The 72,089-nt window shown below is 33.0% G+C and overlaps 1 protein-coding gene across 2 annotated transcripts; it reads right to left on the minus strand.

The window, feature by feature from the left end:
* Positions 1-10,715: 10,715 nt before the first annotated feature.
* Positions 10,716-55,220, minus strand: LOC114333990 (uncharacterized). Of its 2 annotated transcripts, none has more exons than XM_028283989.2 (5): positions 55,057-55,219; positions 48,251-48,327; positions 41,344-41,614; positions 11,597-11,723; positions 10,716-10,938 (listed from the first exon to the last, which is right to left on the minus strand). In XM_028283989.2, exons 1-5 carry the CDS (start codon positions 55,088-55,090, stop codon positions 10,803-10,805), a joined length of 645 nt encoding a protein of 214 aa, XP_028139790.2. In that variant the 5' UTR covers positions 55,091-55,219; the 3' UTR covers positions 10,716-10,802. The 2 variants fall into 2 exon arrangements, with proteins under 2 accessions (XP_028139790.2, XP_028139791.1); XM_028283990.2 differs by lacking the exon at positions 10,716-10,938 and adding an exon at positions 40,926-41,144 and having other exon boundaries at positions 55,057-55,220.
* Positions 55,221-72,089: the final 16,869 nt, after the last annotated feature.

Here is a 72,089-nt window from a genome sequence, read left to right on the forward strand (position 1 = left end):
TTCCAAATACCACCAAAGTGACTGCCATAAGTACATTCAATTTCCAAGAAATTTTGGTATTATTAAGTTCCTGTTGAAATGCATCTTTATAAGTTTTTGACGTAGTTAATTGATATTCATCGACGACTCTTTTGGCATCCACAAAATTCGTGCCATTATCTGAATATAAAACTTTACGATTTTCACGGCGAGATAAAAATCTTTTGAAAGCGGCTAAGAAACAATCTGTAGAGAGCGATGAGCCTAATTCAAGATGTATTAGACAAACAAACAAACATACGTAAGCCTTTTGAGATTTTACGCACGATATTTCCCTATAGTAATGGAAAACGCATCAGTATAATCTACAACACTGTGTAAAAAGGCTTTTGCCTGATTGACACTTACCGGCGGGTAAGTCAGCCATCATAGGATATATAGGTTTAGGATTAAGACGAAAACAAAGAAAACATCTCCAAATTCTATTTCTGATGGCCTGACGACTAGATAGTATCCAATAATTTGTTCTTAAAAGATTTTGCAACAAATATGCTCCAGCATGTAACTGCAATTTATGGAAATAATCTATTAACAAAATGGTTAAAAGATCGGCTTTGGGCAACAAAATCGAATGTTTTTATTCAAAACTACATTCGGAGTTGGACAAACGTCCACCCACTTTAATTATTCCATTTTCAATACATGGATTCAAACGACGTATGTGGAAGATTTTACGAGATTTTGAGAAAGGGCTCTATATTCTTCAGAAAAATGTTTCGGAATGGGACGTTTCATCGCCGCCGGTTCATCGCCGCTGGTTTATCGCCGTTGGTTCATCGCCGCCAGTTCATCGTCAGTCCATTTCTTCGCCGTCCGTTTCATATGCCAGTTAGTTAGTTGATTTTGTATTATGGGAGATAACACGACACGACGTTAAATTCAGTTCAAAACTTACGACGATAAAAAAGTAAAAAATATTATTATATTAATTTACTGTTCTATTTCTACTTCCCCTAAATTTGATACTAAATAATATTAAATTTGTAGTGTTAAATGGTTAGAAATATATATGTTCAAATTTATGTAGTCAGGTTAGGTTAGGTTAGGTCATTTCCTAGAATTCCTAATTAATATTAAAAATAAATAATAAATGTAACTGTAGAAAATTGGTCGGAAATTTGGAAATAAATCAGTTAGCGATTAATTAACTGGCGATGAATCGGCCGGAGATGAATTGGCGGCGATGAACTGGCGGCGATGAAACGTCCTAGACCAGCGGTTCTCAACCTTTTTGAGGCATGTATCACCTATATTTTTAGATTTTATTATCAAGACTTAGTAAGTACTACCATTTTAATTTTTTTTGTGTTTTCTGTACCACCGCAGATAATAATTTGTACCACCAGTGGTACATGTACCTCAGATTGAGAACCGCTGTCCTAGACCAAAATGTTTTTGCTGAACAGCTCTAATTAATTAAATTTTTGCAATTTTTAAATTAAGTATAGCTTCCGAAACATTTGAAAAACTACTAATAAAATCGTCTACATACATATATGTCTTAAAATTGGGATGACAGCATCAGGAAGATATTTAGATTCGACATTACATAATTGTTTTATTACCCTGAGACCTGAGATATGGTTAGGATCTTACTCCAAAAGTTAAAGTATTTAATTGGAAAATAGAAATAGGATCATTGGTATCAAATCTCCACAAAACTCTTTGAAAAGAACAATGAGATTCAACAACTTTAACCTGCCTATACGTTTGTTTCAAATCAGCGACAATTGCGATTGGAAAAAGACGAAAATTCAATAATATTGTGGTAGGATTATTTCGCAACTTTAAACCTTTATAAAGAATTTCATTTAAGGACGGTCCTTTACTAGTTTTCATAGAGACTATCATCAAAGACTATTCTACATGGAGTGGAAGGGCGGTCTGGTTTAAAAACACAATGATGGGGAATATAATACGACAACGAATTAATGGTTTGAATGGGAACTAAACTCATATGCTTTTGGTCTAAATAGTCTTGAAAGATATCATAGTAAAGCTTTCTAAATTCTGGGTTTGGTGCGAGGCGATTTTCTAAGGACAATAATATATTTTTAGCAAGAACAAAAGGATCACCCAGTACATTAGGATCATTTTGGAATGGCAACGAAACTGTGTATCTACCATCTGCATCTCTAGATACATTTTCTAAAAATAAATTCTCACAAATTTCATCTTCTGATGAACTACTAGTAACAGTGGCCATATTATCTAATTTATATATTCTTTCGACCAAGGAATCTCTAAATTTAACAAATGGTTACAGACGAAAGACAAAATTTGGTGCAGCTGAGCCCATGACTACATAACTCAAACTCGTTTCAATAGCTGATAGAGAACCCTCTCACGGAACTCTATTGAAAAGATAGATAAGCTTAAAATACATACCATCTATCGTTCCAGGAAAAAAGAAATTCGGGTCAGCTAAATTCAATTGTTCCATAGGTACTGTTAACCTTCCGATGACCAACCTTTTTTTGTTACACGGATGACCAAGGGAGGGGGGGGGAATGACCCCAGGTCACAAATGTCAAAAACGACAATTAACAAAAAAATTAAGTTTTTTTATGGCATGTACTTTATGTCATTCATCCAGTCACAACATGAGTATTAGTGTCATGTGTAGTGTGTATGTTGAGTAAGTGTCTTGTTACTTTGTAAAGTCGACGTCATTAGCGTAAAACTACTTGGAATTACACATAATAGACGATATTTTACTAAACATCAACTTCAGAATATATTTTTTATTCGTAAAATATAGGGAATTTTTTTTATTTCAAAATATGAGGATATCTAGAATGATATTAAAGTCAAATAAAAAAATAATGAGTTCAAAATTGAAAATACTTTTGAATCTATTAAAGAAAAACATAGCTGGGGTCCAAATTTCCCCCGCTTGGTCATCCGAAGGTTAATAGAATCTTTATCAACTGGTTGATCTGGCAAATTATTAGAAATTGTCTCTATAAGTAACATTTCTATAGATTATATTTTTTTACCAAAATGGGAACATATTATTACAATGTTCTGTTCATTTTACCTACTATCGGCGTTGTTGAGCCTCAGATACTAGAGACTGTAAAATTTAATTTCGAATAGCTTAGGCCTAATTTTCGGGAACAATGAAAAGTAAGAAAATTAGCAGAAGATCCACTATCTAACAAAAATCTAACCTTGTGAGCACTACGCCATTTATCAACAACTTTAACCATTATTGTCCCAAAGAGACCAACAGAACTCGATTCTGATTCCATTGGGACATTTTTAGAATGGCGGACATGTAAACTAGAAGGATCAGAAGAACCAGAGGCAACCTCAGTACTAGTGGAGGGAAATGGAACATTTTCATTAGGCCGAGTAGTAGTTGGCTTATGCAGAAACGAATGGTTTACACTTAACACAAGAAAATTTTGAAGGACAATTGGATACTTGATGCTTTGAAGAAAAACAATTTAAACATAAATTATTTTTATTCACTAATTTAAATCTTGATTCAAATGGTAGCCCTAAAAAGTGCTTACAGTCTTTAATTAAATGAGGGCCTTTTACAAACAACACAATCTATAGAGGAATACGTATTCGGTTCTTGCAAATGAAACAATTTGTTTGGTTTTTGAAATGAAAAATAACTTTTTGAATTGAATAAGAAATTTATTAAATAAAAATTTCAAAAACTCATCATAAGCGGGTAGATCATTATTATTTCTTATTAAATCAAACGACTCTATGGTCTCTTGTGGTAATTTTAACATAGCTAAATAAGTTAAAATATGATCATCTAAATTATCCAGATTTAATCGATTTAGTGAAGAAACATTAGTATCAAACTTTTCCAAAAATATTTCCAAATATGATGCATTATTAGATTGCAAACCGCGAAAATTAACAATTCGATCCTTAGAGACAATAGTATATTACTTTATGAGGCGGAGAAGCATGACTTTTCTTGACGCGCCCGATATTACGGGCCGAACGAAGTGAGGCGCGTAATAGAGGGCAAGTCAAGAAAAGTCGCTTCTTTGCCGAATAAAGTATACTATTTTTTCTTCAAACGTAGCAATTTTCAACCATAAATAGTACAATTCATACGCTATTTTTACTCGAAATTAACTGTGACAACTATCAAAGTCGTCTAGATGTGAGAAATTAAAATAATTAAGTCGTCGGTGGGAAAAACCCTCATGATTCGCCAACATCGGGAATGATTGCTGAAAGTTGTGCTCGACCATCAGTATCATCAACAATTACCAATGCGTGTCAAGAGTCGGGAACCTTTTTGCACGGTTTCAATTTTGAAAATGCCTCATTAACTAATTGTACTTTTAATATTACTATAAATAAAAATGATGTTTAATTGTTGTTAATGACATTTGTATTGTTGCTTTGTGACATGTTTCATATTGTTGCCATGACAACATTTTTCCCTCCGCCCTAAAGAAATGGGAAAAAAAACTGCTGCCGGCGGAGACATCAAACTTTGACAGGATCAAGTTAGATAAGTAATGTCATCATTATTTGACGTTTGAAGAAAAATATTTTTTTCTTCAAACGTCAAATAATGATGACATTACTTATCTAACTTGATCCTGTCAAAGTTTGATGTTTCCGCCGGCAGCAGTTTTTTTTTCCCATTTCTTTACGGCGGAGGGAAAAATGTTGTCATGGCAACAATATGAAACATGTCACAAAGCAACAATACAAATGTCATTAACAACAATTAAACATCATTTTTATTTATAGTAATATTAAAAGTACAATTAGTTAATGAGGCATTTTCAAAATTGAAACCGTGCAAAAATGTTCCCGACTCTTGATACGCATTGGTAATTTTTGATGATACTAATGGTCGAGCACAACTTTCAGCAATCATTCCCGATGTTGGCGAATCATGAGAGTTTAAAATTTTTTGCGCATTATCGTTCTTATTTTTTATTGAATCCTCTATATAGCCTCCGGCAAACGTGCTTGATTTCTAGCCCCCATGTCGTTTGAGGCATTCTAGATTTCCGCCTCCATCAATTAAAAGTGTTGCTGAAGTTCGTCGTAAAGAGTGACCCGTGTATGCGCTTGCATCGTTTAAATTTAAATAACTAGCTACTTTTTGGGCTACTGCGCTGATCGAATGTATTCCCATGACGCTTCGGTAACACTTTCCATTTTGGTACTTGATAAAAAATCGATTTTCTGTGAAATTTTCAGGCCACAGTGATGCATACTTTTTATACAGTTTAATGTAGTTTTGACCAATTATCGTAAAAGATCTAATTTGTCGTGTTTTACTGTCTGGGATTTTGATAATTATTACATTTTCTTTATCCTCAATGTCCACAGTCTTCATTTTTACCAATTCGTCGCATCGACAGGCGCCGGTAACCCCAATTAACAAAACAATCTGAAATATTTTTATAATTTAGTAGAGTATACTACATGCTTTGCAATATAATTTTTTTACCTTTAATCCTAAATACAACTTATCTGGCGCTTCAAACAAAAATTTATCACACTCGTCTTTAGTGAAAACTTTAGACTTCTTCGCTTGTCTTTTTCAGAAAGGCAAGTAACTTTAAAAATTTGCTTATATCCACATTTTTTCTAATAACTAACTCGGATTTTATCATAGAGTATCGTGACCACATTGTAGAAGATTTCCATTTATTTTCATTTTCCATTATATTAAAATATGCCAGTAAAACGTCTTCGGTAACTTGCCGTACTCCTCTTGTATCGCACCACTCTTGGAAGTGCTTGTACGCTAACCGATACTTTATTCCGGACTTGGAGGGCCCCAAACGTGCTACTGCATCATTAGCCGCGGACTCAATTTCGTTTAGGTTTTCCATTTTCGCACTAAATTTGCGCTTGCGGTTGCAACAACAATAAGCTGTCTTTAATAATTGCAAACAACTGTCAAACAACTGTAACCAGGGAGACGCCAATCCCACCGACGACTTAATTATTTTAATTTCTAACATCTAGACGACTTTGATAGTTGTCACAGTTAATTTCGAGAAAAAATAGCGTATGAATTTTACTATTTATGGTTGAAAATTGCTACGTTTGAAGAAAAAATAATATACTTTATTCGGCAAAGAAGCGACTTTTCTTGACTTGCCCTCTATTACGCGCCTCACTTCGTTCGGCGCGTAATATCGGGCGCGTCAAGAAAAGTCATGCTTCTCCGCCTCATAAAGTAATATACTATTATCGTTATATCTTTCAACGAGCATATTCCAAATAATATCATAACTATTAGGAATGGGTTCTATTAAGCTACAGCTTTTCAAGGCTTTCCCGGAAATAGAACTCAACAAATACTGCAGCTTATCTGAGTTGGGATATTCTATTTTGTTATGAACAAACTGTTTGAAATTTTCATAGAAAACAGGCCACATAGATATATCTTCACCATCAAACTATCCAACTTAACTAATTCAAATTTAGGCATTTTAATATTAACATTAGAACTATTAGTATTACTAACAGGTTTCTTTCTTAATAATGAAGCTAAATATTCAATATTGGAGTACAGATCATAAAATGCATCTAAATGCGTATGGTAAACAACGCCAGCATCTGGATCCATATCTTGTTTTAAGATAACAATATCTTGAACAACTTCTTCATATTTCGATAAAGTTTTTTCAAAAGTACTATAGCGGCAGAAGATTTTTCCAGCGGCAAAGTTACGGATTTTTGAGGCATTTTCTGGATCTTTTTCTAAGGCCGACACGGCATCGTAATATAATTGAGCCCTACAAAAGATATTTTCACGTTTAAAGCATTATCGCTCCCATTTTAGTTCGTTTTGGCTTTCAGGCATATTTGATGATAAATGTTGAAATTCTTTTAAAAAATGATGAATGATGAAGAAATAAAATGGAACAGCAACTAAAATATTTAAAGAATAGTAGCTATATATATTTTTTTCAACAATTACTAAAATTTTATTAAACTAAATCTAAAAAACTATTTTTAGGTTTGCAAAATACACAAGTCAAATATATAATTAAGAAAATCGATTTTACTAAGCGATGGGTTCACAAACAGAAGCAAAAACAAAAATTCAATGTTCTAGCTATAGTGGTCCGAAGAACAAGTTTTTTCTTTACACGACAAAAAAGGGTACACGACGATTTAATTAGATTTTACCACGACAAATATACTATACTGATTGCAATTATAACTAAATAAATTAATCCAACACGAAATACACGAAAGATCTTGAACTGGAAAACAACAACGAAATTTTATTCAAGACTATCGCGGCTAGAAGGCCAAACTTATGGAATGGCAAATCCTGGTTATGCAAAACAAATTCAAAGCGGGTTGTAGGGTTATTATATAAAAAAATCTTACCTTATGTAACTGGTAGGTCTTGATGCCTTCAGTTATTTCTAAGCCACAGTATAAAGAGGGACAGTAGAACCACTCTCCGAAAAATTGGAAGTAAAATCTGTAGTCGCGCATGGTGACCGCGCAATGTTCTTAGTCGCTTTTGCCCCACTTTCGCATTGCTAGTCGCATTGAAACGTACGGATTTTAACAGGGAAACCCGCATCCACCACTGGTGAACTACCAATTGCGTACTGCTGGTATTACTTCTTGAGATCAAAGCGCCGAGAGAGGAGTGGTTTTACTGTGGAACCTCTATATACTGTGACTAAGCTGAGAAAGGAGGGATAAATGGTTAATTTATTTTATAGTATAACTAAACCGGCGATTTTTTTGTGGCGACACTTGTTAATTGCCTACGACCGACTATATTAACCAACTGCTTAACAACGACTATGTTTTTATCTAATAATAAAACACTGAAAACGTTTGTTTTCTATACTTCCACAGAATTTATTATAATTAAGTGACTACAGCTGTTTCGGCAGAGTGCCTTTCTCAAGTGATATAGTTTACAATGTGTTTGCCTTTTTAAGTCTTCAACTGAAGAGGTTGAGGAGTGGGGAGCTGTTTGTCTCGAGTTGGTCATTCAGAATTATATCTGTATTTTTCAGTTTATTAATTTCCATAGATTCTAAAAAAGATAGCTTAAGGCCTTTATTTTGAATATGCAGAATTTGAAACTCTTCATTGAAAGAATGAATATGATCTAGAAGGTGAAGTGCGTATGTAGAAGTGTCTGTTTTTCTATTGTTGAATGCCCTTTTGTGTTCTGCTATCCGTTTGTCAAAAGTTCTGCCAGTTTGACCGATGTACGTTTTCGGACAGTCACCACACGTTAGTTTGTACACACCACTCTGTAGTTGCTTTCTCTTTCGGCTTTTATTGTTCTTAATATATTTGCTTAAGTTGTTGTTAGTTCTGAAAGCTGGTGTTATTCCTTTCTTTGTTATGTATCTGGCTATTTTTGTTGTTATCTTGCCAGTATATGTGAGAGAGCAGAAGGTACTGGGTTCTTTCTGTGGTGGTGGATACAGTAATTTCAGGGCTTTCTTATGGAGTTTTTGGTTTAAAATTTTGTTAACTGTTTGTTCGTTATAGCCGTTGTTTACTGCTATTTGTTTAATGATGTTTAGTTCTATCTCGAAGTTATTTTTTGTCATGGGAATTTCTGTCAGTCTATGTATCATGCTATGGTAGGCTGCTAATTTGTGTTGTGTAGGATGGGATGATGAATTGTGTATAGTTGTGTCAGTATGGGTAGGTTTATGATACACGGAGAACTCATGTTTTTTGTGTAGTCTGGAAATCGTTACATCTAGAAAGTTTATGGAGTTATTCTGTTCTGTTTCTATTGTAAACTCAACATTATTATGAAGTGAATTAATATATGATAGAAATTGGTCAAGTTGTCTGTTAGTTCCTGTAAAGCATACTAGTATATCATCCACGTATCTCCACCAATATAAGAACTGTTTAAATACGGGATGTTTAGAAATTGTTGTTTCAAGTTGGTTCATAAATATATCTGATAGCAATGGGCTTAGAGGATTACCCATAATAAGTCCTGCACTGTTGTTTGTGTATATTTGATTATTAAATTCAATTATTATGGGTAATCCTCTAAGCCCATTGCTATCAGATATATTTATGAACCAACTTGAAACAACAATTTCTAAACATCCCGTATTTAAACAGTTCTTATATTGTTGGAGATACGTGGATGATATACTAGTATGCTTTACAGGAACTAACAGACAACTTGACCAATTTCTATCATATATTAATTCACTTCATAATAATATTGAGTTTACAATAGAAACAGAACAGAATAACTCCATAAACTTTCTAGATATAACGATTTCCAGACTACACAACAAACATGAGTTCTCCGTGTATCATAAACCTACCCATACTGACACAACTATACACAATTCATCATCCCATCCTACACAACACAAATTAGCAGCCTACCATAGCATGATACATAGACTGACAGAAATTCCCATGACAAAAAATAACTTCGAGATAGAACTAAACATCATTAAACAAATAGCAGTAAACAACGGCTATAACGAACAAACAGTTAACAAAATTTTAAACCAAAAACTCCATAAGAAAGCCCTGAAATTAGTGTATCCACCACCACAGAAAGAACCCAGTACCTTCTGCTCTCTCACATATACTGGCAAGATAACAACAAAAATAGCCAGATACATAACAAAGAAAGGAATAACACCAGCTTTCATAACTAACAACAACTTAAGCAAATATATTAAGAACAATAAAAGCCGAAAGAGAAAGCAACTACAGAGTGGTGGGTACAAACTAACGTGTGGTGACTGTCCGAAAACGTACATCGGTAAAACTGGCAGAACTTTTGACAAAGGGATAGCAGAACACAAAGGGGCATTCAACAATAGAAAAACAGACACTTCTACATACGCACTTCACCTTCTAGATCATAATCATTCTTTCAATGAAGAGTTTCAAATTCTGCATATTCAAAATAAAGGCCTTAAGCTATCTTTTTTAGAATCTATGGAAATTAATAAACTGAAAAATACAGATATAATTCTGAATGACCAACTCGAGACAAACAGCTCCCCACTCCTCAACCTCTTCAGTTGAAGACTTAAAAAGGCAAACACATTGTAAACTATATCACTTGATTGAAAACTACTTCGTCTTTCAATTGCCAGATGACGCTAGTCACCTAATACCTTTACTTCGGTTGCAATGAGTGGGAAAAGCTCTCGGTGCTGGTCAATTAGGGTATGGAGAACAGTGCCTACGTTCTCTCCGATGAGGCTCCAATAAGAGCCGAAAATCGCGATTAAGAGGACTGGACTGCGCTCAGTATTATAATTGAAAAGTAAGATTGTTTTGCCTTCGCATTGCAACTGAATAAAAATTGTATACATTTTTATTTTATAGTCGTATTACTCCGTAGAGTAACCAGGTGCATTTTCCGTTGGAACTTTACCAAGCTGCAGACGGGGGATGTGAATTGCATAGTGCAGAATTCCTTCCCTTTGTCTTCACTGCAGCACACATGTGCTTGCATATTGTAGAAGCCTTGGAGGTGTCACCAGGAAAGTGTACCAATAAGTTTTCAATTTAAAAATCTTTTAGTAATGTTTTTAATATTTTCAATATTATTAATTTTGCTATTAGGATTGAAAACTACTTCATCTTTTAAAAATATTCTAAATATAAAATACCTCGACATTTATCTCGACACCGTAAGTTATAGGAGGACGGCTTAAGTAAAAAATATAAAATAAATATAAAACAATTTGTTGCAAAAATCTATAAACATATTTTAATTTAAAAATATAATAGTCCAAATAGGCCAATAAAAATTTCATTTAATTTAATTTTCCTTGGTTACTACAGAAGCCGTTCTTAATAAAACTTGTAATAGTTGTCCCAATAGCCACTACTTTATCTGAACAGTGTCTTTCCAGATGTGATTTAAAACATTTTATCATTTCGTCAGATTTGCTAAAAAAGATTATATAATTAGTATAGTAATTGAATAAAAACATATATTTTTATGAATATATTGTGAATGTACAACAAGACAACAATAGGGCTTATACTTTTAGATATACGCTAAAAGTAAGATAGTACGCAAGAAACGGATTATGACTTAAAAAGGTTTCAGAATGTTTTAAATTTAAGAACAGTAAGATTGATTAATATTGAACGATTCTAAAGATTTGAGTTTTTGTAATTTACCTAGGTGGCACATGGCACGGTAAAACAACGATAGGTGGAAGAGAAACATTGTACATTGGAGACCACGCGAACACAGTCGTAGTAGATGAAGATCACAAAAACGATGGCTAGACGACATTACAGCCAAAGTAGGGAGAAACTATCACCAAATTCCACAAAGCAGAAATAAGTGGAGAGCACATGGGGAGGCCTTAGTCCAGGAGTGGATGCAAACAGGCTGAAGTAGAAAAAGAAGAAGAAGAAGAATTTATCTAAGGAAATGAGACTACACTGTGGTTGGATACAAAAGAATATTTTGTCAAAATATTATTTCTTTAGCCCCAAAAGAATCTGTAAAATTTTTAGTTTCTGATCTTCTCTTTGGACTTAATCGAATAGATTAACAATAAGTTATCAAAGATATTTTAATAAAAATACAAACCTACAACTTCTACTTAGTCCCTGCGCATCGTATAAAGGAACACTTGCATCAAGAGATCGGGTACATTCCCGAATAGCCTGAGTTACCGTTGTAGCCCAACATTCACTACTTGTTTTGTTGAACAACTCTAAAACAATTTTATTACATTTTAATTATATAGGGAACAATTCAAGTGGATAAAAAGATAAAAACTATAAGTTCAGAAACCTTCAAGGAAATATATCCAAAAGAATTACAAAATTTCAAAAAATTTTGGTGTTGTCAGACAAACATTATTGATACTTGAACATTACTTTAAAACGGCGTAAAAACCTTTGGTTCCTACAAAATTTTATTTAAACTTAAAGTTCACACAACGCCAATGATTAGAAATTTTTACTAAAAGGTATATACTGAGCGCCCTTAGTAGAAAATGGCGGTCATGTCTATGTAAAACCAATGGTAGGGGAGCCCAAGCGAGGATTGTTGCAGTTACTCGAGCGCGTCGATTATCATATGGGGAGAAACCTGGTACCCTGCAGAGATGTACCTCTACCATATATTGGCTCTTAACACAGGAAAGTTCGTTAAGGGGGGCCCGAAAAAAAATTTTTTCCTTAAAAATACTCGAAATTGTCATATTAAGATAAGGTAAGGTAAGTACATCAAAAGAGTGTATATTTAAAAATCTGCAGATTTGAGCGGGACGTGCGGATATGGGTGAGTCACAGAGTTTCACAAGAAAAAAGCGAATATTTCGCGAAATGAACGTGAGATCGAAAAACTAAAAGATACGTGTTTAATATTTTTCAAAAACGAGGATGGGTAGGGGTTTAATTTAAAATTTTAAATACACACCCCGCGATATTTCGCAAAATGAACAATATATCGATAAACTGCAAAATACACTTTTAAAATGTTTTTGAAAAATCTTTTGAATGGTACCAAACACGACCCTCACGGAGGTGGGGTGGGAGGTTACTTTAAAATCTTAAATGGGACCCCCACATATTTATTACAGATTTGGATTTCTTACGTAAAAATAAGCAAATTTATTCGAGACATTTTTTCGAATTATGGATAGATGGCGATATAATCGGAAAAAACGATTGTTGGAAATGGAAAATTAAATTAAAAAATTGAAAGTTCCCACTAAAATGGTAAAGTTTAATTAACTTTTTTTGGTTTTAGGACCTAATAATCACAACCCAATAGGTTCCCATTCATAACGCTCGAGTGACTGCAAACTTAGCATGCTTTGCTCCCCTACCACCAAGTTACCAGTCAAACCAAAATTATCAGTTGGATTTTAAAAATTTTAATTATTAATTTATTTCAATAGGGCTTTTCATCGATTCTCGTTTGTTTCGAGTTTCTGTCATTATGTTGTATAGTCTATGTATAATATTCTCATATGCAGGGTGATTGATTAGTGGGGTAAGGCTCAATAGATCCGCTATGGTAATAGATAGCAATAAAAGTTAATAACATGTTACAAATCTAGTTAGAATGTTACAGGGTGTCCGATAACAGAGTGGCCGACCAAACTTATGTTTTTTTTTAATGGAACACCCTATATTTTATTTTACATTCAAAATCCTGTTAACTTCTTCATCACAAAAATATAAAGGTTTGTTATATTATACAGGGTATTTACAAAGTTACAACCAATTTTATATGGAAACCGTAACAAGTTAGACTACCTATATAAATAAGAATACGCATAACAGCAATGGTTTTGTGATGAAATATTTTTTAAGTATTGTCAAAATTGTCAAAAACAATTGATATTGCTCATTTTCTTTATATCAAATATAGGGTGAGTCAAAACGCAAGTACATTATTTCTCAGTAATTTTAAAGAATACCCTGTATTTTATATCACTATTGAAAATTACCATTACCGTACTTTAATTTTTAGATAGCATTCTCTATGTCTAAATTTATTAGTTTTCGAGATATTTCCATTTTTCAATGGACCAGTAGCGTGGCCACACAGATCACCAGAATTAATAAACTGTACTGACTTTTTTTGGGGTAACGTTAATAATGAAGCTTATAAAATACCTCCAACAACAAATGATGAGATGAAAAATAGAATACAAAATAATGTATTTCGATGTGTTAATTTACAATTGTTTCGTAGTGGAAGTAGCTCATTCAATGATCGTTTTTAGGCGTGCATAAATGTGTTAGATATAGAGGGTGCCAAAGTTGAGGCCTCAAAAAAAGTAGTTCCGATGGCGGACAGTTAATCTCAGGATTGGGATCTCTGAAACAAAAAAATCGTAAGGCATTTGAAAAAGCACGGTTTGTTCCGTAAAAATTTACCACCGTTAGTGAAAAATTCCGCAAAAAATAGATTTTACGGAAATTTGAAAAAAATTTGTGAAAAAATCGCTGGTTTTTCTTTAGTTTTTCATGTTTAAAAAATATTTATTTTTAATTTTTTGGTCAAATTGTGGTAAATTGTCACATCAGAAGCCTTCCTTTTTCAAACGCAGTACGATTTTTTTGTTTCAGATATCCCAATCCTAAGATTAACTGTCCGCCATCATTTTTCGAGGCCTCGACTTTTGCCCCTTCTACAATATTAGTGTACGAGTGTACGTGTACGTGCATAAATGAAAAAGGATATATTTTTTGTACTCTCTAAGAGTTAGATATTAATATGTAAAAAGTTTTAGGTTCATTTTTAATAAAGGTTCTGAGAAAAAAATTCTTGAAAAAATTATTATTTTTGTTCTTCTAAAGTGTACTAGTACCTTAAACAGATTGCTTTCAAATTAACCATCTTGGACAACTACAATGATGCAGATTTACTTGCTACATTAAAAATATGCCACCCAATTCTATGCATCATAAGAAGAGATATTTTATTACTTTTTACAATATTCTTCATGGTAGAGCTGCTTCTTCTTCTTTGCTCAATAAAATTAATATAGATGTTCCATCTAGACCAGCGTTTCCCAACAAGTGGGTCTCGACCCACTAGCGGGTCACGTGCGGATTTCAGGTGGGTCACGGCGTGGCTCTTACAGTAGCTGTGTAGCGTACAGTGACTGTTCCTTATTTTTTTCTATTATCGTGGGTGAGGGATGGGTCGCGAATATGAAAAACATCATAAGGTGGGTCGCCAGACATAAAAGGTTGGGAACCACTGTGTTAGGAGGTAATTTTGAACACCTTATGTAATTAAATATTAAAAATATTTTATAAAAATACCAAGTTTTTTGTAAAATGTATATATAAAAATACCCTAAATAAGAGTCACAATACAAAACGTTTTCGGATTAAGGAATCCATCATCAGTGTTTGAAAGCCCTAAAATTAAGTATAACCTAATTAATTTAGAGAAAAGTTAAAAATTGACAGAGGTTTTAAAAAACAATAGGCCATACTTACATAAATTGCATGCCTAAACCGCCAAAAATATTTTATTAAAAGTAGCTTTTCATTTTTTCAAACATGTTTTTTTGCAAAATGTATTACTGATAAATTATTATTCGTTCTTTGTTAGAGTGTTACATTTACATACAAGAGTAGTGTTTAATTGTCTTCACAAAATGTTGTATTTTGTGTTGGTGTGTTTTTTGTAAAATTTATTACTAATAAATTATTTCTCCTTCTTTATTTGTTACATTTACATACAAAAAAAGTTTATAATTGTTTAAAAAATATTGCACGTTGGGGTTTTGTTTTTTTTTGTAAAATGTATTACTAATACATTTTTTTTCTTTATTTGCTATATTGTTATATTTATTACCGGATTGATAATAATCAGTAATTGTCAATTTTCAATGTTCAAGGCTTAATAACTCGATTAAAAATTATTATTATAAAAGTCATAAAGTGACCAACTCAAAGTCTATATGTATTGGTTATAAAAGGTTATATGTATTGTACACTCGACCTACGGGTCTATAAAAAAATAGGTATGTGTTGTAGGAGCCTCATAAAATTTTTAAATTAATTGCAACTTAACTAAACAAAAAAAAAATAGAAAAATTGACGTTTTTGTGGGGACAGAGGAGGGGGTGGTGGGCTAAAAATGCGATTCGTCTTATTTTTTAATCACATATAACGTAAAAACATGAAAAAACAAAATATTCAAGCTGTATCGATCTCAAAAAATATCATTAAGCCCGCAAAAACCCTTACATAACTTAAAAAAGCATGGCTTTTGGGGAGTTTAAAGGTGTTTTGCCCAATTTTTGATAATCCTAAAATGCTCAGTTATTTCAAATTGTACATAATCTATTAAAAAAACCTTCGGTTGATTTATGCTGCACTCTATAAAATGGAGAAAATCCCTAAAAACCCCCTAAAAATACAGTTTTCCTGATTTTTCAAGATAGCGCACCTGACGGAAAAATCTGAAAAAAATCAGAGAGATAGCTTTTGATAAAATACACAAAATGCAAAAAAAACTGGACCTGCAGACCCCTCCAAAAAAAGTTTTTTAGCTTGGGTTTTAAAAAGTTAGAAAAAAATTTGTGGTTATATACACTCGACCTCCGGGTCCATAAAAGATAGACATGTTTTGTAAAAGCCTCAGCTACACGTGTGAATTTTTTGAAATTTTTAAATCAATTACAACCCAACTAAAAAAAATTAAATCTAAAAATCTACGTTTTTCGCTGTGGGGGGAGGGGTAAGGAGGGTGGCGAGCTAAAAATCCGCGTTATCTCAATTTTAGTTGCATAGAACGTAAAAAAATAATAAAATTGAATTCTGGGAGTGAGGGCATTTTGCCTATCTTAACGGGGGGTACCCTTTAATATAATATTTAATATAATAATTTAATATAATATGTTATTATATAGGGTGTCCCAAAAGTAGTGGAACGGTCGAATATTTCGCGAACTAAACATCGGATCGAAAAACTGAAAAATACGTGTTCAATCATTTTCAAAATCTATCCAATGACACCAAACACCAACCCCCACTACACCCCCTGGAGGTGGGGTGGGGGAAATTTTAAAATCTCAAATGGAAACCCCTAGTTTTTCTTGCAGATTTGGATTCGTTACGTAAAAGTAAGCAACTTTTATTCAAGACATTTTTTCGAACTGTGGATAGATGGCGCTATAATTGGGAAAAACAATTTATCCTGATACCATAGGTAAATTATAGAAACGGTCTAATATCTCGAGAAATACACTTCCAAATGAGAAACCAAAAAAAAAGTTTTTAATATTTTTCAAAAACCTATCCATAAACACCAAAAATGACCCTCCAACCCACCCCCTGGGACGGGGTGGGGGTAAATTTGAAATCTTAAATACCAACCCCCACTTTTTATTGCAGATTCGAATTCGTCATGAAAAATTAAGCAACATTTATTCGAAACATTTTTTAAAATTGCTGATAGATGGCGCTAATAAATCGTGTTTTTCCAATTAAAGCGCCATCTATCAACAATTCTAAAAAATGTTTCGAATAAATGTTGCTTAATTTTTCATGACGAATCTGAATCTGTAATAAAAAGTGGGGGTTGCTATTTAAGATTTTAAAGTTACCCTCCACCCCACCTCCAGGGGGTGGGTTGGAGGGTCATGTTTAGTGTTATTCGATAGGTTTTCAAAAAGTATTAAAAACCTTTTTTTTTGTTTTCTCATTGGGAAGTGTATTTCTCCAGATATTAGACCGTTTCTATAATTTACCTATGGTATCAGGATAAATCGTTTTTCTCAATTATAGCGCCATCTATCCACAGTTCGAAAAAATGTCTTGAATAAAAGTTGCTTACTTTTACGTAACGAATCCAAATCTGCAAGAAAACTAGGGGTTCCTATTTGAGATTTTAAAGTTACCCTCCACCCCACCTCCAGGGGGTGTAGTGGGGGTTGGTGTTGGTGTCATTTGTTAGATTTTGAAAATGATTGAGCACGTATTTTTCAGTTTTTCGATCCGATGTTTAGTTCGCGAAATATTCGACCGTTCCCCTACTTTTGGGGCAACCTGTATATTAAATTTAATAATATAATAATAATCTGATTGGACGAAATTAAACACGCGATGAAAAATTAACTACACGATTGAAAATAAAAAGTAGTCAACATTATTATTACAAGAGAGTGAAAATAAATTGGCAATAATGCGACAATTTTTCGAAAACTTGTTGCCTGTCAATAAACACAAGAGCCGAGACACAGGTCTCGAGTGATTGTATTTTGTAAATCCTTTAAACTGTATTTATATATTATTTAATCAATAAAATAAAACTGTATTTGTAAATCATTTCAACTAATATATTATTGACTTCTTCATTTGAATATTTACTAAACCTGCTCACAATGTTGCCTTCGGCAAGTTGTAAAGCATTAATTGAAGAGTGGAAGTTTTAAAGGTGCTAAATGCCAAAACTGTTGATTTTGAGTTATTGCCATAGAAGGGTTGTATGTGCCATCCTCAACGTCCTAACAAAGATGCTAGGTACCATTCCTAATACTAAACTTTGTATAGGGACTGTAAGATGGCGCCAGCTGTATGTGCCTTGAGTGTTTCTTTGCAAAGGGGTTATGTGACAACACACAAGTAAGTGGGCACTTAGCACCTTCCTATTAAAAAAAAAAGAATTTTCTTCGTTTCGTTTCTTTATAATATTACTATAATTTTAGATTAAGTTTTCCGTCTTGTTATAAACAAATTTTTTGTATAAATAAACAAACAAAATTATTAATCCGTGCGTTTTCTTAACGTTTTTACTAAATATCTCAAAATGTTGGTTTTGGCACTTAAGGTGATACAGTAGCGATCAACAGGTAGCCAAAACGCGTTCCAAGATTACGGCTGTAATTTTGAATATTTTTTCGAGATATTTGGCACAGGTATTCGTAATATAATAAAGAATGGCGGTACAGAGCCGAATTTGAAAAATTTATTAATATGTGGAAATTACTCTGCAATTAAATACAATATTAAAAAAACGAGTCTGTACCGCCATTAAGAAGAACAAAAAAATACACTTTCTTCAAATAAACTTTTTTATCCGATGCCTACCTTTTGTGTTATTTTAGAACTACTAAAATTTTTTATTTCATTAGTAGTTCCAAAATAACACAAAATCTAGGCATCGGATAAAAAAGTTTATTTGAAGAAAGTGTATTTTTTTGTTCTTCTGAATGGCGGTACAGGCTCGTTTTTTAATATTGTATTTAATTACAGAGTAATTTCCACATATTAATATATTTTTCAAATTGGGCTCTGTACCGCCATTCTTTATTATAATACGAATACGTGTGCCAAATATCTCGAAAAAATATTCAAAATTACAGCCGCAATCTTGGAACGCGTTTTCGCTACCTGTTGATCGCTACTGTTTCCTCTTAACTTCCCCTTTTCCATAATAAATTGTGGTCACTGAAAGTTTATTTAATTTTAAATTTGCTTAACAACGAAAGTTATCTGAAGTGCTACTTGACGACGAGAAATTATCAGTGGTAATTGCACAAGAGCTCTAAAATTTTTGAATTTTTCCCGAGTGTCACTTTGGCAGTTTTAATTTCACAAGCCGAAGGCGAGTGAAATTATTTCAAAGTGTCACGAGGGCAAAAATTCTATATTAATTTTAGAGTTCGAGTGCAATTTGTTGCGATTATTTCATGAATAAAACTGTTCAAAACCAAAATTTTATTGTAATTTATATATGTAACTACCAATTAGTGAAATTAAACACACAGTTGTTATAAATATGTATTTGACGGTTGAAAGTCATCACTTTTATAATTTTTAAAACATTTGTCATTAATGTCACTGAATGTATTTTTTCGTAGCAACGAAGGGCATCTGACGTAATATGCTTAACGACGGGAGATTATCAAAAATTATAACCTCAATTTGCATGTCTGTAGCTTTCTATTGGTCAGAATCTCCTATGAATGAAATAATCAGTAGTAATTGCACAAGAGCTCTGAAATTATTGAATTTTTCCCGAGTGACACTTTGACAGTTTTAATTTCACGAGCCGAAGGCGAGTGAAATTATGTCAAAGTGTCACGAGAGCAAAAATTCTATATTAATTTCAGAGGTCGAGTGCAATTTGTTGCGATTATTTCATGAATAAAACTGTTCAAAACCAAAATTTTATTGTAATTTATATATGTAACTACCAATTAGTGAAATTAAACACACAGTTGTTATAAATATGTATTTGACGGTTGAAAGTCATCACTTTTATAATTTTTAAAACATTTGTCATTAATGTCACTGAATGTATTTTTTCGTAGCAACGAAGGGCATCTGACGTAATATGCTTAACGACGGGAGATTATCAAAAATTATAACCTCAATTTGCATGTCTGTAGCTTTCTATTGGTCAGAATCTCCTATGAATGAAATAATCAGTAGTAATTGCACAAGAGCTCTGAAATTATTGAATTTTTCCCGAGTGACACTTTGACAGTTTTAATTTCACGAGCCGAAGGCGAGTGAAATTATGTCAAAGTGTCACGAGAGCAAAAATTCTATATTAATTTCAGAGGTCGAGTGCAATTTGTTGCGATTATTTCATGAATAAAACTGTTCAAAACCAAAATTTTATTGTAATTTATTTATGTAAGTACCATTAAACACACAGTTTTTATAAATATTTGACGATTGAAAGTCATCACTTTTATAATTTTTAAAACATTAATTGTCATTGATGTCACTGAATTTATTTTTTCGTAGCAACGAAGGGCATCTGACGTAATATACTTAACGACGGGAGATTATCAAAAATTATCGATTTAATTCAGATTTCTGTAGCTTTCTATTGGACAGAATCTCCTATGAATGAAATAATCAGTAGTAATTGCACAAGAGCTCTGAAATTATTGAATTTTTCCCGAGTGACACTTTGACAGTTTTAATTTATAATAATAATTATAATAAATTATGTCAAAGTGTCACGAGAGCAAAAAATATGTATTAATTCAGAGGTCGAGTGCAATTTGTTGCGATTATTTCATGAATAAAACTGTTCAAAACCAAAATTTTATTGTAAGTTATTTATGTAAGTACCATTAAACACACAGTTTTGATAAATATTTTTTATACACACTACTTTTATACTGATACAATTATCGATTTAATTTAGATTTCTGTAGCTTTCTATTGGTCAGAATCTCCTATGAATGAAATAATCGGGTATAATATCACAAGAGAGTGAGAATAAATTGACAATAATGCGACAGTTTGTCGAAAATTTTTTGTCTTACAATTGACACGAGAGCTCGCAGGAAGCCCGCAAAAGTGAAGCATTATTTTCTTATTTATTCTTACTGTCGTGTGATATTCGTAAGGTTATTTTTTATTACTTACATATAAAATTCAAGTCTTTATATATAAAAACAGTCAGTGACATTGATCCCAATTAATGTGACACACATTTTTCAACTTGTCAAAGTGAAAAGCACAGTTTAGCAAATATTTAGATGAAGATATTAATAAAATATTAGTTAATTTATTTACAAATACAGTTTTATTCATGAAATAATTTTACCGAAGTAAATTGAGCGCTTAAATTTGCCTATTTGTGTTTTCCTCGTAACAATTAGACATTAGACGCAGAACTAAAAGTATATTATGGATATTTTCTTAAATGTGAAAGTTGTCCAAAACTAGGAAACTGGTTGCAATTAAACAGAAACAATCTACTTAAAAAATTCTCTCTGTAATTTTCTACAGTAAAAAATTACCAAAGAAATAATAATCTGATTGGACAGAATTAATCACGTGATCAAAAATCTTACTATACGATTGGAAGTTAAATCATTAAAAAATTATCGTATGTATATCATATAACAGAAAATTTTGCCGGCAATATTTTTACTGGTATGAAAGTTTGTTGCCTGGCAATTTTCGCTAATTAAATTTTGACAGTTAAATCACGGGACGTCAGTCGAGTTATTTTGTTAAAATTTCATAAGCTAAAATTGCCAAAAGTCAACAAACTTGAATAAAACCATTAGAAAATTTTGCCGGTAAATAATTTTCTCTCGAATGATATTCGACAAGACTATTTCACGAGACAGTTAATTCACCATATCAACGAAACATAATCTTTATTTATTTGTTAAAAATATTAAATGTACCGGGTGTCCCAATAAGAATGGCTCTCGGCCATATCTCAGGAACCGTTTATAGTATAGCTCTGAAATAAAAAATTTTATAACAAAAGTTTTTTCAGGAAAAGCCTGGAAATTATTTTCATAATTGTGGGACCACCGCTAGAGGGCGTAATTGAATACCAAAAATTAAAAAATCTAAATTTTACAAAATTTTCCTAATGAAGGGGCACTGGAAATCCGATCGTCGTATTCTTCATAAAATTCTACGTATATTTGATTTGACAAGTTTAGGTCTACCTTTGGAAATAAGAGGTGGGGGTGAGTGGGAACCTTGTTATGAAAAACTGGCTGTGAGTCCGGTTCTGCTTAATCAAATTTTGCAAACTTGGTCTTGTTATAGACAGATCTTTTTCGTCAATGTAAAAGTTATGATTTTGTACCAACTTACTGAGTAATATGCCAGCTAGAAGGCGTTATTTAATTTTTTTTCAGAAATCTAGTGTTCATTGGAAAATATTAAATACAAACATGCATTTTTAATACCATATTACAAAATTAGACAAAATTAGCAACAGAATAGCGAAAACCGCATGTTAATACCTTTTTTCTATCTCGAGATATCTTACAAAACGTGTAAATTTAAATAATAACTGTTACTGTCACCGGTAAAAGAAATTCATTAAAAGTAGTGTGCTCTGGAAACAACAAAGAAACATTTTCCAACTGTCAACGTATATTAGGTCTTTTCAACGCTTCTCATTTGTTTCGAGCCTCGTTCATATCTCGTATATTAATATTATACACGGATTATACGGCATATGACAGAGGCTCGAAACAAATGAGAAGCGTTGAAAAGTCCTATTACAAAGAAATAAAAACAACTATTTAGTGATGACATAAACGTTCAAATTTTTGCCCATCATTTTCGTTGCAAACATTTACTCTTTCAAGAGTAGATTGAACAGCAGTCTCAATTTCTGCTCTCGATATGCTTTGAATGGCGTTTAGTATTCTCTGGATAATGTATTCTAGAGTAGTGTATGATATGCAACAATTTGAATATTTAGGTCGTCACTAAGTAGTTCTTTTTGTTCTGTGTTATATTTAATTTTAATAGTACTGTTTCTCTTTATATTGTTGTTGTAATTAATTATATTTTTATACGTTGACATCTGTAAAATGTTATTTTGTTTTTTTCCACAGCACACTACTTTTCATTAACTTAGTTTACCGGTGATAGTAACAGTTATGTATAAAATTTACACGTTTCTCGAGATATCTTGAGATAGAAAAAAGATATCGACATGCGGTTTTCGCTATTATATTGCTAATTTAATCTAATTTTATAAAGTATGATTAAAAATGCATTTTTGTATTTAATATTTTCCAAAGAAAACTAGATTTCTGAAAAAAATTAAATAACGCCTCCCAGCTGGCTTATTACTTATTAGGATGGTTCAAAATTATCACGCTTACATTGAAAAAAAAAGATCTGTCTTCAACAAGACCCAGTTTTTAAAATTTGATTTAGCAGAACCGGACTTACAGCCATTTTTTCATAACAAGGTTCCCACTCACCCCCACCTCTTATTTGCAAAGGTAGAGTTAAACTTGTAAATCAAATATGCGCAGAATTTGATGAAGAATACAATAATCGGATTTCCAGTGCCCCTTCATTAGGAAAATTTTGTAAAATTTAGATTTTTTTATTTTTGATATTCAATTACGCCCTCTAGCGGTGGACCCACAATTATGAAAATAATTTCCAGGCTTTTCCTGAGACAACTTTTGTTATAAAATTTTTTATTTCAAAGCTCTACTATAAACGGTTCCTGAGATATGGCCGAGAGCCATTCTTATTGGGACACCCGGTACAATTATTATCATAAGCTATAGTAGTTTGCCCGTTCTTTTCTGCCAAAAAATGAATTTGGGTATTATTGATCTGTTGCATTTGGGAACTCGAAGGTGCAGCTTCATTTGTTGTTCTGAGATTTTCGATCATATTTTGGTGGTGACTGGAATCCAGCTGCAGATATGGTTTTAGAGAGCTTGCATTTGAGTGACCCGTTATCTTAATTAACTCCTGTTCAGTCATGGTTTGTCATTTTATGTTTTTTGTGTTTATTCCAAATATTTTAGCTGACATTTTGGTCCACTTAGATGCGGTGTTGATTCCAAGTGGACAGTTTTTGAACCAAGATCCATCCTTCCAGTTGGGGTGAACGGTAAGAAAGAGTGTCTGTCTAATAAAATCTTTGGTCTCCTTTTTCCAATAATTTCAAAAATAATCCAGCTGGGCATAAATTTTTATTTGATGAATTTATTACCAGCCATTTGCTGCTTGTCAAACTTTTCGAACCGCCTTTATTTGTTTTGTATAAAATGCTGATCTATTTAATTCGGCCCGTAAATTCTCCCATAACATCAAATTCCTTCTGGAAAAAGTGAATATTGCAGTTTACGGCCTCATTGCGGGGGTTTCCTCGTCGTAGCTTTGGATAATTTTTAATATTTCTTTGGTGGATATTGCTTTTGAACTGAGTTTTCTTTTTTCTTGAACACTTTGAAGCTGCCTCTGCTTGGTATATCTAGCCTATCTTGCACATTTGAACGATATATCTGTGAAAGGGTCCATTTTTATGCCGTACTTTGTAAAATATTTGTCTTGTACCATTTTTGCTGTAGTATTCCACATAGACTTTAAAGACGACTCTTCATAGTCTTCGCCATTGCCTTTTTCATGTTAAAGGCATAATCCTCGAGAATTTTTGCTAGTTCCGTCATAGTAGTATATCTTTCAAGCGTAAAATTTCTCACCCGTAGGAACTCCGAAAATTGGGTCCAAATAGAGCTTCTGGACCTCTGTGTGTTCAATGGGATATTTTCCGAAACCAACTTTTTGATTTCTTCACCTACCTGGCATCCAAATCTTGATTTGTCGTCTGGATTCATTATCTGTCCAAAATTGATTACGCCTCAATGACGTTTGTCAAACTGACAAAAATATTATTATCAGATAATAATATTTATAATCAGGGCCCAGAGCACGCCAAATAGAATTCTATTTTGCTGACGTCACAAAATAGAATTTCACAATGGGAGAATCAACGGTTGCTAGGCAACGTGACGTCACTAAAATATAATTCAATTTGGCGTGCTCCCGCTCCAGGGCCCAGAGCAAGCCAAATAGAATTCTATTTTTCTGACGTCACAAAATAGAATTACATAATTGGAGAATCGACGGTTGCTAGGCAACGTGACGTCACTCAAATAGAATTATATTTGGCATGCTCCCGCACCTGTAGTAATTGCACAAGAACTGTAAAATTATCGAATTTTTCCCGAGTGACACTTTGACAGTTTTAATTTCACGACCCGAAGAGGAGTGAAATTATGTCAAAGTGTCACGAGGGCAAAAATTCGACAATAATTTTAGAGATCGAGTGCAATTTGTGGCGATTATTTCATGAATAAAACTGTTCAAACCAACAATTTTATTGTAATTTATTTATGTAAGTACAAATTAGTACAATTAGACCCACAGTTGTTATAAATATTTGACGGTTGAAAGTCATCACTTTTATAACTTTTAAAAGATTAATTGTCAATAATGTCACTGAATGTATTTTTTCGTAGCAACGAAGGGAATTTGATGTAATATACTTGACGACGGGATATTATCAAAAATTATCACCTTAATTTTCATTTATGTAGCTTTCTATTGGTCAGAATCTCCTATGAATGAAATAATCAGTAGTAATTGCACAAGAGCTCTAAAATTATCGAATTTTTCACGAGTAACGCTTTGACAGATTTAATTTCACGACCCGAAGGGGAGTGAAATTATGTCAAAGTGTCACGAGGGCAAAAATTCGATAATAATTTTAGAGATCGAGTGCAATTTGTTGCGATTATTTCATGAATAAAACTGTTCAAAACCAAAATTTTATTGTAATTTATTTATGTAAGTACAAATTAGTACAATTAAACACACAGTTGTTATAAATATTTGACGGTTGAAAGTCATCAGTTTCATAATTTTTAAAACATTAATTGTCATTAATGTCACTGACTGTATTTTCTCGTAGCAACGAAGGGCATCTGATGTAATATACTTGACGACAGGATATTATCAAAAATTATCAGTTTAATTTTTATTTCTGTAGCTTTCTATTGGTCAGAATCTTCTATGATTGAAATAATCTCTTTAATACCTTCGTGACGGATCTGTCATAATTTTGTCGCTGAGAAATCACGGGCAGTAAGGAGATTTGTCAGTAGGAAAAGTGGCGTTGCTATGACGTTTTATCAGTTAAAAATAGTCGGGTGAAATAGTCAAGTAGTAATAAACCGAAGACATTGATGATTGTGCGAAAAAATTTAACAGATTTCAAAAGCTTGTTGTTTGGAAACAGACCGACGCCGAAGGAGGAGGAAGCGAAAGGAATTACATTTTTGAGGATTTATCAATGTTCGAGGGACATTCGGAAGAAAGTTTTTTGTTTTTTGAAATAAGTTCGAACGAAAAATTATTTATTTAAAAGTACAATTGGTAAAAAAATCGAAAAATTAAACGAAGACCCAGAGGTGTTAGTTTCAATAACTGACGACGATGTATTTTCACTCATGCTGTTTATTAGATTGTGAAGTTATTGGTCAATATTCAAGTAAGGTTTAGTAAAAATACTAGATTTATCTATTCATAATTTCTAATACTGCAAAGGAGAATAAAATGTTTCTAAACAAATTTCTTACTGGACACAGTATTTCTGGATGTATTTAACTCGATAATTTCGTTTATCTGCTCATCATGATCGCAACCAAATCGTGCCATTTAAATTTATTTATGTGAAACGTCAAAACTGACATTCATGCGTATCTGTAGCACGTGAAAACTGCCTATGTGATTTGTTATCAGTGTTATGTTGCTGTAATTGGTTATTTTTATGGTAGGGGAGTCCAAGTGGAGATTTTTGAAGTTACTCGAGCTCCTATTATCACATGGGGAGAAACCTTGTTCGCTGTAAATGTACCTATACCATATATTGGATCTTAATACAGAGGAGCTCGTTAAGGAAGCTCCGAAAAAAATATATCCTCAGAAAAACTCGAAATCGTCAAATTAAAATAAGGTAAGTTAAGTACATGCAGAACAGTGTATATTTAAAAAATCTGACGGTTTGAGCGGGGCGTAAGGAAATGGGTAAGTCACAAAATTTTACAAGAAAAAAGCGTATATTTCGAGAAATTAACGTCAGATCGAAAAACTAAAAAATACTTGTTCAATATTTTTCAAAATTCTATCGAATGATACCAAACACGACCCCCCACGGAGAGGGGGGGTCGTGTGTATAAATGTAAAATTTTAAATAGGAACCCCGCAAAATTTCGCGAAATGAACATCAGATTGAAAAACTGCTAAATATACGTAGTCATTATTTTTGAAAAATCTATCGAATGACACCAAACACGACCCCCCACGGAGGTGAAGTGGAAGGTTAAGTATTAAATAGTAGACCCCATTTTTTATTGCCGATTTGGATTCTTTACATAGAAATAAGTAACTTTTATTCGAAATATCTTTTCCAAATATGGATAGATAGCGCTATAATCGGAAAAAAGCATTGTTGGAAATGGAAAATTAAATTAAAAATGGAAAGTCACCACTTCCGTGGAAAACTTTACTTAATTTTTTTTGGTTTTATGACATAATCTTCACAACCCAATAGGTCCCCATAACGCTTGAGTAACTGCAAATTTAGCATTTCCTCCCTACTATTATTCCCATGACCTCGAATATACTAATCGGTCTCTATTTTCATGAGCTTGACCGTTAATATTGATGAACTTGATTACTGAGTTTTTTGGATTGCTGGAAACTCAAGTGAAATACAAAGAGAGTAAAATCTGACATCGTATGAAAAGGGGAGGTTTCAACGGTTCAAGACACATCCTGCCGGCGCGGCGGGGCTAGATATGCATAAGATAGTCGTTTGTATCTATTGAATTTGGAGATTTAAGACCAATATTGCAGTCGGTCATTAGCATGAATCTATAATCTAATCTAGCAAGTAATAGCTCTATATATCCTCAATAAGATTCTTTCTTCAGCGTTTTATTGGTGCTGGGCTAGAGTCTTAAATGTCCGGTTGCACCATCAGACCTTATCCTTAAGACGTACTTTAAGCTCAGCTGACTAAACATATGCGTTACACCATTGAGTCCTAAAACAAATTTTAGCTTGCCACAATAGATTGCCACGTGAATTGCATCTTAAATTTCGTCTCAGTTAAAACGTGCTTAGATAAGAATCAAATATTATGGATCTACAAGCTTCTTCTCCTTAAAGTGCCCTCTCCTCAATAGAGGTTGGCTACTACAATTGCAAATTGTTCTCTGTCTTCAGCTGTTCTTATTAGCTCTTCAAAATTTAGCCCTGTCCATTGTCGGATGATTCTGAGCCACGATAGTCTTTTCCATCCTAGTCCTCTCCTTCCCTCGATCATTCCTTTCACCATAAGTTGAGCATATTGGTACTTATCATTTCTCAGTATGTGGACTAGATATGATGTTTTTCTAACTTTCACTGTGTTGAAAAGTTCTCTTGCCTTGCCTATTCTATGCAACACTTCTTCGTTTGAGTTATGCAGTGTCCACGAAATTTTGAGAAATCTATAAACTGAGCTGGGCTAAGCTGGAGCTTAAGATTTGTTGATGCAACCAGGTATAAAATGTTTATTCCATTTGAACAGTTACTTTCGATATTTTCAGTGTGATGTTTCCATGTAAGTTGTGTGTCAAAAGACTCAAAAGTAACTCCAAACAATTTGTGTTGGTCAACAAGTTTCAGTAGAACTCCATTCAGATAAATAACAGGAGAATGGGAAGAATCTACTAAAATGTTATAACTCTAGATTTCAAGGGTAAACATTTTATACAAATTTCAGTCGACCACTTATAAATCATATTTAATACCTTCTGAAGTAAAGAACATGCAGTTTTTGTTATTATTCCTTTACAAAATGTGGTAAGTTCATCGGCATATTCACATGTTTTACTTGGAGTGGAACAAAGAAACCCATATCGTTAATACTGAGAAAAAAACAAGGTAGTGCTCAGATCGTTTTGACGAATGAGTGATGCAGATATTTTTATATTTATAGCTATTTTAAAGGATCAGCTTTTTAAAAAATTACATATAAATGAAAAAAAGTTTCCGAAAAGGGTTAACTCTTGAGGTTTTTTTAATGGTGGGAGCTTTAGATACAATATCAGAGCGCTCTGTATATTCAAGGCTACAGCGACAACATCGATCTTATATTTGTTATGTTATAAATAGCCACTATTTTAAAACGACGACAAACTTAAAAGTAGTTAACAGGATATCTATACAGATTGATGTATTGATATATACGTGAAAGATTATTGATTAATTATTGACAATTTATTTTGCTACAATAATTATTACATTTTATTCATATTTGCTTCTTCTTCTTATGGCAATACTTATTATTAGCTTTGCAAACTGATACACGAAAAATTTGAGTTCTGATATCATTCCACTGACCTTTTGCCGTGTACTTTCATTAATTTTTATTCTGATTTGAAGAAATTCATATCTTTCTCCTATCAGCACATACGTGACCTAAGTATTGTATTTTTAGTATCCTATGGTTAGTAACTTTTTGTATCCATGGAATTCTCAGCACCCGTGTTTATATCACACATCTCAAAGGTATCTGTTATTTTTTTTATTTTATAATATGTATGTTTTCCTCACTCTTATTATTTTTATACCACATATTGAAACTTAATTTTCTTATGTTTAATCTAAGAATTTGTTATGATACTACGAATTTGTTATGATTGATATGATTTAACTAGATATATGAACAAGATTTTTAATTTGCCTGTATTTTAAAACTAGTTTTTATAGGTAATTAATTTCGGGGAAGTAAATATCGTGGAATAAAAATGTTGTTCTGAAGCTATTTTCTTGTGGCATTTTTATAATGAACTATTTTAAATGGGAAATAAGCCACAATTTTTCCAAAAAAATGAATTCATTAACTTTTCGACGCCCAAGTCGGGTGTCGTTTTCAAAATACAAAATAATAAAAAAATAAGTATTATTTTGTATTTTATATTATAAGTGGAATACAAACTTATTGAATCATTTTAATTCAAACCATATCTTTTCTCTCCTCGGAAGGTACCTATTAAAGACTAATTTATATTCAGTATCACAAAGTACGATAAAGTGATATTTTTATATCACTTTGCCACATTTTAGAGGGATATTTTATTTGTTAGTGTTCACATTGATGTAAAAATTCTGAAATGTAGGAAATATCTTTAAGGTGTTTAGTAACTTCTGATTTCTCTTTGACTTTCTTACGTCATTCAGTCTCATTTGGGGAAGAAATTTTAATATAATATATATTTATAGTTATTCAAACTTAGTAGTCAAAGAGGACATAGGTACTTGTTTCTTTCTGTTGATGATTCCACATTAAAACAAATTTTATTCGCGATTAATATCAAGTTGTTATGAAATAGAACAACTCAAAAATTAAAAATGACCTGTACTATTATTGAAATTTATAAAGGTATAAAGGTTGGGTCTTTGTTTTTAATCTATACCGAGACTTAAAAACTACTGTTTAATTAATAAAATCAGCACGTTCAGAGAATTGTTTTTTATTACTTAATTTAAATTTAGGATTAAAATCATGTTTCATTCTAAATTTCAAACGAAACCGAACGTCTACGTCGATGATAGAATATTACGTGATCAATATCCATTACCATCATTAGGATGGCCTTGAAAGATATAAAAAAAACTATAAAATTGGCAAAGCCATATTTAAACAGCGATTTAAATAAAAAGTTAAGTATGTATAAATGAAATGATTATTTCATAAATGTAACGAGAGGAGGTTTTGGGGGTTATAATCCTCCCCCCATTGGGATGTACTTTGAGCTCTTTACGCTTAACTTCATTACTATTCCATACCCCCAGAGACCATCCACTAGTTCTAACCCCACAGCCTACTAGTTCTAGACCACGGCGTTGGATTATTTACAACGAGAGGAGTTCAAATGGCAAAAATTAACTAAAGATATATTAAAATTAAGAACTTTTAATATGCCTTTATATTATGTAATGGCATTAGACACAAATATATTTGCTACAAAATGGTATAGATACCTTTGCATCATAGTTGGTATTTTGCTTTTACTATAGAGTTAACCAATAGAACATTTTAGTTCATGTTATTTTTATTCACATAACCTAAAATATACAAATCGGTCTCTATTTTCAGGAGCTTGATGGATAATATTGATGAACTTGATTACTGGGTTTTTTTGATTGCCGAAAACTATAGTGAAATACGAAGAGAGTATAAGCTGACATCGTATGAAAAGAAGCCCCATGACCCCCATTCCAGAATTCTGAAACTCTGTACTAGCTTATGTATAGGTCTAGTGCATGAATATAACATGCATGAATATATTCCAACCCAAATAACACAAATCAGCTCCGACTCAACCATATAAGCTTACCCCATGGGTCTATCCACATGCCAAACAGACTTTAGTGAATTTCAGCTCCAAAGAATTGGCCCATTGGCTTATTGTATATCTTCTTTTTCTTTATGGTACCCATTTCAGCTTACACAGGTCTAGTGGATGGGTTCTATATATATTTGGAGTCAATTCGTTGTCTCCAAAAAGTGTTATATCCGCTTGCTATCCAATGCCTAGCAATCATGCAAGATATGGTTGACTTTTTCTGGTTCTCTGCTATACAGTTTGCAGCTCAAGTTTCTATGAAATAGTACCAATATATTCAGGTGTCGCTTAACTGACGCGTATCAATTAAGGACGTCTGTTATTATCTGGGCTCATTCTTGTATGGTTTTCGCAGTACTGAAGCCCTATTATCACACGTCCGTACAATATACATTTTTGCTTGATCGAGTTTATGTTCCCAATGTGAGTTGTGTTTGCTTCGGATCCAGGCTCTTTCCCAGGTGCGGATGATACTTTTTGGCACTCCCACGACAGGCTCTGCAACGAAGTATTTTGTATATAATGCTCTTCTGGTAAATGCATCAGTTTTTGTATTGAAATGTATTTCCCGACGACCTGGAATATTCTAGGCAAACTAGTTCTCTGACAATGGTTTTACACATAGCCAGCGGATACTGTCAAAATGAAGCAGCTGAAGAAATCTATAAAAATGTGGTGAATATTGAAAATAATAATTTTAAATACCTGAGAATGAAATTCAGGCTATTCGAAATAAATGTACCCCGAACAGTCAAAGCAGTGATGAAAAATATACAAAAAGAACTAGTAGAAAAAATGTGCATCTTTTATGTGTCGATATTATTGTATTCTCTACTTCATCTACTTGAAATATCCAAACTCATGGCTTGTTAGATGAAGAATCCAATTAGAAGAATTAGGCTACGACGTCGTGTATAAGAAAGGTACTTGCGGCAAAACTTGATACTGTGCCTCCATGAAATTAAAATGTTTTATTTCATCTTCATCATGCTCACAACCGATTACGCGAAATGGTTTGGGAAATTGACAAATTTATGAAAACTGTAGATTGATGCTTATGTTGAAACCTAGCAATTTAAAACAGAATAAGAATTGTTGAACGGTTTCAGCGTAATTGTTTTTTTTAACTAGGTGATGACAAGGTTTCAGGTCAGAACTTTTTAGCTAATCCGGCCGTACCCAATGTTTCTCACGAGGTATGCTGTCCGACATATACAAAAATCAGGGATACTTTATACATGCACGTTTCTATCCAAGGAGGCAAGGAGGAAGCAAATTATTTTAACGTTGGCACAAATCATTCATTGGTACATGTGGTATTGCAACATATTTGTCACTCAAACGAACTGAATGGTTAATACTAATACTAATAACACTTATAGGGAAAGAAGACAAAATATCAACAAAATGCCACGAAAGTTTAATAATCCCCATCCACAAAAAATGGAAACCAATTGCTCTAATTATAGAGGCATCCCTCTACTTACTACGGTGTATAAAATAATATGTAGAAAATCCTATTAAGTAGGCTTACACCTTTTGTAGACAATTTCATATAGGAATACCAAGCCGAATTAAGAAAAAATAGATCGACCATATTACCAGATTTTTATTCTTACCATATGAAGCGGGTTGTGCGGTCAACCAAGACACACCCAGGGTTGTAGTGCTAAGAGACTTATGAACCAGTGCTTTTATATTCGAAATATTCTTAACTTCCCCATCACAAAAAGATAAAGGTTTGTTATATTCCGGTTGGTTTATGGCGGAATTTAATTAAAACGACAAAGAAATAATTTGTACAATGAACGGTAATCTGTTTATTTATTTTGTGTGAACAAGCGGTGTGTTGTTGACCTATATCCACAATCGAAGGGTGTGTGTTGTGCAGACGCTGGTAGTAGACTGACTGGGTCGAACGAAACCCCACTGTTATGTCAACTGATTTGCGGTTTCTTAGATAAACCAGAGAAAGCCATAAATTGAGAAACTATATGGATTTCAAGAATTTTGACATCTGGGGACATCGTAATCAATTAAGAAATGTTTCTTTGAAAGAAACATTAATCTTATACAATCTGTTTAACATTTCGTTTAACATCTGCTCTGTATTTACATGTGAATTTATATGACAAATATTAGGTATTTCGTTTTGCGAAAAGTTATTAAAAATAAAAATTAAAATTAGCAGAAAATAGTAAATACAGCGTAATGCTATATACCCCCCTTCGAGTGACGAAGACGATAAATAACACATAATATATACATATTATAATGACAATTGAAAATAGAAAAAAATAAAGAACGCAAAGTTTATACGAGGAGAACGAAAAATCACTTAATACACTGTGAACCGACACTTTCTTGGTAGCTTCCGGTAAATCTTGCTCTTCTCCCCGGTCTGTTATTTGTTTTGCTGGATACTGTCATTTTTTTGTTTCGTGATGGGTAGAGTCGTGAAACTCGTAAGCTGGTTTCAATCTGTTTATGGAATTTGTTGATTCTTTTCCATTTACCCGGAAGACAAAAGTCTTGTCACCTCGCTCAACAACTGGAAAAGGACCGTGATATGGGTTTTATAAGCTGCTTTTGATTGTATCACGGCAGATGAAAACGTGACAGGTGGTTTTCATGTCTTTGAAAATGAAGGTACTTTTGGATCCATGATGCGATGGTTGCGTAGGACGGAGGTTTTCGAAATGGTTTCGAAGCGTTTTTAAATAAATATGAGCATTGTCGTCGGTGTTTCTTTGTGATGAAAACAATAGTTCACCTGGCAAACACAATGGTTCTCCGTACACGAGTTGTGCTGCTCGTACACCTGAGGTACCTAAATCTTCTCTCCACGCTGCTCGTATGCCCAGTAATACTGAAGGTAGGCTTTCGGTCCATCGGATGTTTTCATGACATCGAATTCCTGCTTTTAACTGTCAACGAAACCTTTCTACCATACCATTTGCTTGAGGATGATAGGCGGTTTTCCTTAAATGGGTAGTTCCGGTTAATTTGCATATTGATTTGAAGAGATGCGATTCGAATTATCGGCCTTGATCTGTTGTGATGCGCTTGGGAGTTCCAAAACCAGCTATCCAACCAGAATAAAATGTTCTGGCTACTGTGTCTGCTTCTTGATTAGGCATCGGGAAAGCTTCTGGCCAACGTGTGAAACGGTCAACGAATGTTAGACAGTATCTGTTTCCTTCTGAGACCGGCATCACTATTATGTCTATGTGGACGTTTTCGAATCGGCTGGAAGGTGGTAGAAAATTTAAACTTCCAGTAGGTGAAACAATGTGGCGCGATATTTTCGATTTTTGGCACTGTAGACACGCTCGAGTCCATTTCCTCACATCTGATTTAATGGATGGCCAAACATATCGCTGTGTGATCATCTTCACAGAACTGTTGATTCCGGGATGTGCTAGGTTATGCATGGTGCGAAAAATTGCCATTCGAAGTGGTTTTGGTACAAATGGTCTGGCTGTAGATGTTGATATGTCATAGTACAAACTCACGTTTTGTTTGGAAAAGCGTATTTTATTCATTTGAAGTGATGTTTTCTCACTTAAAAAAGTTTGCAGTTCTGGATCATTTTCTTGTGCGAGAGCTAAGACAGTGATGTCGATATTTTTCTTGATGCTATCGACTCAAGATAGTGCGTCTGCCACAATATTTGTTAATCCAAAAATGTGCTAAATGTTAGTGCAAAACTGTCCTATATAGTCTAAATATCTAAACTGTTTAGGACCTCATTTATCTAGCTTCTGAGTAAAGGCGAAGGTGATTGGTTTCTGGTCTGTGTATATCGTTATGTCCTTGCCTTCGATCATATGTCTGAAGTGTTTTATGGCTAGATATATAGCTAATATTTCTCTGTCGTATGCACTATATTTCTTTTCGCTAGGTGAGAATTTCTTAGAAAATAAAGCTAAAGGCTTCATACCTGTATCCGTTTTTTGTTGTAGTACAGCTCCCGCAAAAAAATCGGAAGCGTCACAAGTGATGGAGATATCAACATCGTTTACAGGGTGGCTCAGTAAAGCAGCGTTAGCTAAACTGTTTTTGCAGTCGTCAAAGGCTTGGATTCGCTGTGGTGTCCATTCGATTGGTGCTTTTTCTTTGACATTACCTTTTAGGGCATCATATAGTGGTGCTTGTAGCTCAGCTGCATTGGGTATGAACCTTCGGTAGATATTTAACATACCTAGAAATCTGCGTAGGTCTTTCACTGTTTTTGGCTGAGTCAAATTTTGTACAGCTGCTACTTTTTCTTGTGGAGGTGTGAGTCCTCCGTCTGATACTGTGTATCCCAAAAAGGTAATCTCGTTTTTGCCGAATTGACACTTCGCTGGATTTATCACAACGCCAAACTGCTTGAGCCTTTTGAAAATCTCTTCCAAATGCGACATATGCTGCTCTTCGGATTCTGATGCAATGAGAATGGGATCGATTTAGGCGTAGGCGAAGTCTAGACCACGTAAAATCTCGTCTATGAAACGATGGAATGTCTGTCCTGCGTTTCGTAAACCAAAAGGCATATATAAGTATTCGTACAGCCCAAATGGTGTGGTAACGGCGGTTTTTGGTATGTCTTCGGTGGCTACTGGTATCTGGTTGTATGCTCTCACTAAATCTATTGTAGAGAAAATTGTCTTGTCTTGTGCGGAATTGGATATCGATCTGGAACTGTTTTTTGGTTTAGACGTCGATAATCTCCGCAAGGGTCTCCATTCCTCACCTTTCTTCGGGACCATGTGCAGTGGAGTAGACCAGTTACTTTTCGATGGTCTTATGATGCCTAGTCGTAGAAGATTTTCGAACTATTTTTTAGCTCATTGCAGTTTGTCAGGTGCTAATCGTCGAGGCTTCGAAAAAACGGGTGGACCTGGTGTTGTATCGATGTGGTGCTTGGTTTGATGTTGAATGTCTTTCACGATATCGGCGGGTCGCGTGATTTCCGGAAATCCTAGCAGCAGTTCGTGGTAACGCGACGCTTCCGCGATAGTCTTTACGCTGCCGTCGAAACACTCTTTAACGAGTCCCTTTGTTCGAAGGTTTGTCGTACTGTCTACTAAGCACTGGTTAGCAATGTCCACTAGGAGAGCGAAATGGGAAAGAAAATCGGCCCCGATAATGGGCTTTGAAAGGTCCGCCACTACGAATTGCCACGTAAAATCACGCCGTAGTCCGATGTTTAATGTCAAGTTCACATAGCCGTACGTCGCGATTTTAGTGTCATTGGCCGCGTACAGTTCGTGTGAAGTCTTTTCGCGTGCACCCCGTATATATTTTCACGGGAAAACGCACAGATCGGCTCCGGTGTCGATTAAAAACTGTTTTTTTGTATCATAGTCTGTTACGAAAAGGCGGCGAGACTTTGGGCTTCGATCGGATGCCGCATTTACCGACTGCCCGCGATGTTTCCCTGGTGCTTGCACGGAGGAGAGCACTTTTGAGCCTGGTCACCCAAACGGTAGTTATACCAACATAATATGTCACTATTATGTTCCCTACTGTAGCTACTGTCTCTAGGGTATGGTCTTCGTCTTGAGTTGCTGCGGTTGCGACGGTATGTGTTTGTTTGTGCTTGAGCCTGCGTCAAGCTAGCTAGCTGGATTTTCATGTCAGCTAATTCGGCTGTCAATTTATCAATAGTACTTTCAAGAGTGTTAGAAGCTTCTGAAATTTGGGCCCTAGGAGCTATAGCTTCAGATATTGTGTCAGCTAGCTCGGCAACTGCGTCCAAACTAGCTTTAGCTTGAGTAGCTAGAATAGTCTGTGTAGTCGCTGGCAGTCTACCTAACCACAGAGACCTTACAATATTGTCTCGTACCGTTGTGCCTGCTAAAGACTGTTAACGTCGTAAGAACTGCGAAGGTCTTCGATCGCCCAGTTCTTCATGCTCAAGTAGTCTTTTAATTTTTTGTTGCTGTGATGCACTAAATCTCTTAATTAATTCTGACTTTAATTTTGCATACCTCTTTGTGGCTGGTGGTGAAACGATGATGTCCCTAACTTCTAATATGTAGGATGTGTCTAAATTGGCAACTATATAGGGTGAGGCAGATAAAGGGCCTATTAGAAATATCTCGAGAACTAAAGACAACTGAATTATGAAAATTGAAATACGGGGGTTTTGAAGACTGATCTATTTAATGAAAATATTTTCATCTATTTGGTAATTCCGGTTATACCGGAAGTTGATTGTAACTTCGTTTTTTTAAATGAGACACCCTGTATATTTCTACATTTTTGGATTCTCCTCGATTTCTTCTTTCTTAACATATAAGGTTTTGTAATAATATACAGGGTAGGTTAAAAGATAATTACGTTTTCTTATTAATTTCGTAGCAATATTCCCACCCTGTAGGATTGTAGTAGTTTGACATAATAAACTCTATTTATGTTCAAATGATTTTTAATATAGTCTGCTACTGTTAACAGTTATTAGTGTAAATAAATTTTTAATTTTAGTATACAGGGTGGGTCGAAACTCGGAATGAGTATTTTCTGAGTTTTCTTAAATGGAACACCCTATATTTTAGTATTGTAATGAAATGATATTTCATGGTACTTTTTACTTCTTAAGCATTCCCTCTACCTAACTGCTTTAGTTTGTGCTTAATTGTTAATCGCACCAACAATCTTAACTTCGATGGTATTTTGATACCTCAACCACTATTGGCAATTTTAAGTAGCAGTATAGATTAATATGTATTTATTTCCAAAAAATTATTTGTGACTGAATATTTTCACGGCCAACCTAATACAATTTCACCTATTTTGTGTTGCAATTAATGTTTGGATTTAATCACCAATGACTCACAAATTAAAGAAGTTAGGTATAGAAAATGCTTAAGAAATTAAAAAGTACCATAAAATAGAATTTCATTACAATAATAAAATACAGGGTGTTCCATTTAAGAAAACTCAGAAAATACTCATTCCGAGTTTCGACCAACCCTGTATACTAAAATGAAAAGTTTAACTATACCAATAACTCTTAACAATAGTAGACTATATTAAAAATCATTTGAACATTAATAGAGTTTATTATACCAATCTACTACAATCCTACAGGGTGTTAATATTGCTACGAAATTAATAAGAAAACGTAATTATCTTTTAACCTAGCCTGTATAATACTACAAAACCTTATATTTTAAGAAAGAAGAAGTCGAGGAGAATCAAAAAATGTAAAAATATACAGGGTGTCTCATTTAAAAAAAAACGAAGTTACAATCAACTTCCGGTATAACCGGAAGTAGCAAAGAGAAGAAAATATTTTCATTAAATATTTCATACCTCAAAACCCCTGTATTCCAATTTTCAAGATTCTCTTAGCTTTAGTTCTCGAGATATCTCTAATAGGCCCTTTATCTGCCTCACCCTGTAGAGTTGAATTTGGTTGCGTCACTTGTTATATTTGCCAGTGTAAATTTGTTTTCTTCTTGCAGGAACCATATTTCAGGATCGTTGGGCAAGAAAGGTGGGATTTTAACTGAAATCCGATCAACTGAAACACTGGTATTGACACTGGTGTTAGCGTCCGTCATTTTCGATGTTCACTGTTAAAACCAGCAAAAGTATAATATTATTAACACTAACTTTTTAAATTTTCGCGGCGGTTTAAATACTTGCGGGTCAACAATATTCCGGTTGGTGTATGGCGGAATTTAATTAAAACGACAAAGTAATAATGTGTAAAACGAACGGTAATCTGTTTATTTATTTTGTGTGAACAAGCGGTGTGTTGTTGACCTATATCGACAATCGAAGGGTGTGTGTTGTGCAGACGCTGGTAGTAGACTGACTGGGTCGAACGAAACCCCACTGTTATGTCAACTGATTTGCGGTTTCTTAGATAAACCAGAGAAAGCCATAAATTGAGAAACTATATGGATTTCAAGAATTTTGACATAACGAGGCTGGGGACATTGTAATCAATTAAGAAGTGTTTCTTTGAAAGAAACATTAATCTTATACAATCTGTTTAACGTTTCGTTTAAAATTTGCTCTGTATTTACATGTGAATTTATATGACATATATTAGGTATTTCGTTTTGCTAAAAGTTATTAAAAATAAAAATAAAAGTTAGCAAAAAATAGTAATTGCAGCGTTATGCTATAGTTACATTATACAGGGTATTTACAAAGTTATAACCAATTTTTTATGAAAATCGTAACAAATTCAGCTCCCTGTATAAATAAAAATAAGCACAGGAGCAATGGTTAATTGGTGCCATATTTTTTGATGATTGTGAAATTTTCTAAGAATGGTTGATGTTGCTAATTTTCTTTATATCGAGTACAGGGTGAGTTAAAACGCAAAATGTGTTACCTTAGCTCTCTCGTCAAGTAAGTTTGGGTTACGCAGTATTTATTGATTCTAAGCTTTTTTGACTGCCCTAAATCTGGTACTGAGTGATTCAACTATTTCCTGATGAAATCTAATATATCGGAGAAGGTTTGTGTCAGCCAATACGGGAGCAATAGTGCTTCCTCTGATCCATACCTCTGATAAGGTCGCTTAAGACGAATACGCCATCAGAACTCACCACCGGAACACTTGGGGCCCAGGTTAACTAATAAGGCACTCCTCACCTGAATCTTCGATGATTTTCTGCACTAAATTGATTAGATTAATCGAGAGACTTTTAGGGTCGCTGAACAAGGATACGCCATCAGAAACTTAACCCCGGTGCACCTGGTGCCCAAAAATCCTCGAAACTCCAGAAGATAACATGCCGTAGCAGTGACCTTGGAGACCCGGTGGTCCGAAGGTCGGCTATAATGACGTATTCGTATTCAGCGACCTCAAAATCCCCCAAGTAACAAAATCTTGCAAAGTGTTGTTGAACAGTTTCAGCGTATTTTTTTTATCTAGTTGATGACAAGGTGTCAGGTCAGACTTTTTAGCTAATCCGGCCGTACCAAATGTTTCTCACGAGGTATGCTGTCCGACATATACAAAAATCAGGTATACTTTATATATGCACGTTTCTGTCCAAGGAGGCAAGAAGGAAGCAAATTATTTTAAGGTTGCCACAAATCATTCATTGGTACATGTGATATTGCAACGTATTTTTCACTCAAACGAACTGAATGGTTAACACTAATAATAATAACACTTATAGGGAAAGAAGAGAAAATATCAACAAAATGTCACGAAAGTTTAATAATCCCCATCCACACAAAAGGGAGACAAAACCAAGTGCTCTAATTCTAGAGGCATCCCTCTACTTACTACGGTGTATAAAATAATATATAGAAAATCCTATTAAGTAGGCTTACACCTTTTGTAGAAAATTTCATATAGGAATACCAAGCCGAGTTAAGAAAAAATAGATCGACCATGTTACCAGATTTTTATTCCTACCATATGAAGCGGGTTGTGAGGTCAACCAAGACACGCCCAGGGTTGTAGTACTAAGAGACTTATGACCCAGTGCTTTTATATTCGAAATATTCTTAACTTCCCCATCACAAAAAGATAAAGGTTTTTTTTATATTATACAGGGTATTTACAAAGTTATAACCAATTTTCTATGAAAATCGTAACAAATTCAGCTCCCTGTATAAATAAAAATAAGCACAGGATCAATGGTTTAATGGTGCCATATTTTTTTGTTGATTGTGAAATTTTCTAAGAATGGTTGATATTGCTAATTTTCTTTATATCGAGTACAGGGTGAGTCAAAACGCAAAATATGTTACCTTAGCTCTCTCGTCAAGTAAGTTTGGGTTAAGCAGTATTTATTGACTCTAAGCTTTCTTTGACTGCCCTAAATCTGGTACTGAGTGATTCAACTATTTCCTGATGAAATCTTATATATCGGAGAAGGTTTGTGTCAGCCAATACGGGAGCAATAGTGCTTCCTCTGATCCATGCTAGATTGTGGGATACAGAAAATTTGATACCAACACACCGAATGCCTATAAAACAGAAATCAAACTCAACAGAAATGTTTTCCAAATTGTTCCCCACTGTAATCCTATATAGTGCATATTATAATTTGATCTTTATACTAACATAGCAATAATATCAAAATACATAAACGGCAATTATAAAATCAGCAAATCTAAATTTTAAGATATATAAATTAAATAATATTATTATCTAATAAAGCCTTACCCAGTGCTACTTCTGCGTTATTTTTACATAGATATTCAACCATATTGTCATCAATATTTTTCCAAACTTCTAAACCTTGATTCATGGTATCATTGAAACAAACCGACAAATAATCAACAGTTTTATGTAGGCAATTATCTAAGACTGGCTTTAAAGAACATCTTTGTTGGACAAAGGTATATGGATCATCTTTTGGGCCATGAATAAGAAAATCTATTTGGGTATAATTGTATTCAGGTCTAAGACAAATGTCTACATTAGTTCTGGCTTCCTAAAACAAACAATATCTTAAAACGAGATATTACAAAATTTCTACCAATAACTTTTTTCCTTTGGTCAGTTTGTGTTCAAAAATATTTCGAGGATCATCTATTCAACAAGACGAATTATTACGTTGACTAAAATGGAATTCATTAATAATACTAATAACCTGTTGATCAATTGCTAAATATGATATCGTAAACCCATATTAGGAAACCTCCCAGTGTTTAAAAAAAAAACTCAGAATGATGAAACATACAATGGTATAAACAAAAACTGAGTATAAACTCACGAGTATGTATATTCTCATGTGTATCAGCATAAAAGTATAGGTTTATATACTCTATTTAATATGAATAAAAATGTACTGATGTGATCAGTTTATACTCACAGTACATAAGATTCGATGGAGTATATACTCCAACGTTTGGAGTATAAAATACATTCTCACTTTTATTCTTACCGGCCATAGTGTTACATGTATTAACGTTGCATAATTTTATTTCGCGTGTTTTAATCAAATAGATTACTATCTTTATCTACACAGTGTCTACTCTAAAACTATACATTATACACTAAGCACCAAAATTAACGCACCACCTTAAAAATGGGACATATTTAATGTCTTCTATTTCCTAAACCTGTTGTCCGATTTTAGTGATTTTTTTAATGTGTTATAGCTTTATTCTTCAAGAATATCGATGTATTAATATTGTTGTTAAACAGATAAGTGTCATTGTATACCGGGTGTAAAAATGATAGTGTGTTTTTTCCTCAAAGTTTGGAACACCCTGTGGAATATTCTGGCGTATCTAAAATATTCAAATTAAAACTCAACTGTAGCTTTATGCTTTCTTAACATTATGCTTATCGATTCATTAGCTTATGTTGGATAGTAAAAAAGTTAGGTACTTTAACAACTAGCCATGCTCTTCATCAATACAGGGTGTTTTTTAAATAAGTGCGACAAACTTTAAGAGGTAATTCTGCATAAAAAAAATATTGTCCATTTGCGTTATAAACATATGTCCGCAAATGTTTCGTTTACGAGATACGGGATGTTGAATTTTTTCTTACAAACTTACGATTTATTTATTGCTCTAAAACCGGACGAGATATGCAAGTGAAATTTGATAGGTTTTAAGAGGCAGTTATTGCGCATTTTTGGGCATAAAATTAAGAATTTTATACTCACCATTGGCGTGCATACGGGTCATATTACCCTGTCATATTACCCGTATGCACGCCAATGGTGAATATAAACTTCTTAATTGTATGCCAAAAAATGCGCAATAACTACCTCTTAAAACCAACCAAATTTCATTTGCATACCGCAACCGGTTTTAGAGCAATAAATAAATCGTCAGTTTGTAAGAAAAAATTCAACACCCGTATCTAGAAAACAAAGCATTTGCGGACATATGTTTATAAAGCAAACGGTCATTATTTTTTAATGCAGAATTACTCCTTAAAGTTTGTCGCACTTATTTAGAAACACCATGTATTGATGAAGAACGTTGCTAGTTGTTAAAGTACCTAACTTTTTTATTATCCTTCATAAACTAATGAATCAAAAGCATAATATTAAGAAACCATAAGGCTACAGTTAAGTTTTAATTTCAATATTTTATATACGCCAGAATATTCCACAGGGTGCTCCAAACTTTGAGGAAAAAACACACTATCATTGTTACACCCGGTATACAATGACACTTATCAATATTATTACATCGATATTCTTGAAGAATAAAGTTATAACATATTAAAAAAGTCATTAAAATTGGACAAGAGGTTTAGGAAATACAAGACATCAAAAATGTCCCATTTTTAAGCTGGTGCGTTAATTTTGGTGCTTAGTGTATATTTGTAAATAATTGTAAAGAATTCTCCAAACTCATCTAGAATCTAATCATTTTATAATAAAATTTGAAGTAGGGCCACTAATATGCTGTATTGAAATGAGCAATAGAGTCCCACTATATTCGTGCACTTAGAATACAACCGCTTCTATTTGAATTTTATATCTCATAACATATCTTATCGTTTGCAGTAACAACATCGAATGTAACTTTGGACATATGTAAAATTTTCGAGCGCAATATACTATCAAATCGTCTGAACGCGCCAGGAATTGTGTCACTAAGATGTTCGACATTTTTATAGATTAACCCGGGAGCATATTTACAGATGCTTGCGTGTGTAGACACCAGGGTGTTGAAATCAGTTAGGGTTTGGAGAAACGGTACATTTACAGATGCTAGCGCGTGATGACACCACGGTGTTGAAACCAGTTAGGGTTTGGAAAAACAGTACGTTTACAGACGCTAGCGTGTGTTGACACTAGGGTGTTGAAATCAGTTAGGGTTTGTAAAAACAGTACATTTACAAATACTAACAGATTTGGACACCAGAGTGTTGAAACCAGCTAGCTTTTTTAGTGGTTATACATGCATAGATGCTAACGGCTATTGACTTTGATTTTATATACCTACTGTTGTGGAAAAATATTTAAGTGATTTAGGTATTAATAAATAATTAAACGTTGTTGGGATATAAACAATAATATATTAACACGAAAAACAACATAAAAAATAATGTTGTTCTGAAGCTATGTGCTTTTGGCATTTTTATAATTAACTATTTAGATGGGAAATAAGCCAAAATTAAATTAAAAAAAAATAATTTTATTAACGTTTCGACGCCCAAATCGGGTGTCGTTGTCAAAATACAAAATACGTACTACTAAATTAAACAAAAATGTTGTTGTTTAGTAAAAAATACTTTAAAATGTATAATATATGTATGAATTGCCAATATAAATGAGTCAGATTAAAAAAATTATTAGTAGAATTTTTTACTAAGCAACAACATTTTTGTTTAATATACAGGGTATTTGGTAAAGAAAGGGCCATAGCTTAACCTCCGGTTCCTGAGGTTAAAATAGGCCGATTTAAGCTAACTTACCTTAGTACAAAGTTTATAATAACCGAGATACAGGGTGTCAAATTTAAACTTTTTTTTTATTTATTATTGAATATTTCCTGACAGATATGAGATAACAACATGAAATTTGGTACGTGGGGTTTTTTGGGTCAAGAAAACTAAATTCCCTACCAAAAATTATGTATTGCCCAGAGGGCGCCACATACGCCTTTCAGCAATTATTTATTACGTTAAATGTTTTATCCCTCACTCTGTATAATTTTGACATTAAAATTTTTATTCTCCTATTAGTTTTACTTAAAAAAGCTATACTTCTTTCATCTCTCTAAACTCAACCGTTTTCGAGATGAACGCATTTTAAATCTGCGATACACCATCATTTTTAGCATAATATCATTGTAGTTACACCCGAAAAATAACTTAAAACCATAATAATTGTGCCAGTTCTCAAATTTATGGCATTGCATCGCAAATTCCATTTGAAGAAATTTGCGATACATTTTTGGATAATTTTATGGTTTCAAGTTATTTTTCTGGTGTAACTACAATGATATTATGCTAAAAATTATGTTGCACCGCAGATTTAAAATGCGTTTATCTCGTAAACAGTTGAGTTTAGGGAGATGAAAGAGGTATACCTTTTTTAAATAAAACTAATAGGGGAATACAAATTTTAATGTCAAAATTATACTGAGTGACGGATAAAAAAGATGGAACGTATTAAATGAGTGCTGAAAGGCGTATGTGGCGCCCTCTGGGCAACACATAACTTTTGGTAGGGAATTTAGTTTTCTCGTCCCGAAAAACCGCCACATACCAAATTTCGTGTTGATATCTCATGCCTGTCAGGAAATATTCAATAATAAATAAAAAAAAGTTTCACTTTGACACCCTGTATCTCGGTTATTATAAACTTTGTACTAAGGTAAGTTAGCTTAAATCGGCCTATTTTAACCTCAGGAACCTGAGGTTAAGCTATGGCCCATTCTTTACTAAACACCCTGTAGTAGTATTTTTTATTTTGACGACACCCGATTTGAGCATCGAAACGTTAATAAAATTAAATGTAGTAATGAAACACAGACTTACTCACAATCATTTAATTATATTGTATATTATATTATACAGAGAGAGTCTGTAAAGTGGAATAAATTCAATATCTCAAATACTAATTGTTTTTTTGGAAAATGCTCAGACCCGTCGATTAGTATTTCAAATTGTCCTTTTTGACATTCAATAATAATGTATACAGGGTGTCCCAATTTAGAGATATGACGTCATCGTCGATTTTCTTAAATGGCAACACTGTCATTTTGATAGCTAATTTGATAGGGTTTGTAAAGTTATACATAACTGCAAAATATCAAATTTTTATTCTCTACCATTTACAAGATAATAGAAAATAACAAAGTTATATCTGTAATTTGGAATATATTCAATAATTAAAATACTAACTGTTTTTTTGAAAAATGCTCAGACCCGTCAATTAGTATATCAAATTGTCCTTTTTGACATATAATAATAATGTATACAGGGTGTCCCAATTTAGAGATATGACGTCATCGTTGATTTTCTTAAATGGCAACACTGTCATTTTGATAGCTATTTTGATAGGGTGTGTAAAGTTATACACAACTGCAAAATTTCAAATTTGTATTCTCTACCATTTAGATGATAATAAAAAATAACAAAGTTATGAAAAAGAAGTAATCAACTAATAATTGAATTTAATTATTTCAATAAATTAAGCAAAAACTCATAATGTTGCCCTCAATTATTGTCAAATTGTCAATGGGCAACGTTATGAGCATTTGCTTAATTGAAATAAATAAATTCAATTATTATTTGATTACTTCTTGTTCTTCATAACTTTGTTATTTTTTATTATCTTGTAAATGGTAGGGAATAAAATTTTGAAATTTTTCAGATGTGTATAACTTTACACACGCTATCAAAATAGCTATCAAAATGATAATGTTGCCATTTAAGAAAATCAACGATGACGTCATATCTCTAAATTGGGACACCCTGTATAAATTATTATTATATGTCAAAAATGACAATTTGATATACTAATCGACGGGTATGAGCATTTTTCAAAAAAACAGTTAGGGCCGGTTGTTCGAACGCCAATCAACAATGATCACTATCAAATATTTAATTACTGTCACAACTGTCAATGTCAACTTTGATTGGGTTGCTGAAAACATAATTATTGGTTACAATTATGAAATTAGTTAATTTATTATGTTAATAATTGTTATGTTAATTGATTAACTAATCTCATAATTATAATCAATTATGTTTTCAGCAACCCGATAAAAGTTGACATTGACAGTTGGTGACAGTAATTAAATATTTGATAGTGATCATTGTTGATTAGCGTTCGAGCAACCGGCCCTTAGTATTTTAATTATTGAATATATTCCAAATTACAGATATAACTTTGTTATTTTCTATTATCTTGTAAAGGGTAGAGAATAAAAATTTGATATTTTGCAGTTATGTATAACTTTACAAACCCTATCAAATTAGCTATCAAAATGACAGTGTTGCCATTTAAGAAAATCGACGATGACGTCATATCTCTAAATTGGGACACCCTGTATACATTTTTATTGAATGTCACAAAGGACAATTTGAAATACTAATCGACGGGTCTGAGCATTTTCCAAAAAAACAATTAGTATTTGAGATATTGAATTTATTCCACTTTACAGACTCTCTCTGTATATTTTTTTCAATTTAATGGTGGCTTATTTCCCATCTAAATAGTTAATTATAAAAATTCCACAAGCAAATAGCTTCAGAGCAACATTATTTTTTATGTTGTTCTTTTGTGTTAATATATTATTGTTTATATCCCAACAACGTTTAAGTATTTACTAATACCTAAATCACTTAAATATTTTTCCACAGCAGTAGGTATATAAAATCAAAGTCAATAGCCGTTAGCATTTATGCATGTATATTAATTACTAAAAAAGCTAGCTAGATTCAACACTCTGGTGTCCAAATCTGCTAGTATTTGTAACTGTACTGTTTTTCCAAACCCTAACTGATTTCAACACCCTAGTGTCAACACACGCTAGCGTCTGTAAACGTACTGTTTTTCCAAACCCTAACTGATTTCAACACCGTGGTGTCAACACGCGCTAGCATGTGTAAATGTACTGTTTTTCCAAACCCTAACTGATTTCAACACCCTGGTGTCTACACACGCAAGCATCTGTAAATATGCAACCCGGGAGCAGTCGCGCCGTTAAAAACAATCTAACATTTTATCATTTTCCATGATAACTCGATGAAAAATTTTGCAACATAACTTTCACTCGTAAGTGCCTCGAGGAAAAGTATAGAAATGCGTAAGTATTTTTTTATTGAATTTTTTTTTTAATTTTTTATTTGTTTTTTGTGTGAATTTATCGCTATGGTGAGAACCAATTAGCTTTAAAATTGTTAGATATATATATTTTTTAATAACATAAAAAGTAAATAGGTATATTATAAAATAAAACTTTTCATCTCGCGAATGATTATGTGAGAGAAGAGAGCGCGACTGCTCCCAGGTTAAAAAAAATTATAATCCGTATCGTCTGAACTAAAGTGGTAAATAATTATCGTATCGTACAGGCTATCTGAACGGGCTGTTACATAAATAGAAATTTTTTAACATCTTTAGAAATTTAATCAATATACTCACATTTATTCTCTTGATGTCACAATTAGGCCTGTTTAAATGTACTAGATCATCTAATAGATAAAAATGGTGAACCAGTCCTATAAATAAGAAAAAACATGTTTGTGTTTTTCTTCTACTTGAAGTTAGAAAGAAAATTTACTAAATTTACGATCATATTTACGATATTACGCTCATTTAAAATGAATATAAACTTATAGTAGGGTAGGAAAATATGCTAAATTTGCAGTTACTCTAGCGTTATAGGGACCTACTGGGTTGTGAAGATTAGGTCCTAAAATCAAAAAAAGTTAAGTAAAGTTTTCCATTTAAGTGGGGCCTTTCCATTTTTGAAGTTATACTTCATTAGGGGCGATTGGGAGTGAATTTTTGTTATTCTGCGCGCATGCGCACACCGACAGTATTGCGTCAGTTGCTAAATTTTTCAAGTTATGTATATATCAGTGCAAAAAAGGTGAGAAAAGAATGTATTAGTGTTTTTAGTAAATATGTTTATTATAATTTTTGTGTCTTTAGATTTGTCTTCCTCGGGAGTAAAATAAGTATTATTAAAAAAATATTTTATATTTATTATACTTCACTTCGTCAGTTTGTTGTCGTAAATTGTCGTTATTTCCGAGAAACTATATAAACAGAGAGGTCGTGGCGTTATTGGTAGAGCATTCGGCTTCAGATCGAGAGGTCTTGGGTTCAAATCCGGACAATTCCTATTTTTTTCTTTTATTGTTGGAATGTGGTACGCATTAAAATTAGTTTAATATTTAAATAAAATAAAAATAAATTGCTTAAAGTATATTTATTTCGTTTAAATCATATAATAGAAGTATAACTTCTTATGTGCGTACAAAGTAAACACATATTATTTTTTAATTTAATTTTTCAGTTCTGTCAATCGTTTTTTCCGATTATAGCGCCATCTATCCATAATTCGAAAAACTTTTTCGAATCCAAGTTTGTTATTTTTACGTAAGGAATCCAAATCTGCAGTAAAAAATGGGGGCTCCTATTTAAGGTTTTAAAGTTACTCCCACCACATGTCCGTAGGGGGTCGGGTTTGGTGTCATTCAATAAATTTTTCAAAAATATTGAATACGTGTATTTTGCCGTTTTTCGGTGTGATGTTCATTTCGCAAAATATCGCTGTGTTCCTATTTAAAAATTAAAATTTATATATCCCTCTACGTGGGGGTCGTGTTTAGTACCATTCCATAGATTTTTGAAAAATATTAAACACGTATTTTTTAGTTTTTCGATCTGACGTTTATTTTTCGAAATATTCGCTTTTTTCTTGTGCAACTTCTTGATTCGCCCATTTCCGTACGTCCCGCTCAAAACGTCATATTTTTTAAATATACATTGTTCTGCATGTACTTAGTTTACCCTATCTTAATCTGACGATTTCGAGTTTTTCTAAGGATAGATTTTTTTCGAGCCCCCTTAACGAACTGCCCTATATTAAGATTCAATATAAGGTAGGGGTGAATTTACAGGGTACAATGCTTCTCCCCATGTCATAATCTGACGTGCTCGAGTAACTGTAAAAATCCCCGCTTGGGCTCCACTACCATTATAATAGATCACGGCAACTAGTATAAAATAAATGGATTTTTAAATACAGAACCTATCAACTTGCAATATTTTGCATTGTATTTAGGATAATGTCAGAAAAAAGATTACTACATAAAAATGGGTGAAAATGCATAGATGCATTTTAAAGTCCATATTATGATGCATCCGAAAATGCATTAAAATGTCAAAGTAACTGTACTCATGGCCAGATTTTGTTACTCGGGAGTTTTTAGGGTCGCTTAAGACGAATACTTCATCAGAACTCACCATCGGAACACTTGGGGCACATGTTAACTAATAAGGCACTCCTTACCTGAAGCTTCGATGATTTTCTGCACTAAATTCCAGTGGCGGCTCGTGGCCTTGGAGACAGGGTCGGCAAGGTTTTTTGTGTCCTCATATAGGTATACCATCAAACTAAAAGGCTTAAATCATCATAGGAGATTTTGTTGTTTTTTGTTTTTTTTTTTATTTGATGTACTTGACATTCTCTCTTGTTTCATGGTGTTTCGACCATACGTGTTGATTCTTTTGAGACAAGATAAATCCCGTTTATTTGAGGCAGAAATTGGTGGTAGTGGTGATAAGAAAATTGATGAAAAGTTTGTTATAATGAATTGCAGTACTTACTACATAGAATTATACATACATATTTTGTAACTTATCCCACTGTCTGAAAATATTTGGATCGGCATAATTTTTAAGTACCTAACTTGTTATAATAAATATCTTGGAAATTCTTTGGAAAAGAGGTCAAAAATTTGCAAATCTAGTAGGTATCCAAAATTTCAAGATATACCTATTCGTTTTTCGAGATATGTATCAATGTATCATGTTGTTGTCTTTTTTGGAATGGTTCGGAAATATCAAGCGAGTCCAAAATGTCACTGCGTATATATTGGAAACTACTATCATTACGAAAATCTCTGAGATTTTGCACCAGCTTTCGTATTCTATTTTCTGAATAAATAATGTCAGTTGACTGATTTTGAACAATAATGAATATCTTGGGCAAACTCTGTCTTAAAAATATTTAAAAGAATTTAAATTTAAAAGAAAGTTCTCAAATCGATTGCTTCACGGATCGAGGTATCGCCAATTTCAAAACCAAAATAAAAATCAATAATAAAATCAAAAACTTCCAAAAGTTGTTCACGAAAATCTGCTACAGATACTAAAACTACCAGAGATAATCTGCTTAGATAAAACTAACCGAGATTTAAAATTTCATCGCGTCTGACAAACTGTTCGCTTTTGTTTTCGAAACAAATTTGTTCTAAAGCAGTAATCCGTTTAGGTGAGCGGAACTGGCAAGAAAAGACGATATTCTTTATTTTTTTACACGTATCATGCAAAAATAAATTCATTATATGCGTATAATAGTGAGTAAATAAAGCTTGTGATGCAATATGTAGTTTTAACTTTTGCCTGGAGACCATGCAATTCACCACACATCACAGCAACGCCGTCATAAGATTGCCCCAGTTTGCCGTACCAATTTATTTTTGGTATCAAAAAATTTTAAAAAATTCTTTAAAACATCAATAATATATTCTGCCTTATTGCTTTTACTCACGTTTCTAAAACCTAAAAACGTCTCATAAATATTACCACGTAACGACGTAACGCGTATCGAACAACAATAATTGATAATTGTGAATGACATGATAATCAGAAGTTTCATCTACTTCCAGTGACAAGCAAATGGTTTTCTAAATCTCAGATTCAATAACGTTATTCAAAATGTAACTATTTGATTATATGTAATAGTTCATTCTGTATTACGAATACAGTTCGAATCAGAAAGTAAATATTTCTAAAACAATTTTATTATTTTCTCTATAATTACTTTGATTTTTAATAAATGCTTCGATCCATCATGTCCACTACAAGATAATTCCTGACAACTTAAAAAAATTACAAATCAATTAAACGACGTAAGACGGCGTGATTATTTTTGACAATTTCTGCCGATGCGATCTGGCGATTCACTACCGACCGGCAGATTTAAATATGCCGTACCTGCCTACGGAGAGAATGTATGTTCGCTTGCTCATCGACTTGTTATTTGGTTGAGTTTTACGTGTAAATCATCAGCTGCGGATGCGTTGGGTACGGCTAGCCGAAAAGTCAGATGAATGGCTCGGATCATTCATTTTTTGAGAAGTCTGTTATGCGCAGGGATCACTTAACGCTCGGATTGATCAAATCCTTTTAAAAACCATGAATAAAATTTAGTCTGTATTATCTGACAGATTTTTTTTTACTTCACAGATACAAATATTAAAAAAATCTATCTATATAAATGTGTGGGTCATCTGTGCCCTGACCCTGACCGGCCGCCACTGCAAAATAGGTGATTGAAATGATCGTTCATGGGTACTTAATCTTTCATTTTTCCGACTGTGAGTATAATAATCACATAGGGCCTTTCATCGATTGTCATTTGTTTCTAGCTTCTGTCATATCTTGTATAATGAGGTCCCAGAGCACGCCAAATAGAATTCTATTTTGCTGACGTCACAAAATAAAATTTAATAATGGGAGAATCGACCAAAGACCGGCCGCCACTGCTAAATTGATAAGATTAATCTAGGGGCTTTTAGGGTCGCTGAACAAGGATACGCCATCAGAAACTTACCCCGGGTGCACCTGGTGCCAAAAATCCTCGAAACTCAAGAAGATAACATGCCGTAGCAGTGACCTTGGAGACCAGGTGGTCCGAAGATCGGTTCTGATGACGTATTCGTATTCAGCGACCTTAAAATCTACCGAGTAACAAAATCTGGCACTAAATATACTTATTTTGAGATTTTTATGCACTTTGGGGTGCATATTGAAGTGCAATTTTACAATATAAATGAAATAAGCATTTTTTCTGACAGCAGTAGATTATATTTTGCATTTAATAAAATACATACATCCTCCTTTTATGTAAATTAATTGAAATAATTTTTTGGCCACCCTATATAAATATTTACGTTATTCTTTATATTAATGTATAGAGAATTGAATAACCTTATAAAAGAGCTAGCACACGACTCCCATTCTCTTTCAGATGGATTACGTAACTAGTATGATATAAATACCAAAAAATCGTAATTTAGAAAAAATTAAAATTAACCTGTTTCGGGATTTATTTCCAAAATCTCACATTCATGAAAAAATTAATCTATTCCAACCTTTCAGGGCTCATATTTATTATTATGTATTTTAGAAAGGAACCACAACGTTAACGGGGTTTTATTATTTCATATGGTAAATGTACCCCTAAGCATGAAAAATCCGCGGAGTGCTACCATTTAAAGGGGTGCGTTTTTGAGAAAGATTACTCTCTAGGCACAGGGTGTATTAAGGTGAGTTCTATGCACTTTTGGTACAAACACGTCTACAAAAATATTGCTCCAGATTAAATTTACAATCGAAATACCACCTTTTAAAATCAGAAATAATTTCTTTACAAAAATATATTCAAAAAACATAGCAAAAAAAACACGAAAGAAAGCAATTTTGTTTTTTGTCCCATAACTTTTTCCACTAGGATGTAGGTATAGGCATCAATTAACAGAAAAAATCTCCATCATTTCTCTTTAAAATGAAGTTCAGTAGAAGTCTCTAGAATTTACAGTTTCCGAAATATGATTTTGCAAAATTCGCCGCTCACAGCATTTTTGGGCCATTTTCCCCATTATTTCGCAAAACATTGTTCTGTAACTTGTTTTACGCATCTCTAGGTATATGCAGTGGTACATTTAGTAGGAAGAGAAGTCAATTACCATTCAAATGGTCTATTGTATAAGGTTGTATGACTATTCTTAAGCAAGTCATAGTTTTTCAAACTTTTATACTTTTAACGATTTTTGATTTTTTTACTATTATTTTTTTAATTTCTTAATATAACTTTTTTCTTGTACATTTAGGCATATTTGGAATAAAAAGAAAGCTTATTTCCTTTACTTTAAAATTGTGTACATATTGTAAAAAATTCTAAGACTACTTTTATGTAAACAAGATATCTGTGAGATATCCAAGGGTATCCGGAATTTGAGAAAAGTTTTGATTTTTTTTCAATTAGAAGAATATAATTGCATAATAGAACATAATTTCTAATTCCAAATAAATTTTCTTAATAACATTTTTTTATATTGTGAAATATAAAGGTACTTGAACTCTTGAGCTAAATTCATCTTTTTTAACATACCTCGTACACTATTAATAAAATTTTATATCCGATGATTGATTCTTAGAGTTTAAGCTATGCAGATAATTTTATGAAACTAATTTTTTTTCATAAAATTAATAATAAAAAAGTTTTCCATATGGTTCCCACTTAGTGGGAACGTATCAGAGGAGTATGATAATTGTCACTGTGACAGTAGAATTTTATAAAATACTCCTGTCACAGACGTCTAAAGGTGGAAAACTATGTAATGTAATGTTATTTTATAATTTTATAACGATCATTTCCCCCTCCACTAGTTTCAGCTCTTTTTGTTTCGCAATGTATTATGTTTTCCATCTTTTGAGCTATTTTGCCGGTTATTAGCGCGGTCATCACTGTATAATTGTAAAACATATCAAAAATCGTAAAAAGTATCAAACTTTGAAAAACCATATCTTGTTTAAAAATGGTCACACAAACTTCTGTATTCGACTATTTTAAAGTCAATTCACTTCTCTTCCTCTTAAATATACCACAGCATATTATACCTAGAACTGCGTAAAAAAAGTTAGGGAGCAATGTTTGCCAAATAATAGGGAAAATTCTGTGAGTGGCAAAATTTGAAAAATTATGTTTCGGAAATAATAAATCCTAGATACTTCTACGAAACATCATTTTAAAGGAGAAGTTATGGGACAGAAAACAAAATTGCTTTCTTTCGTTTTTTTTTTTGCTTTTTATTTTGAATACATTAAAAACAATATCTGTGACTTTTAAAGGTGATATTTTAATAGTAAATTTAATCTGGAACAATTTTTCTGTAGATGTGTTTGTACCAAAAGTGCATAGAAATCACCCTAATTCACCCTGTGCCTAGGCACTAATTCACACATTTCTCAAAAACGCACCCCTTTAAATGGTAGCACTCCACGGTTTTTTTTTTATATTTAGAGGTCCATTGACCATCTGAAACAATAAAACCCCGTTAACGTTGTAGTTCCTTGTAGATCTCTTATTTTGAACGTAATCAATAGCCTATAATATGGGTATTATATTGAGAAGAAAATGAAAAACGTACCTAAAAATAGATAAAATGGCAACCCTTGCCCCATAATTGCACAGTATTCGGTGATACTACAACTTCAATATTAAAATTAACAATAAAACATTTTTATTTTTATTTTTACGTTATAAAAATTTTATAAGACCAACCTTGCGCTGACCTTAAGTCATGATTAGGAAAGTAGAATTGCCAACAGCTTCTCGATAACCAATAATATTTCAAATATATTAAATAAACAAGCATATTATTAGTAACAAAAATAATAAAATAATTGTATTGATCAATTTATAATTAATATTTATATGTTTCTGGAAAAAATGTTACCAAATTAGTTGAACAAAAATATTTTTATTACGACTGTAAAATAAAGGCCATCGTTGCCAGAGAAAATCTTCATCTCTTTACAACTCATGCATACCTATTACGAACTAGATCTTAGCTTATTTATAACATCTTCAACGCCTTGACATATTGAAAAATACATCTTTCATTTTTCGTCCACCTATCTGTCCTTTCTATAAAACAACTTTTTAGGTTACAAATAAAAAATATGATACTAAATATCACCTAAAAAATGCTCCACTTTTTGATTTCGGTTTTTTCCAATTTCTAAAAAAGTGTGTAATGTGTCCTCCAGCTTACAAACCAAAATATTGGTAGTGTCCCAGTAAAATTATTACAATTATTATATGCTTTTTTTTCATACATCAACTTAATAGGTAATTGATTATGTACTATAGAAAGGAACTACAACGTTAACGGAGTTTTATTATTTCATATGGTCAATGAATCTCTCTATATGAAAAAACCGCGGAGTGCTACCATTTAAAGGGGTGCGTTTTTGAGAAATGGGTGAATTAGTCCCTGGGCACAGGTTACATTAAGGTGAGTTCTATGCACTTTTGGTACAAACACTTCTACATAAAAATTGTTCATGGTTAAATTTCCTATCTAAATGTAACTTTTTAAAGTCAAGGATACTTTTTTTTACAAACATATATTCAAAAGAAAAAGCACAAAGAAACCCAAAAGAAAGAAATTTTGTTTTTTGTCCCATAACTTTTGTCCACGGGGATATAGGTATAGATATTGCTTCACAGAAAAAAAACTTACATATTTTCTCTTTAAAATGGTCTGGTAGAGGTCATTAGGATTTACAGTTTTCGAAATATGATTTTTCAAAATTCGCCACTCACAGCAATTTTGGGCACTTTTCCTTGTTATTTCGCAAATATTGTTCTGTAACTTTTTTCTACGTAACTTTAGTTATATGCAATGGTACATGTAAGAGGAATAGAAATCAATTACCTTTAAAATGGCCTACTGTATAATGTTGTACGACTTCTTTTAAACAGGTTATCTTTTTCAAGACTTTTAACGAGTTTTTATATTTTTACGATTATTTTTTAAATTTCCCATTAAAACTTTTTTTTCTATATGGTATATATTATATAATAAAAAAGAAAGCTTATTCTGTTTATTTTAAAATGGTGTATTATAAAAAATTCTAGGGTTATTTTTGAATAAGATATGCTTTTTCAAATTGTAATAAGTACTTGCAACGATTTTTGATTTTAGGATTATTTTTTAAATTCCCAATTATAACTTTTTTATGTGATTGTGTGTTATGATTGAATCTTATTTTTTATAGGTAATACTTTTGATCCACTTGACTCGGCCGGGCAAACTTGAAAATATGTATTAATTCCAATATTTACTGTCAAAGCTCCTGCACCACAAGCTTTGCTTGAAAAAATAGCATGTAAATGTACCAAAGGATGTACAAAAAACTGCGGTTGTAGGAAGATATGAATTAGTTGTTCAATATTCTGCAAAGGGTGCATGTGCATGGGTACTAATTGTGGGAACTCTAAGATAACTGAGGTGTCAGAGGAAGATATTGAAGCTAATGGTAACGAAGAGATGGACTTTGATTTTGAAATTTTTTTAAATGTCAACGTTTAAATAATTTTAACTAAAGTGATGTTTTTTAAGACTAATGTTTTTGTAATTTTTGTAAAAGAAATATTTTAAATAATACAGGTAAAAAAATATCAAAGAATCACTCGGTTTCCATTATGTATTTAAATATAGATGATACACCATTTTAAACAACAGAAAGTAAGCCCTCTTTGTTGCGCAATATATAGATAGTATGTATATTCATGTACAAGAAAAAAAGTAATAATGAGAAATTTCAAAAATAATCGTCAAAAATGTAAAAAATAATATTTTTTATATTAGGCCTTATATAATATATAATATATTATATAATAATTTTGTTTTATTTTTATATTATATTATAAAAAAATCGTTAAAAGCATAAAATCTTGAAAAACCACAATCTCTTTAAAAAAAGTCGTACAACGTTATACAGTAGACCATTTTAAAGGTAATTGATTTCTATTCCTATTACGTGTACCATTGCATATACCTAAAGTTACGTAGAAAAAAGTTACAGAACAATATTTGCGAAATAACAAGGAAAATTGCCGAAAATTGCTGTGAGTGGCGAAATTTGAAAAATGGTATTTCGAAAACTGTAAGTCCTAATGACCTCTAACAAACATCATTTTAAAGAGAAAATATGTAAGTTTTTTTTCTGTGAAGCAATGTCTATACCTATATCCACGTGGACAAAAGTTATGGGACAAAAGACAAAATTTCTTTCTTTTGGGTTTCTTTGTGCTTTTTCTTTTGAATATATTTTTGTAAAAAAAAGTATCTTTGACTTTAAAAAGTTATGTTTAGATAGGAAATTTAACCGGGAACAATTTTTATGTAGACGTATTTGTATCAAAAGTGCATAGAACTCACCCTAATGTAACCTGTGCCCAGGGACTAATTCACCCATTTCTCAAAAACGCACCCCTTTAAATGGTAGCACTCCGCGGTTTTTTCATATATAGATGTCCATTGACCATATCAAATAATAAAACCCCGTTAACGTTGTAGTTCCTTTTAGCTATCTTATTTTGAATATAATCAATAGCCTATAAAAACCTCAAAAGTCAACAAAAGACCTTCATTTTTGTTTTTTGATAAGGTTTGTAGAAGTCGACATTTTCACACTCGGAAATCACCATTATTTTATTCATTTAATTGATGAAATTTCGCAAAAAGCTTGTGTTCTAGTGGTGTGTGTTAACTCACTAACAAACTCTCTAATAGTTTAGAATTATGTAAAACGTATTTTTTAAGTCACATTGACAATCAAATTATACTTATAGGGGAGTGCAATTAGAACGAAAACATGCATTGTTTCGGAAAAATTCAAACAAGCTTATATTTTTTAAAACTATTTTTGTTAATTTATAGAGGGTGTTTGGTAAAGAATGGGCCATAGCTTAACCTCAGGTTCCTGAGGTTAAAATAGGCCGATTTAAGCTAACTTACCTTAGTACAAAGTTTATAATAACCGAGATACAGTGTGGCAAAGTTAAACTTTTTTTTATTTATTATTGAATATTTCTTGACAGGTATGAGATAACAACATGAAATTTGGTATGTGGGAGTTTTTTGGGTCGAAAAAACTAAATTCCCTACCAAAAATTATGTATTGCCCAGAGGGCGCCACATACGCCTTTCAGCACTCATTTATTACGTTCAATTTTTTTTATCCCTCGCTCTGTATAATTTTGACATTAAAATTTTTGTTCTCCTATTAGTTTTACTTAAAAAAGGTATACTTCTTTCATCCCCTAAACTCAACAGTTTTCGAGATAAACGCATTTTTAATCTGCGATACACCATCATTTTTAGCATAATATCATTGTAGTTCCACCCGAAAAATAACTTAAAACCATAATAATTGTGCCAGTTCTCAAATTTATGTCATTGCATCGCAAATTCAATTTGAAGAAATTTGCGACACATTTTTGGATAATTTTATGGTTTTAAGTTATTTTTCGGGTGTAACTACAATGATATGCTAAAAATGATGGTGTGTCGCAGATATAAAATGCGTTTATCTCGAAAACGGTTGAGTTTAGAGAGATGAAAGAAGTATACCTTTTTTAAGTAGAACTAATAGGAGAATAAAAATTTTTAAGTCAAAATTATACAGAGTGAGGGATAAAAAAAATTGAACGTAATAAATGAGTGCTGAAAGGCGTATGTGGCGCCCTCTGGGCAATACATAATTTTTGGTAGGGAATTTGGTTTTCTCAACCCAAAAACCACCACATACCAAATTTTATGTTGTTATCTCATACCTGTCAGGAAATATTCAATAATAAATAAAAAAAATTTAACTTTGACACCCTGTATCTCGGTTATTATAAACTTTGTACTAAGTTAAGTTAGCTTAAATCGGCCTATTTTAACCTTAGGAACCTGAGGTTAAGCTATGGCCCATTCTTTACCAAACACCCCGTATACATGTTAAAGTAAAAAGTTCTACTCACGGATTTGGCCGCCAATTGTTTATTAATTGTTTAAACAATAACAATTGTTTTGTATTAATAATTTTAAAAATATCGTTCAATTCATCATTTTACTTTGATTAAATATGTTTCTATTTTGTTTTTGATTATAATACTGAATCCGAATATGGCATTGCAATTTGAAAATTCTTATACAGAAACTCTTACACAGGATGTCTGCGTAGCTAGGAACCACTTGGAAAACTCTTTTATTATCAATTTTACGAAAAAAAAGTTATTCTTCATAAAATGCTCTGGATAGTCAAAAATCTAAAACTCAACCATCATATATCAAATTTTATCAATTTTAAACGAGATATGTCAAAAATATGAATTCCGTTAAAGAGTAAAGTACTTTTATATTTCAGAATATCAAAAAATGCTATTGTGAAAAGTTGTGTGAAATTAAAAACTATGTTTAAATATACAATTACATTATTCTAATCGAAAAATTTTTTTCAATTTTTTCTCAAATTACGGATACTCATCATCATTTTATTACAATTATGATAACTATTTTATTATCACTTTTAAGAAAAAAAGTTATTCTTCGTAAAATGCTCTCAATGGTCTAAAATCTAAGATACAACCATCAGATATTAAACTTTTTTAATTTTATGCGAGGTATGTAAAAAGTATGAATTTTTCTTAAGAGTTAAGTGCCTTTATTATTCACAATATTTTAATTAGAAGGATGTAATTGAACACTAAACAAATTTTTTAATTCCAAACAACTTTTCTTAATAACAATTTTCGTTATTGTGAAATTTAACGATACTTTACTCTTGAGTAAAATTCATATTTTTTGACATACCTCGTATAAAATTCATTAAATTTGATAGTTAATGATTGCATCTAAGATTATCTATGATGCAGAGTATTTTATAAGCAATAACTTTTTTCGTAAAACTGATAATAAAAAAGTAATCAATAGGTTCCAGTTAGCGCCGACATAGTGTATGAGCTAAAAAAAAATTTTTTTGCTGAACATTTATTACCGTTGAAGTTTATTAATAAATGTATTTTAGGTAAGTTTTACAGAAAAAAGTTTTCATCACTTTATATAAACATTTTTTTTTAGCTGGTAATTTTCGGTTTTTGTATTACATTTTTGTTATCTTTCTTAATTTTCTCAAAAAGAAATAGTCTGTTTCATTTCGAAGGTAAAATAATTTAGTGCATTTTAAAGATTACATCATAAACTTTAAAGAAGCACTTATAAAACTGTAATAGATCTGTTCTAACTTAAGTAATACCGTCCTAAATTGGTGGTAATTCTATAAAACTACGAAGATTTCAAAAATTACATTTTTTAAGACGTCATATCGTTTGAATTAAATTATTGAGATGTTTTTGAATAAAACATCATTTAGTAAGATGCTTGAAAGGTAAGTCGTGCAAAATTGAGAGTTTTATAAGAAAAATTGTATTAGTTACACATTTTTAAATCATTTTTAAACAAAATTCATGTAAGGCTCATTTTCCGCCCCCACCCTACTTATGCCCATAAATTTTATTTCTTTTTATTATAACCATAAGATAGCTTAATTATTCCTCTTTTAGGTTCAATTTGTAAAAGTTCATTTGATCCATTATTTAAAGAATTACATTAAAACAACTCAACCGTCCACTTCGCGGTACGCTAATTTACAGTCGCCAATGTTTGTGAGAAGGGTGACTTTAGCGTTATAAATAAAAAATTATAGAAGATACAGATTTAATTTTAGAAAATTCTTTTTTTTTGAAAGTTTTTTTTGTAAAATTTTCTGAACTTTTCAGTGGTCAAGTCAGTTTTGTTCTAAAGTTTATATTTTCAGAGTTATTTAAAAAAAAAACATCAAATTTCGTAGTTCATTTGTTTAATAAAAAATGAAGCACCCACTTCTCAAGTAGAACTTTTTGATATGATGTTTACTAAACATTTCTTAATGAAATTACAAAAAGTTCTATCTTGTTTGATTTTTTCCGAAGTGAAAATCTATATGCACTCCCCTATTAGAGCAAACAGTTTTGAAAAATTAAAAGGTTATACCTACGTACAGCATGGTGCAAACGAAAGGTATAAATTCGTTATTTCGTAACCTGACAACTTTAAAAGGAAAGTCCGAAACAGGTCGATTTTTATTCTTAAACTAGTGATTTTACGCTTCGGTAAAATCAAGTCGTTTTACCATGCGACACGGTAGATTATTCAGTTGCCATCTAGAGTCACTCCACTCATTTTTTTTTTAGATTTTAGGATTAACAAACTTTATAGTTATTAAGGTACCAAGTGAATTATAAGGATAATAACGCTTGAGGTCAATGGTGTGTATATGTTGTCCGAATATACGTTGACCGAAACGTTATTACCCATAATACCCGTGGTACCTTCAACGTTTAATGTCCGACTAAATATTCTTTATATGCAAAAAAATTGAATGAATTAGTTTTCAAATAAGTACATTTACCATCAATAGTCGTAACGTAATTGTGGTAACCATAGTTTGACTTAGGTTGTTATTTTGCAACTTGACAGTACTTAACTAGTTATTTAAATTCAATACAATAGGGTGTTATTTTGAAAAATTACGCCCTAGGGAAATATATCATATTTAACTGACTTTAGTATCATGTCATTATTTGTCAAATGATACAGTCATGAGTGCTAATTAATGATGAGCAAAACAAGAACAAGACCAAGACCAGGCTAGTCTTGGTCTTGGTCTTGTTCTTGCAAGCTTGGTCTTGGTCTTAGTATTGCAGCTAAAAGGCAGTCTTGGTCTTAATCTTGGTCTTGCACTAGCCGGTCTTGTCCTTGGTCTTGGTCTTGCTGCAAGAGTCTTGCTGGTCTTGCTTTTTTGGTAGTAATAATTTGAACCAAACAATTTCAAATAAAATACACAAAAATCAAATATTTTGTTACTTTATTTAACCTTCGGAGTACGGAGATTATTTGACTTACTTAGATTACGAAGAGGGGTCAAGCGTGACCCATTCTCATTTTATTTATAAGGATGTTTTAAATAGTCAGTATTAATAAACAGTATCTTTAATTCAACAAAAAACAAACAAACATAACCATTATAATCCTAAATTATTGTATTTAAATTTTTTAAGATGGTTTCCCATGGGTATATACTAGTTCGCTCCGGCGGCCAGATTTTAATACCTTACAGAAAACGGGCATAGGTAAATTCGCTCCGGCCATATATTTGAATACGTATACCCGTAAACAGAGACGGCTGCGATTTACGTGTACCTACAAACATATTAAAAATATTTTTCGAAATCCGAAGACCGGGTCAGGACTGACCCGGCATCATAGATATTACGTAGAGGAAAAACTGTAATTTGCATGTTCACGAATTATATACGAAAAAATAGACTGAAACAAATAAGGAGAACTTACGATCAATCGGATTTGTAAAAAAATTATTTCATAAAATATTAAGAAATAAGTGAATTTCGGGTCACGCTTGACCCAGTCTTCGTACTCCGAAGGTTAATATAATTAACTTTTTTATAAACTAACTAAAACATACTTTTTAGTAAATACATTCATATTTACCATATATATATTTATAGTCCTAATACTAGAATATAATATAATAACTAAACCTAATGGGGAGATATAAACGCTTTAATTCTGTAATTTGTTATCTTGCAGTTCTTTAATTTTATTTTTCTACAACCGTGTTAAAAATGCAATTTTTAGCACTCCATACGAGCGTTAAAAATGCTACTTAAAGGCACTAGTGCTAGTGCTTTAAAAATTTTATGGCACTGCAGTTCGTATTGACCGTTAGGGTGCATCGAAAAATAAAAGTTGGAAATGTTATATCTAATAGCGTGAAAAAGTTGCTAGTGTTATTTTTCAGCATATTAGTATTTTTAATTTTTTTTCTAAGCGAATTTTATGCGCCCCCAACGACCTTGAATTTTATTAAATATCGGATTTTTATGGAAATTTCAATTTATATTATTTGGAATAAAATATGTGCTAACTCAGTCTAAGATCAATTAAAGAAAACTTAAAATGTTGTCAATTACAAATTTAAACGATATTTAAAGTTTTATTTGTTTTTTTCAGTCTCCCAACCCCTTTGAACTGCCCCGCTTCGTGAGTCCGTGCGTGTAATTTTCACTCATGTTTGGTGCGATGACTTACTGTTATTTGTTATTATTGTTGTTTGTAAATTAAAGATTTTTAAAATACTCTAACAAGAAGTAAAACCACTTCTATGTAAATTGGTATATTTATTAAAACTTACAAAATTTTAATAAATATACCAATTTACATAGAAGTGGTTTTACTTCTTGTTAGAGTTTTTTAACTATATGGTATACAGCCAACCTAGGGAACTTCCCTTTTAATTTTTAAAATAGATAAACCAGGACCATGGGGAATAAAATCAAGATGTGCTGTGGACCGCCCCATTTTTGGGCAACCACCAAATACATATACCTGAAAATGTTTTACCGAAATACAAACAAGCGATGAAGTTTTGTGGTTACAAGAGGATAAAAACTCAGCAAGAAAGAGCCAGAATTTTCTGGTATGGCCGAACAGGTTGCAATTAAATTGGAGGAAATATGGAAAAAGGCTTTAATTACAATAATTTAACATACAAGAATTATTCAGCTTTTAAAAGCCTATCATGACAAATTTATGAAACTTATGAAACCATTTAAGAACAAACAAAACAGTGAATTTTACAAAAATAAAATTCAATGCTTTAAGAACAAAAGTAAAACTACACGTTTCGATCTTGCAGCGTGCAAATGTGACACACTGATTAATTGTCTTTGTAGCAAATCTCAAAAAGCCTCTGCAAATGTGCCTCTGGATGATCGCGAATTTCTATTAAATCAAAGAAGTCCCAGAAAAATGGTGAAAAGCTCGATTGATAGGGAAAACAAAAACAAATATAATCAGAGAGAACAACGGTAAAAGTAGAAAATTACCGACGCAAAGACAAAACTTTAGCTCATGTAAAAAACAGTACCAAGTTTTATGATCAATCGATCGCGGAAGAACACATAACACTTTTTGTACATGAGCCAGGGTGCAAATATTTCGGATATGGTGATCCGCCGTCTGGTAAACAAAAAGTATCAAATCCAGCTATTGCATGTGACGAAACAGTCGTAAATACTGGCGTTAAGGGTGATGTAATACGGCTGTTAGAAGAACATCTTAAGAAACCGCTTCAGTGGTTTGTATGTCTGCGACATTCAAATGATCTACCCCTTGGACATCAAAAGAAGTTTGCCAGTGACCAAATAAAAAAACGTGAGGGTCTTCAAACTTTCTCCTATAAAAATTTTGATTTAAACGGCTACTTTGAGTTAATTAACTAACAAGAATTTCACTTTACAGAACCACCTTCTCTAGATTTTCGAGTAAAGTACTGTGAGATTTTATTAAGAATCCTAACTTAGACCCATTTCACATTGAGATTAAAATATATAACTGCCACAAACATTGTGTAGAACGATGTGTCAAGCTTGTGACACAAGCTTCTCTAGCAGTTTGTGGAGGGTATTCGAGGGATGGATTTATAAAAACTCGAATTGATTCCAGAAAAACTATGCCTCACTTTAATGCTAAATCGAAAGACATCTTCGAATAGAATGCTTCAACAATATTTTTTTGGAATATTTATATACCTAATTTTGTTTCTTAATGTTGTTCTGAAGCTATTTTCTTGTGGCATTTTTACAATTTTAACTATTTATAATGGGAAATAAGCCACAATATTATTAAAAAATGATTTTTATTAACGTTTCCACGCCCAAATCGGATGCCGTTGTCAAAATACAAAATACTACTAACATAAACAAAAATGTTGTTGCTTAGTAAAAAAAATTCTTCTAATAATTTATTTAATTTGACTCATTTATGTCGGCAATTCAGATACATAATATGATACATTTTAAAGTAGAAGACTTTAAAATGATATTGCCAATATTTATGAGTTGCGTTCCTGGGACAACTTTACTGAAAGATAGTTCATTCGATTACATGAAATCAACCCCAACTCAAGAATATCCGTCACAAAAAAATCATAGCATGTGATCTGTCTTTAAAAAGACAACCACATACAACGGTGATATTAAAATTCTCGCGATAGAGATCTCATAGTAAATCACGAGGGAAAACCAGGAAAAACCTCGTGATACTATCCCGACATCGTAAGTATTTGGTATTACATTTAATTTACTCTCAAAATTAATACCAAATTCTGACTTTACTATAATTTTGTTTAAATTATAAATAATATCAATAATACATGGATATATAAGTAATACTAAAATATAAAATATGTACTAACTTGACTATTGACTTACTAATTGTGGTATTTTCTTTCTATTGACTTCCTCTTTCAGTATGGGTATCCACATCCTACTGCATTCCACCGAGGAATTTGCGACACAATTGGTTTCGTTTAGCATAATTAGAGCCGCTTCTTTGATTTTTCTCTTTTTACTGTCTGTTTCTTTCAGGACTATACTTGAATCTCTCCACTGAACTCTATGTTCATTATCCCATGCGTGTTGACATATTTGAGATCTATCAAATTCTCTATTTTTAATATAAGATTTATGTTCACTTATTCTAAAGTTTAATGGTCTTGATAGGTGATATATCCATGTATTATTGATATTATTTATAATTTAAACAAAATTATAGTAAAGTCAGAATTTGGTATTAATTTTGAGAGTAAATTAAATGTAAGACCAAATACTTACGATGTCGGGATAGTATCACGAGGTTTTTCCTGGTTTTCCCTCGTGATTTACTATGAGATCTCTAACGCGAGAATTTTAATATCACCGTTGCATGTGGTTGTCTTTTTAAAGACAGATCACATGCTATGATTTTTTTGTGACTGATATTCTTGAGTTGGGGTTGATTTCATGTAATCGAATGAACTATCTTTCAGTAAAGTCGTCCCAGGAACGCAACTCATAAATATTGGCAATACCATTTTAAAGTCTTCTACTTTAAAATGTATCATATTATGTATCTGAATTGCCGATATAAATGAGTCAAATTAAATAAATTATTAGAAGAATTTTTTTACTAAGCAACAACGTTTTTGTTTATGTTAGTAGTATTTTGTATTTTGACAACGGCACCCGATTTGGGCGTCGAAACGTTAATAAAAATCATTTTTTAATAATATTGTGGCTTATTTCCCATTATAAATAGTTAAAACCTAATTTTGCACTTTGCTTTATATTTATTTTAGTATTAAAAAACTTGGGTGACGTCAGGGAGACGGATAAGTTAGGCTATTTTGTTATAAAAACAATGTTTTAGTATACTTTTCTTAAGTAAAATTATTAATTGCCTTGTGAAACCAGAAAATATTTTCCAATTTAAACCGAATTTATTTATTCAAGTTTTATAAGGTATTACAGTTTCCTTAAAAAAATTCGCATATTAATGTAGTTTTTCTAATTTTTAGTTGTCACGGGGGCAGAAAATATTTTTTTTTATTTCAACACAATTTTACTAAAATATTAAAGAGTGTGCTAGGCAACTTTTGTGAGCTATAACATTTTCGTTTCGAAATAAAAATTTTTTTCGTCTGTTAACATTTATTTAAAATTTTTAATTGTCTTGGGGGGCAGGAGATATTTTCCAATTTCGAAGAAATTTTACTAAAATACTTAACAGTTGATTGGGCAACTTTTGTGAGGTATTACTTTTCCATCGCAAAAAAAAATTTTTTTTTCGTTTTTTTTATGCACCCTATTGACTGTATAGGCAATTTTGATGTAATGTCAAAAAAATATAAAAATGGAATGTCAGTCAAGTTCAAGTAAAAGTTTTTTAGATATTGTCTTGTAATTACGTTTGTAGAAAAAATATTGTGTGATATGCGTGTTAAAAAGTACATTTTTAAGGCACTCATGTGCCTTTCACATGCGTGCCTTAAACGTGTACTTTTAACACTTATATCATAAATAACTATTAAACTACATTGCTCTCGTAATATGAGTTTTTCGCACTTTTTATTTTCACATATTTTTGGATTGAATACCCATTCTGACATTTAAAAATTTGAAAATATTGGGATGTGGGATTGGGACAAACAGTTATTTTTTATTCAGGCCACAATGTTTTCACAGCATTGTGAATCCCTTTTCAAAATCTATAATGATATTTTTTGGTATTAACTGACTAGAGATCTCGGACCGTGTATCCGAGTCTGTCACCTTAACATCGAGGGCATAAGCCAGGCAAAATGCCAAGTGTTGCAAAAAATCCTACACGATAACGACATTGACCTGGTTGCCATACAAGAGACCCATACTGAAGACAAAGTCCAGCTTGATTTAAGGGGAAAGATACCTGGCTACAATTTACTGGGAGCCACCTATGATAAACATTACGGCGTCGCAACCTACATTCGCTGCAATATAGAAAATGGTTTCCTACTTTCTGCTTCCAATGAAAATAATATACATGAAGTAGTCACCAAGATTGGAGATATTACCGTAGTTAACATATACAAACCTCCAGCCACTACATAAAACCCAGAAGTGCTAAAGACTCATCCACATCCTACTATATACATCGGCGACTTCAACAGCCACAACGAAATGTGGAAGTACACCACGAATGATGAAAATGGGGAGGCACTAGTAGAATGGTCCGAAGAGCAAAACACATATCTAGTTTTTGATGCCAAAGACAGAGGAAGATTTAAATCAGCTGCATGGAGAAAAGAATATAACCCAGACCTATGTTTTGTCTCAAAAGATACCAATGACAGACCACTAACAACTGCGAGAAGTGTCCTTGCAGACTTCCCACATACTCAACATCGTCCGGTGCTTATCACCATCGGAATATCAATTCCAATAATTAGATCATATCCTCGACCCAGGTGGAATCTTAGAAAAGCAAACTGGAAGATGTTCTCTGAACAACTAGACCGGACCTTGAGCTGGGTCCCTCCAACCAGCAAACATTATAAGAGGTTTGTGGGCGCAGTAATAAGCACTGCCAAGAAAACCATCCCTAGGGGGTATCGCAAAGAATATGTGCCTGGATGGACTGAAACATGTGAAGACTTATACACGAAGTTTCTCGAAAGTGGTGACCGAGAAATAGCCGATGAGCTTTTACAAAACATCGATACAGCTAGACGCCAAAAATGGATAAAGGCTGTCGAAAACCTTGACTTCAAAAAATCAAGCCGGCAGGCATGGTCCTTGTTGCGGAAAATTGGAGGAGCTAACCAGCTGGAATCCTGGAATCCAGAGAGTCTAAAATGTCTCCTAACAAGGTTGCCTCCCATATAATATCTCTATCCAGAGCTCCACGAGATCGAACACATACTACCAACGTGAAAAGAGACTTAAGGGCATTAGAACAAATGAACAGAACGAACTCCGAATATTCAGCGAAAATACTTATTTCTGAAATCACACATGCGCTGAAGGAAATGAAATCAGGTAAAGCACCTGACTTTGATGGTATCCATCCAGAGTTCTTGATACACAGTGGTGCATACACGAAACAGTGGCTTGCAATGTTCTTTAATGATATACTTCAGTCAGGTAGCATTCCTTTCTCACTTAAGCGAACAAAGATAATTGCAATTCCGAAACCGGGCAAATCAAACGATAAGCCAGAAAACTACCGCCCCATAGCTCTACTCAGCATGGTATATAAACTATTAGAAAAGCTTCTCCTCAACAGAATTAGTCACAGGATACTAGAAAATGTCCCCATTGAACAAGCTGGCTTCCGCCCTCATCGAAGCTGTACGGACCAAGTGCTGTCATTAACAACTTTTATAGAAGCTAGTTTTCAAAAGAAACAAAAGACAGCAACAGTATTTATAGATCTAACAGCAGCATATGATACTGTTTGGAGACAGGGATTAATATATAAACTGGCCCGCATTATCCCCTGCAGAAAGATAATTAACCTCATTGACAACATGCTGACCAACAGAGCCTTCCAGGTTATAATGGGAAAGGAGACGAGTAGACAGATGAAACTTAACAATGGTCTTCCACAGGGTTCTGTCCTTGCCCCTTTACTTTTCAGCCTCTATATTGCTGACATGCCTGAAACCGAATCTCGGAAGTTTGGATATGCTGACGACTGGAGCCTTGCAACAAGCCACCAATCTTTAGAAACTACAGAAATCACTCTCACGAATGACTTATCCATCCTCAGCGAATACCTTAAGAAATGGAGACTACAGCCAAGTACTACAAAAACTGAAGTATCAGCTTTTCATCTAAACAACAAGTTGGCAAACAGAGAATTGCGGGTGTATTTTAATAACAAGCTGTTAAAACACAATAAATACCCGAAATACCTTGGGGTTACTCTACAGAACGCTCACATTCAGAGAACACCTGACGAAAATAGCAGCAAAATTGAAAACACGCAACAATATAATAGAGAAACTCTGCGGCACTACATGGGGGTCCACAGCATCAACATTAAGATCCTCTACTCTTGGCCTGATATATCCGGTGGCAGAATACTGTGCTCCAGTGTTGCTAAATAGCAGGCATACCCACCTTTTTTTTTTTTTTTTTTTTTGAGGAGGTGGTAAATATTCTAAATACCGTACCTAGCCGTGTCCACTTAAGGATGGCTAAGCGTGTGTTGGATTCAGAGAGGAAGAGTTTACCCCCATGCATTTCCCCCTAAGAAGTCCTGCCTACGGGCACCCTCTGGCTAACTGCCTACCAACTAAAGTCCACCCCCTTCTCCCCCGGTGCACACGGTACAAATTCCTTGGCGGATGTAACTTCGAGTGCAGCGGGGCAGTCTGTCAAGCCTAATACGGCTCAGATAAGTTTCCAAAAAGATAAAAGAAAAAAGAAAAGAAAACAGTGTATACAACAGGCAAATAATTATCTATAGGATGTCATGCTTAAAATATACACATATTTACACATACAGACATTCAAACATACATAGTACACACAAACACATATACACATATATACTTCGTCCGTAGTTTAGTCCCATCAATCCAGTACAAGTCTATCCACCTTGATCCTCTCTCGTTCTCTCAAGCGTCTCCTTTTTCTTCATAATTCCGGTTATCAGATCGACCACCAAATTAAAGTTATCTTTGCTTTGCAAAGATTTTTCCATAACGTTATCAATGGAGATTTCTCCTAACCTTGTTTCTAGAATCAATCTCTCTCTTTCAAAGAGCCTGCAGACAAATATGCAGTGTTGAACGTCGTCTCTGATGTTGCATTCTGAACATTGGTCATCTACTGTCTTCTTGATAACATACGTATACGATCTAAAGGAACCATGGCCGGTGAGGAACTGTGTAAAATAATAATTTAATCTTATATACTTACATGCAGACCAGGCCACCACATCTGGAATGAGCCTTTTGGTCCATTGAGCCTTTTCGATTTGTGCCTCCCATTCACCTTGCCATTCTTGGTACATCTGTCTTCTTACCTCAGACTTTATGTGGGGCAAGTGGCCGTAATCATTTGCATATAATAGCATTCTTTCTTTGGCTAGGAGGTGAATGGGGAGCGTACCTGATATTGCCTGAAGGGCAATTGTCGAGGTAGTCCGGTACGCACTTGTTAGTCTCAAGAGGGGTTTTCTTTGTGATTTTTCCAGCATGTTTTTATACTTTGTCATTCTTAAAACTTCGTACCATATGGGGGCACCATACAGAAGAGTAGAATGCACTACCTGAAGGTACATTCTTCTTTTATGACTGCTTGGTCCGCCGATATTTGGCATGATCTTTGATTATGCAGTGGTCCTTCCTTCTGCTTTCTGGACTATTTTACTAAGATGTTTGGTATATCTAAGACCTGTATCCAGGTGTATGCCCAAGTATTTCGTACAATTTGTCGGCTCTATTCTTGTACTACCTACCATGAAAGTTAGATTGGGTCGTTTTCTTGGGCCTTTTAAAATGACAATTTCTGTTTTATGTGTAGCCAATTCGAGATCTTGTTCCCTCATCCAGTCATATACTTTCCTACAACTTTTATTCACTATATCCTCTAAGTCCCAGTTCGTTTCAGTCTGAATCAGTAGCGCTAGATCATCTGCATACGCAATAGCTTTGACTTTACTTCCATAGGTAATTTCCAGAACCCCGTTATACAGAACATTCCATAATGTTGGTCCCAGTACGGATCCTTGCGGTACTCCTGCTGTGGTTTGCAGGTCTTTAGGCTTCGCCACCTGGACATACCTTTCATTAAGGTAGTTCTTGATTATACTTACTAAATATTCTGACACTCTTGACTTTTCCAGAGCTTTGACGATGTGACCCCAATTGGCGGAATTAAATGCATTTTTCACATCAAACATCACAAGAACGGCCCATCTTTTTCTCGTCTCTTTGACCGTGTCAGTTATTGCCTTTACCGCATCTATTGTGGATCTGGATCTTCTAAATCCGTACTGTCTATCCGAGATACTTCTGTTTCTTTGCAGATCCTCCTCCAGACGATTCTTTATTAGATATTCATAGAATTTTCCCAAGCAATCCAACAGGCAGATTGGCCTGTATGAGTTGGCTATATCGGGGTCTTTCCCCGGTTTCAAAATAAGCGTTAATCTGGCCTGTTTAATCTGGTCGGGGAACTCTTGCCTATGGAGGA

The sequence above is a fragment of the Diabrotica virgifera genome, chromosome 4 (genome assembly GCF_917563875.1).
Source record: "Diabrotica virgifera virgifera chromosome 4, PGI_DIABVI_V3a".
NCBI classification, from domain to species: Eukaryota; Metazoa; Arthropoda; class Insecta; order Coleoptera; family Chrysomelidae; genus Diabrotica; species Diabrotica virgifera.

Excerpts from the sequence above, each read along its gene's own strand:
- LOC114333990 (XM_028283989.2), bottom strand. The coding sequence starts at position 55,090 with ATGGGGCAAGGGTTGCCATTTTATCTATTTTTAG. Across the intron at positions 11,724-41,343 it reads TAACGCAGAAGTAGCACTGG|AGTTGTTCAACAAAACAAGT; the intron begins GTAAGGCTTTAT and ends AAATTGTTTTAG. Across the intron at positions 10,939-11,596 it reads GGACTAAGTAGAAGTTGTAG|CAAATCTGACGAAATGATAA; the intron begins GTTTGTATTTTT and ends AATCTTTTTTAG.